The sequence below is a fragment of the Taudactylus pleione genome, unplaced genomic scaffold (assembly GCF_031769625.1).
Source record: "Taudactylus pleione unplaced genomic scaffold, aTauple2 ptg000607l, whole genome shotgun sequence".
NCBI classification, from domain to species: Eukaryota; Metazoa; Chordata; class Amphibia; order Anura; family Myobatrachidae; genus Taudactylus; species Taudactylus pleione.
The window spans coordinates 753700-825788 of NW_028285009.1; the positions used below are offsets into that span (position 1 = coordinate 753700).

At 46.5% G+C, this 72089-nt stretch overlaps 1 protein-coding gene across 2 annotated transcripts; it reads left to right on the plus strand.

Annotated features, from left to right (window-relative positions):
• The first annotated feature begins 46316 nt into the window (after nt 1-46316).
• On the plus strand, nt 46317-56099 carry LOC148480680 (serine/threonine-protein kinase pim-1-like). Of its 2 annotated transcripts, none has more exons than XM_088453981.1 (6): nt 46317-46587; nt 51702-51802; nt 52217-52267; nt 52381-52744; nt 52910-53086; nt 53494-56099. In XM_088453981.1, exons 1-6 carry the CDS (start codon nt 46503-46505, stop codon nt 53670-53672), a joined length of 957 nt encoding a protein of 318 aa, XP_088310107.1. In that variant the 5' UTR covers nt 46317-46502; the 3' UTR covers nt 53673-56099. The 2 variants fall into 2 exon arrangements, with proteins under 2 accessions (XP_088310107.1, XP_088310106.1); XM_088453980.1 differs by lacking the exon at nt 46317-46587 and adding an exon at nt 50297-50588.
• The last annotated feature ends 15990 nt before the right edge of the window (nt 56100-72089 follow it).

The following is a 72089-nucleotide window of genomic DNA, read 5'->3' on the forward strand; positions in this document are numbered from 1 at the left end:
GCATGCCATGACTGGAAAAAGCTCTCTCTAGTGCAGCCAATCTATTTGGTTGGGGAAAAGCTTTTCCTCCCATGCAATAAGACCAAGGGGCCTATTTATCATGAAATATTTGCAGCATATTTCTCGAAAAACTCTCGTTTTCAGAGGATACCAGCTTATATTTAGCATATGCGCCCGCAGGGGGGGGTTTAGTACCCAGAAACCCCCTCTGCCCACCGATCAGTGGCGTAGCGCCATCGGTTTCAGTAAGTGTAGTTCGGTCCGCACTACACAGTCACAAACACACCATCGCCGGGTAGTACACTCGACTACCCGGCGGCGGTGTGTTTATTTTAGCAGCTAATGAGAGTCAGACAGACTATCATTGGCTGCTGCATCCATGGAGGGAACCAGGCTGGAGCTCATTTATGAGCTCCGCATCCGGCTCCCGCAGTGGGTGATGGGAGAGATATCATGACGTCTCTCCCATAGTGCTGAGCGGGAGGACAGAGGAGCGGATGGTGGAGGCGCAGGAGCAGGGATTCAGGTAAGTATATTGTGTGTGTCTTGTGTTATATACTTGTGTTATATATGTAAGGGGCACTGCATAGGGCAGACCACTACTGAGGCCACATTAGAAGGGGCACTACATAGGGGGGGCATTACTGGGGGCACTGCATGGGGGGGCCACTACTGGGAGCACTGTATATGGGGCACTACTGGGGGCACTGCATAGGGCGGACCAGTACTGGGGCCACTGTAGAAGGGGCACTGCATAGGGGGACCACTACTGGGGGCACTACATAGGGGGGCACTACTAGGGGCACTGCATAGGGGGGCCACTACTGGGAGCACTGTATATGGGGCACTACTGGGGGCACTGCATAGGGTGGACCACTACTGGGGGCACTGTATAAGGGGCACTGCATAGGGGGGATCACTACTGGGGGAACTGTATAAGGGGCACTGCATAGGGGGAACCACCACTGGGGGCACTACTGGGGGCACTGCATAGGGGGCCCACTACTGGGGGCACTGCATAGGGGGGGGCACTACTGGGAACACTGTGTAAGGGGCACTACTGGGTGCACTGCATAGGGCGGACCAATACTTGGGGCACTGTATAAGTGGCACTGCACAGGGTGGACCACTACTGGGGCCACTGTAGAAGGGGCACTACTGGGGACATTACATAGGGGGGCACTGCATAGGGAGGGCACTACTGGGAGCACTGTATAAGGGGCACTGCATAGGGTGGACCACTACTGGGGGCACTGTATAAGGGGCACTACTGGGAGCACTGCATAGGGCGGACCACTACTGGGGACACTGTATAAGGGGCACTACTGGGGGGAGAGGGATCTTTAATAAATCATGCTGGCTGTATTTATTTATCTCCGATATCTGCTGCAGTCCCCCCATTTCCAACAGCAGCCGAATCTCCCATAGGTTTCTATGGGAGATCCGATGCTATCAGATTTACCAAGTTCCGGAAGCGAAGCCTTCCGGAGCTTGGCGCCTGCAGTCAACTCCATCTGGAGATGGAGTTGTGCTGCTGTAGCCTATTGGATACACTTCGTAGAATTTACTAGGAGAGGGATCCTCTGGAACCCTCACCGGCAATGGCCGCCGCACATGTGTGGTCTGTAGACAGCGCATGCACACGAGTTAGGCACAGGAGTGAAGAGAAGGTCACTTCACTCCGAGCACATCACAGGGACGACCTCCTTTCGGAGCCCCTGTCCTGCATATGCAATTTGATACATCCCGGTGTTATCGTCGCATCCTGAAATGCAATCACGGGCGCTAATATCGCACTCAGATCGCATTGCAGATGCGGTTATGGATAAACAGGACCCTAAAAGTGAGGAGAGGTATTGGGGAGAAAGGGAAAACTTTTCCATTTAGCACAGGAGAGCCATTTTCTCCATCGGGAAAAAAAAACCTTGAATAGGCCCCCAAATGTTTTTATGTTACATTGGTGCAGCGGAAACGCCACTGACCTTGCAAGTCTATAAATTCTTAGAACAATAATGTTTACTACACAAACTAGAACAAACAGTCTTTGACTCCTTCAAGTTTCACAGGCTTTCCGGGCTACCACTACAAGGACCGCGGGACCGAATGGAGGTTTAACCCTCCAGTATCTCACAGTAAAGGACAGGTACTTCAGAAACAACTTACCCTCATTTTTTTAAACTAGCTGCAAATAAAATTTCCCCTCTCGGTGGAATTGTTTTTACAGCAATTAAGTTCCAAGGGCCCTGCTGGGAAGTCGCCTGAGGAAAGACCAAAATGACGAAACCCTTCACTCTTCGGACAAGGCCACATGAAGTGGATCCTGGTTACATCCATTGAGTATATATGAAAACAATTTATGTTTTGAAAGGACTATTTAGAAGTAATCGCAAATAATCTGTGGCTTTCTGGCTCTTGTGGAACAATAAGGTTCAGCAAAAGGCTCCACAAGCTTTGTAGTGCGACAGCTTTCCTCAGCCTGATGAAAGAAATGAAAGTCACACCGTTATACTACCTATAGCTTTACCGGGTAAATAACAGTATTAAATAAAAACTTGTAACCTCTAATCTAAGTCTTATTCTCTTGCAATAATTTCAGTGGCAATAATTCTGTTCTATGGGTCTGATTTAGAGATATGCGCTGAGGTATTTTGTACGCAGCGGCTGTGCGAAAATCTGCAAATGCTGCAGTTGCCTAAATTTGTATTGAAATGCACACCGGCAAACCCAAACAACTGCGTACAAAGACGCATCATTGGTGACAGATCACGCCCCCCCCCTTTTGGAAGGGGCATCAGTAATAAAACTTGACGCTTGCGCAGTGCGATTCAGATGCATGCGCAGCCACCGATAATCGCCCAACTGCGTAAACATCGGTATTACGTCCATCTCTGAATCAGGCCCTATGTTCTATGGGGTATATTTACTAAAGTGAGAGTTTTTAGAAGTGGAGATGTTGCCCATAACAACCAGATTCTACTGAACATTTAACTAGCTCCTTCTAGGTGCGGGATGCATGACGCCTCGCACTCGCGATGCATTCCGCCAGTCATCGCATGCATACCGGAGTTGGTAACGCCGGTATGCATGACGATCACCGCAAAGGACCGCTCTGTCGGTAAGAGCGGCCCTTTGTGGTGGAGGGACTTCCAGTCCTTTTGCACAGAAGGACGCACGTGCCGAGGGGGTTGCTCCAATTGGATCACTCTGCGGAAAGAAGCCCATAGGCTTCCATGGGTGGCGCCGTCAGAAATCCTGGAGTGCATGCTTAGTGCATATGAGAAATGCAGTAAAACCCGCATTTTCAGGGTTTGACCGCACTTTTCCCATTGAGGCATCTCGCCCTAGAAGATAATAGCTAGAATCTGATGGGTTGCTACGGGCAACATCTCCACTTTTGAAAACTCTCCGTTTAGTAAATATTCCCCATAGTCATGCAAGTGGATTGAGCATATTTATTGAATACACAGGGCCCAGCCAGACAGATCAGACAAAAGCAATAGATGACTTACACCAGTCTAAGCACATATAAACCAGCAGTATTTTCACAAGTCTGATTTAAGGAGCCTGCTTTGAAGAGGCGGCAAATTATTATTTTATATCACTTTGATGAGCATAAGGGATTGCAAACCCCCTGATGTTTTTGTTATATTTAATAATTCTGAACATAATCCCACCCATGGATTCCTGCTGTCAGCGGTCATTTCCCAGACATGGAGGAATTTACACAGATGCTCCCTGTCTCTTTAAAATCCTTTTTACTTGTCTTAACTACTTTGACCTCTTTGAACCAGAATGCTGCTCCCATCCCTCCATCCCGGCCCTTCTAGAGGGGGTTTCGACTGGTGATGACATTAAATTTAGGAAACAATCACTATAGCCCAGGTCAGCGGGTCAAGATCAGAAGGTAGTTCCTGTGGGGAATGCTCTTCAGTGTGGAGAGGACCTGTCAACTCAACTCCAAAATACTAGTGCAATTTCTTTTTGTGAGTCAGTCACCCACATCCCCACATCCCCTGCCCCTTCTGCCCTGTGTATTCGGCCACCTCTCGGACCTCTGCCATTCTAACTATAGTATCCTCAATGCAGACTCAATCCCAATGACAGATCTTCCAGGGTGACCAGAGAGAAAGTTTGGGATTACACTTGAAAGGACCACATTCATTTTCCCCGCAGGGTCCTCATCGTAATTGAACTAAAATGGTTCCAGCAGGTATTGAATCACACTTGGCAATTAAAAAAAAAAAAGATGAAGCAGGGCCAAGATTGCGCAATTGTCAGGGAATCGCGCATACCAATCACTGCCGATTTCACTAGGAGCTGAGCAGGAGGGGGAACTACTCTTTCAAAAGTAAGAAGGACTCCCATAAATTCAGGAGTACCCCAAATGTAGAGTATTATGTATTGATTTAATTTAATTTATGCTTTTAACTTATGCCAGGAATTTGAATATCATCGTACCCCCCTCCCCCAAAATAAATAAAATAATAATAATTGATGGTACTACTAAGTAAATAAATTAGAGATGCGTAGTTCGGTTTTACTCGGATTTACTCGGATATGTTCGGATCTCAAAAACGGCATCAAATTGGCTATCCGGCTGTCATCTGTTTTGGATACCCAATATGAGCAATCCGAACAAATCCGAACAAGTGCAGGAAGGTGTGGTTATGCAAATCAAGGGGAGTGGCCATGATGACATGACTCGCAGTCAATGGCACCATGAAGGCCTCACCCACTTCAGAATAAAATGGAGCGGAATCTAGAAGGGCGACCTACTTTATGGGCCATATTCAATTTGAGGCCATATTCAAATCACCGTTTTTTCTGGGATAAAGTATCGAGCGCGTGCCCGCTTTATCCCAGTATTCAATTAGGATCCGGCGAACGGGACCCGGTGGAAAGGTAAGTATCGAAAAGTCCTGGGGATTTTCGGGAAATCATCCTGCCCCCCCCTAAAGATGGTGTGACATGGGAGATCACTATGGGTACCCCCGATTTGGCCTGCTGAAGGTAGTCAGGGTTTTTAAATAGCCGCGGCAGGTGCATAAATGTGCCTGTGAAGAAGGGGTGAATAATAGCATTTATCTTTTTTGGGGGGGGAAATGACTATGGCCATCAAATTTGGGCTACATGAAAATGGGTGCAGGCATATTTTTAAGTCCCTAAAATGATTTTTAAAAATTCTTCAAAAATGCACCTGTCAATACCTGCCGCATTCTAGAAAACACCTGCCGCATACATGGGGAACACCCTTCAGGATCAATTTTGTTAGTTTCGAAGTTTGTTCCCCAATATTTTTTCCCCCAAAAAAATGAAAGTACCTTTTTTGGGGTGTCCTAAGAATTTTTTTTTTTTTTTTTTGACACAGAATACTTTAAGGGGACATTACAAAGGCTGCAGGCTATTTTTTTTTAAGCGTGCACCCCTAAACCCCATTTCTGCATTTTTTTTCTCCATGTATTACATGGAAAAAAATGTTTTTAATTTTTTAACAAAGACTATTCGCACCTGCGAAAAGTCTTTGAAATTGAATATGGGAATAAGTGAAACAGGTGAAAATGACGTCATTGGCGATAAATTATCGCCAATAACGGCTTTTCGCAGCCTAATTGAATACCCCCCCTAAATGTTTGTGTTGAACATTCAATGGGCGAGATGTACTAAGCCTTGGAGAGAGATAACATGGATGGAGATAAAGAACCAACCAATCAGCTCCTAACTGTAATTTTACAGGCTGTGTTTGAAAAATGACAGGAGCTGATTGGTTGGTAGTTTATCTCTTTCCACTTTATCACTCTCCAAGGCTTAGTGAATCTGCCCCTAGACTGTCTGATCTCTGGGGGAAGTGAAGCTATGTGCCCCTTACAGTCAAAAAGGGTGGCATGAGGTCAACATTCCGTTATCAATGGGACAATTTGTAAAGGGCCGGCCTATGGTCTGCCCCCATCTACCTTCCTTTATTAGGGAATTTGGGCTGTGTAGTGATCCAAATGCTGTACTGAAGGGAGGCAGCAGAACGCAACGGATGTAGAGATCCACAGAGTGGTCAAAAAATTAAAGATGTGCGCTGATCCCCTGTGTTTTTGGTTTTGTATCTAAATTCATCTTCGTGTTTTGGTTTTGGATCTGGGTTTAAAAAAAAAAAAAAAGATAAAAAAGTTTGTAAAAAAAACCAGCTAAAATCATGTCATTTTTGCAATCCAAAAACTGAAATTCGGATTTAAAATTCAAATACTGAACAACTGGAAGATCAGAACGGGACTCGGATGTGCCTGGATCTCCCCAGGGGATCACAACTTGGATCTGTCCAGATTCACAAAATTCTGGTGGATTCGGATTTCTGGAGAACCGAACCGCATAGCTGTGCTAAAAACCTCAGTCAATTTCATTTTTTATCTCTTTATTTATGTTAGAAATGTAGAATTTCCATCCAGCTAGTGCCCATCTAGTAACCATACCCATAGCCCAAGCTGTGCCGATGTATCCACACAGAGTAATAGAGTACAGGCCATTCTGGGTAAGGGCAAAAGATGCTTCTTGCCTTTGTGAAAACACCTAAAAACATACTCGGAATGCTGAAGCAAAGGATATTGCAAGTCACCTAAATGGCCATAACAGCAGCACAGGTCTCTGGATTACACTTGGCAAACACTTATGTGCCACTTGCTCCCATGTTGTAAACCATTTATTTTACGTGCTAGGAATGGCCATCAACCATCGAGGATTCATAATCATTGATGGTTTATGGCCAATGTTGAATGCTTTTGCCATCGATGGGGAAGAACCAGATGGTTTCCCTCCATCGATGTATAAGCATAACTGAATGTTTTTTATTTTATTTATTTTACAAAGCAAAGCCAGAGAGGAGTGGCCTGCACGGATGCTGCACGTGGTCCCTCTCCTCTCTTAAACCGCCCCTGGGGCGTCTATGAGAACTGGTACAAAGGTAAAAAGTGGTCCTACTCATAGTGAATAATCAGATGTCTGCGACGAGCGACACCAACTGTTTCCTTGGCACCACTTTTGTTTTTTATAAAGGCCCCTGAGTATGTCAGCAATAACTGGAGAGATATCACTTCATGCATCGATTACATGTACTATACTATTCCTGCCATCGTTTGCTTTCTAGCATAGAGCCACCACTCAGTCAGCGAACACAGTAACTTAAGAACAGGGCCTTTCATTTAGTTTTCTATTTGACAACACTAAAAGAATTTTACCAGTCAGGTCGATTTCTCAGGCCCTGGAAAATGTGTCACTTTTAATGTTCGGTCAAATTAAGGTTTGGTTTTGTGTGAGTGTGTGTGTTTGTAATTTAGCCCATGGCTACGACCATTAATCACTGCCTTATCCCATCTCCATCCCACAGACCGTTCCCACGGCAACTGTCAACTCGCTGACATCACAGAGAGGGGGGTGACGCAGGCGCTAGCAGATAATACGGTTCTGTGCGGCCGGTGGGGCAAGTAGGAAATGGACGAAGGATCCAAATGACTGCTCCGTCGTCATTCCCTAAGAAAGAGAGAGAGATAGACAAGGGAGGAAAAATACACGGGCTCAGTCTGACTCCACTTGTCAAATTCTTTCCATCATGCAATCAGTCCTACCCGTCTCTCAATACACATTATGCACAGTAACTTTTTGTGATGCCTCGGTGTACTCCTGATGCAGTGAGTCAGAGCTGCAGCCGGCAGTGATTACTTAATGATGGCTAAGAGTCTCTCTGGGGCACTTTCGCTGTGCATCGGGAAACCGTTTTCTAACGCTTTCTTGTTTTTGTTTATTTTATTTTTTTTAAACATATAAAACGTGACGTCTCATTTTCTACTATGCAAAGTGGAGACAGGCGTCTGAGTTTGAAAATTAGGAGTTCAGAAAGGGGGGGCTGTGCTTCCGCCGCACTCAATTCTCGCGGGGGGCAATGCGTGGAATAGTGTCACGAATCTGAGAAGGATGCTAGGACACTTACGCACAGTCCTGTTTAGTGCTAAAAACGCTTTTCTAGTGGTTGTTATGTGCATGTACACTGACAATTACAGCATTGTATAATATAAGATTTGTGTCTTTATTCTATGCCTTGCGCTCAGGGGCGTATCTATAATGGGTGAAGGGTGTGCGGGGAACACGGGCCCCTGGGTCCAGGGGGGCCCCGCACCGCACACCCTGGACCCATAATATTACTTACCTCTCCGGAGTCCCACGTCGGCGCAGGTGTCCGGCGATGTAAAACGACTGGAAAATGGCCACGGTGGACATTTTCCCGTCGTTTGCGCATGTGCAGTACAGGGAAAATGGCCGCCGTGGCCATTTTCCCAGTGACCTGTGCATACACTATAGACTCTGGGCACACTCTAGTGCCCAGAGTCTATAACTCCGGCGCTGGCCGCGCACAGCTCAGTGCGCTGCCGGCCGCCGGGCGGAGAGGAGGGGGCCCGTGTTGGAGACTGCACACGGGCCCCCTCCTCTCTAGAAACGCCCCTGCTTGCGCTGCAATGTTTTTGAGTGTTAGGACAGAAGAAAACTTTAATGTAATTTTGGGCCTGCTTCAGAGGTGGACTGAGGGCCTGATTCAGCAGGGAACGCAGTTGCTTATACGCACGCAATGAGTCGACTGTTGAGTACTGCACAAGTGTATGCATCGCAGTGAGCGTGCGTGATCTAGCCATTGCGAGCGGGACAGCAATCGCAGAGGATAGGCAAACCAATGGCAGAGTTATTGACAGGAGGTGCCGGTAGTTGGTGGTAAGAGGGGGGGGGGAGTCGGAGGAACACAGGTGTGCCAGTGCGTTTCAACGGCGTTGCAGGGGCGTGCATAAATTAGCTACTGCGATACCAGAGGCCGCCTGAGGCAGAAGTAAGCAATTCCTGAGTAAGGTCTGGGCTTCATTAACTGTCCGGTGTTACTCGATGTTGCCGATTGCTTCGCTATATTGGTTAAGTATACGGATGTGAGTAAGGGGAAGTGGGCGTCCTTATCAAAGACATTTAAATAACACCACTGATATTAGCAACTGCACTGCGCGCGTATAAGCAGAATAGCGATCCGCAGTGAATCAGGCCCAGAGTTAAAACATCGGGTGCGGGAGCCTCATGATTTAATTCTGTCCATCTCTGACTTGTTTTTATCATGCAATGACAAAAATACAAACAATAAAACAAAACAGTGACCTGTGAGTACATTTCCTTGGAGATTATATTCATTGATATATGACGTAGGGGCAGCCATTTTGTTGACTGAACCAATATTAATATCCTTTAGGAACCAATTACATCAAAATCAATTCACTCCAAACTCGGCCTAGTATATACCCCCCAACTGTCTTGATTTTGGCAGACAGTCTCGATTCGCTGACATCAAAAAGCGTGGGGTTGACATGATGAATACAACAAGAGAGTTGTTTGCACAAAAGTGGCCATTTCTTTGTATATTGAATGGAGCTAGGCTGTTAGTTATGCGCCATTGTGTGGCTCCTTTTGTCTAAATGTTGGTTGTAAGTTTATAAACTGCATTTAACTCAATTTTGGTTCAGAACACAAATGGCTGCTTCTACTGGGTGTAGATAATAAACAGAGCACATAATGATGTCCACTTTGTTAGCTATGTTTTACCTCACATGGGGCGGGATGTACTAAGGTAAAAAAAATGCAGTAAAAGCCCTGAAAATGCAGCTTTTGGGGGTTTTACTGCATTCCTCACATGTACCAACCTCTGGAATGCGATATATTCCGGAGTTTGGACACAGTGGGTAACGATGGCGTTATCCAATAGAAGGCTATAGCCTTCTTTTCGCGATGTCCCCTGAAAGGGTTCCAATTGGATCCCTCCCAGCTCCCTCTGCGGCGCACGCTTCATCTGGGCATACACAGAATGACTTCTGGTTCATAAACCATAATGTACCTCTGTCGCAAAGGACAGCTCTTACCGGGACAACTGTCCTTTGTGATTTGCTAGGTACATACCAACAATATTATCGCATATATGTACCAGATAATTGGCAATGTATGGATACGATGCTTAGTTCATCCCACCCAGGAAGACCTATTTACCTAGAGGTATAATCTCTCCCTTATATTCTCTCAGGTATCTACACTGACGAATAGCTCAATTCTTTACACTGTATATCAGTATACAATGGGTATATGAACACTGCATGCGGGTAAGTTTCAGGTTACGTAGGTACGTTCTGTAAGGTTAGCAAGCAACTGGGTACAGAAAAGAAAGAATGTGCTGGTTTGTGCAAAGAATGGACCTTTATGTAATTGTTGCAAAAATATTCAGCTCCAAAAAGTTTCCAAAATGTTTTTTTTTCCAGGCCGGTCACAGAGGCGGCATGATGTTGACCAGATTCTTAGCTTGTTGAGTACAAGCCGTAGCATTTACTGAGCTATATGAGGCATTTGGCTCACGAGGAACAGCACTGCACGATTACATGAATCAGGACATGTAGTTCCTTCAATGACTATTTAGTCACCATGTTCTGGGGATACCAGTGTATGGCCTGTGCCAATTAGAGTGCCAAGTACACCCACCCTCCCACCGGGCTTGTGAAAAGTGCCAAGCTTGATACAACAGAAGCAAACAAATTCAGTTATTTGTGTTATCGTGTATATGTATATATATATATATATATATATATATACTATATATATATATATATATATATATATATATATATATATATATATATATATATATATACACAAACACACACACATATATACAGTGCATCCGGAAAGTATTCACAACACTTCACCTTTTCAACATATTGTTATGTTACAGCCTTATTCCAAAATGGAATAAATTAATTTTTGTCCTCAAAATTCTACACACAATACCTCATAGTGACAACGTGTAAAAAGTTTTTTTGAGATTTTTACTAATTTAATAAAAAATTAATAAAAAAAAAAACATCAAGAAATCACATGTATATAAGTATTCATGGCCTTTGCCAAGAAGCTCAAAATTGAGCTCAGGTGCATCCTGTTTTCACTGATCATCCTTGAGATGTTCCTACAGTTTCATTGGAGTCCACCTTTGGTAAATTCAGTTGATTGGACATGATTTTGAGAGGCATACACCTGTCTATATAAAGTCCCACACTTGACAGTGCATGTCAGAGCACAAACCAAGCATGAAGTCCAAGGAATTGTCTGTAGACCTCCGAGACAGGATTGTCTCGAGGCACAAATCTGGGGAAGGGTACAGAAAAATATCTGCTGCTTTACAGGTCCCAATGGGTACAGTGGCCTCCATCATCCATAAATGGAAGAAGTTCGGAACCACCAGGACTCTTCCTAGCGTTGGCCGGCCATCTAAACTGAGGGATCGGGGGAGAAGGGCCCTAGTCGGAATTGGTATGAAATACCGCCAGCCGCATGGCCGGCGGTTCGATTCTCGGCAGCGGCAGCCCCACACTGGAACAGATCCCAGCAGCGGCAGCCCGACAGTGCTGGAAATCCTGATCGTCCCTAGGTAAGTATTAATTAACCTAACCTACCCCCCTAACCCTCCCTTAGGGGTGCCTAAACCTAACCCCCACTTCCCCGCTGCCTAAACTTAAGTCCCCTGGGGGGGTGCCTAACCCTAGCCTCACCCCGGGGATGCCTAACCCTAACCTCCCGGGAGCCCTAAACCTAACCCTCCCCCCCCCCCGCAGCTGTCTGCTCGCGGCGCCCGGCATCCCTACATCTAGACGCCGGGCATTTCACCCTCACCGGGATATGACAGTTGGGAAGCCGGCTGTCGGTATAATGTGAGCCGGCTTCCCGATTGCATCCCCCCTAGTCAGGGAGGTGACCAAGTAGCTCTGTCAGAGCTACAGCATTCCTCTGTGGAGAGAGGAGAACCTTCCAGAAGGACATCCATCTCTACAGCAATCCACCAAACAGGCCTGTACGGTAGAGTGGCCAGACGGAAGCCACTCCTTAGTAAAAAGCACATGGCAGCCTGCTTGGAGTTTGCCAAAATGCACCTGAAGGACTCTCAGAACATGAGGAACAAATTTCTCTGGTCTGATAAGACAAAGATTGAACTCTTTTGCGTGAATGCCAGGTGTTATGTTTGGAGGAAACCAGGCACCTCTCATCACCAGGCCAATACCATCCCTAGAGTGAAGCATGGTGGTGGCAGAATCATGCTGTGAGGATGTTTTTCAGTGGCAGGAACTGGGAGACTAGTCAGGATAGAGGGAAAGATTAATGCAGCAATGTACAGAGACATCCTGGATGAAAACCTGTTCCAGAGCGCTCTTGACCTCAGACTGGGGCAACGGTTCATCTTTCAGCAGGACAACGAACCTAAGCACACAGCCAAGATATCGAAGGAGCGGCTTCAGGACAACTCTGTGAATGTCCTTGAGTGGCCCAGCCAGAGCCCAGACTTGAATCCAATTGAACATCTCTGGAGAGATCTAAAAATGGCTGTGCACCGACGCTTCCCATCCAACTTGATGGAGCTTGAGAGGTGCTGCAAAGAGGAATGGGCGAAACTGCCCAAAGATAGGTGTGCCAAGCTTGTGGCATCATATTCAAAAAGACTTGAGGCTGTAATTGCTGCCAAAGGTGCACCAGCAAAGTATTGAGCAAAGGTTGTGAATACTTATGTACATGTGATTTCTTAGTTTGTTTGGGGGTTTTTTTTATAAAATTTTCAAAAATCGCAAAAAAAAAATGAATTTATTAAACTTTGAAATAAGGCTGCAACATAACAAAATGTGGAAAAAGTGAAGCGCTGTGAATAACCATTCAGTGGTCGGGCCTACTGGATCGATAACCCAGGGCTCCATTAGCGTTGTCGGCCAATGACAACGCTCATCAGCCACAGATATATGTGGTGGGCGGTGGAACACCACAGATGTAGTGATTGGACAATCTGGCTGACGTGATCTCCATGCATATGGCCACTCTTACAACTTGGACTGGAAATTGAAGATTGGGACCTGCCCTTATCTTGTGCTGGCCACTCAAGCTTTAGTATTGTTGTCAGTATAAGTAAACTAATCCAAAATGGCTGCACGTCTGAGGACAGAATGATAGCAGTGTCTAATAATAACCTGATCAAAATCAATTGGATCCTTGTAGGGCGTGCAGTAAATCTGTCCGACAGTGTGCAGTCATCTGACAACAGAACTGACAGCCCCCATGTCATCGGGTCGCTCAGCCTGAATGATGAACGGACTGAACTGTCCTCTGTGGCTATCCACGTACAAAGCCAAATTTGGGTTTGTTTGAGCTACGGGGCAGGTTCTGGTCATATGTGGAAAGTTTAAAGGGACACTAACATAATTGTTTTCCTTTGCATTGTGGGCCTGATTCAGATTTGGATGCAAAGCCGATATTTATGCAGATTGAGCGATTGTTAGCCATTGCGCATATGTGTAAGCTGTACTGCGCACGCACAGCGATTCATGCTTGCAGCAGGAGACATTCGGTATGGGATCCCGGCTGCCGCATGACCGGCAGTTCGTTTCCCGGCTGCAGCAGCCCAACAAAAGAGCAGAGCCCGGCAGCGCTGGAAATCCCAATCGTCCCTAAGGTAAGTATAACTATAAACTAACCTAACCAAGCCCCCTAACCCTAACCCTCCTTAGGGGTGCCTAACCCTAACCTCCCCCTCAAGTGCCTAACCCTAACCCCCCCCTCTAAGTGCCTAACCCTAACCCCCCCTTCCCCGCTGCCTAAACCTAAGTCCCCCGGGGGGGTGCCTAACCCTAAGTACCCCCCGGTGGTGCCTAACCCTCCCGGGGGGGTGCCTAACCCTAATTCCGCCCTGGGTGCCCTAAACCTAACCCTCCCCCCCGCGGCTGTCCGCTCGCTGCGCCCGGCATTCCTTCGATCGGGATGCCGGGCACCTGTCTCCCGGCGTCGGGAAAATGACAGGCGTCTGGGTTTTAGACGCCTGTCATTTAACCCTAGGCGGGATAGAGGATTCGCAATCCCGACCGCCGGCTTCTTAAACGTATCCCAGAAGGAGAGCTCTTAGCTTGTCTGGAGACCCGTTGTGCCTGCGACAGCTTAGGCTTACTCAGAAGGCTGGTGGCCGCCTTTTCTACCTTCGATTTTTCCGGTTTTGTGCATAAGCGGAGGTTTTATCATAGCAACATCACATCCGACATCTGCTCCACTACACCAGTTAACTACTAGGGTGCTGCTCAGATCGTCCTTTCGTACAGAGGGCCTGATTCAGAGCCGCTCGTAAGCGGCCGCTCGTTCGCTCCGAGTGATGTTCGCACATCTGCGCATGCGTATGGGTCGTAATGCGCATGCGCCAACCAGTCAGTGCGGTCGGAAATCGTGTGTTCGCAAAATACTGAGTGCCTGCTAATTTGAGTGACAGAATGAGGCATTTGTGGGTGGTAACAGGGGAAGGTGCTTGAAAACGGGGAGTGGAGATCCGAACGCAGGCGTGCCAAACGGTCAAAACGGGCGTTTTAAGGGTGTGCATAATTAACAAAGCAGCGTCATCGGCCACGTCACTTGGTTGTCTCTTAGCCTGAACTGTTCGCATGATTGCGGTAGGAAAATCCAACCACAAGCACTGCGAGCAGTTCAGACGCCTTTCGATGTACTCGATTAATCTAATAAATAGCGGAGATGACGTATGATGCGAACGGCCAGGGGGCCTCTTTACAAAATAGCGAGCGCATATTTCGTTTGCTCACTCAGACATAGAGGCGTCAACAGACAGCAAAGAGCGAGCGCTCTATTAAAATATCCGGCCCCTTTTTCTGAACGAGCGAGCGCAAATAGCGTCCGGCTCTGAATCAGGCCCAGAGCCCATGACATTTTTTTCTCACACAGTATGGTAGGTGGGAAGATGGAGCAGAGCGGAGGTTGCGGCAGTAGGTGGGTATGGCTGGTGCCGCCCACAGGGCAGCCTGCACTGCCCTCCTTATGCCCACCCACCTCACACACTGGACGCTTTGGGAAGCCACCTGGGGGGCGTGGCCAGCAGCACTAGCACGTGATGACATCAGGTATGTTCCCCAGCTGACAGGAGGTGAGCCTGTGACCTGGGCCTCCACCGGGCCCCTCCAACAAGCCCCAGCCCTGGCAATAAGAACCCGCTCCCCCCCACCTCTCGGCGCCCCTGGATGTGGGACATGTATGTTTAATGATGTGGGCCGTACCGTGTATAGAGGTGTAAAATGATGAGATGTTGTATTGATGGAAAAGAGGTTTCTGAACTTGCAGATGGGAGTTACAAGGTTTTTTTTTTGCAATTTTGTGTTTTACCAACTTGTATACACTATGGGCCTGATTCAGACCCGGACGCTAAGCCGCGATCGCTCGCTATGGGCAGTGCATGTGCGCGAGCCAGTCACTGCGATCGAGAATCGTGCGCTCGTAGCACAAAGACTGAGCGCTACCTTGAGTGACAGATAGCGCCGTTTGTGGGTGGTAACAGGGGAAGGTGCTTGTGAACGGGGGAGTGGTCCTGCGAGCGCAGGCGTGTCTGGGCGTCAAAACTGAGCTTTATGGGTGTGTATAATTAGCATGTCAGCGTCATTGTACACGTCACTTGGTTATATTTCAGCCTGCAGTGATTGCAGTGCTTGCGGTGGGGTAGGGGCTACCTCAAGGGATGCGTGCAGCTCCGATGGCTCTCGATGTTACCGATTAATCACACACTTCCGGGAGATGACGTGTGCTAAGAAAGCAAAGTGGGCGTCTTTATACACCAGCGTACTCACACTACCGTCGCTCTATAAGACATAGAGGGCGTCCTTACGCCCCACATTGCGTTCGCGGAATTTGCATACCCGGCCCATTTTGGCAGCGAGCGATCGCGACTTAGCGTGCGGGTCTGAATCAGGCCCTATATACACACTTAAAACGTCCCACAAAATACTGTAAATACTTTTATTTGCTGAAATACACTTGCTGGCTGTCATTCTTCCATCCTTTATAATAGTTGCAAAGTAACAACTATTTGACAGCATGTAACTGCCTCCTCCACTGTCCTGCTATCTTATTTGGCACTTCCCGGGTGTTTCAGGATGATTTCCCCGCTCCTTCATGTACTTCACACAGGACCTGATTCAGAGACAGTGGCGTCACAAGGGGGGGTGCGGGGGCCCGCGTGACCACACCCCCTGCCCTGATGGTCACGCCCCCTTTGCAGCGGTGCATGGCTACGCTGCGCGCACAGTGTCCCTCCCCGCACTGGGTGACACCTCGGGGAGGGACGCCACTGTTCAGAGATGTACGTTTTTCCGACGATGAACGACGACGATCTCCGATTGTTAGGGGTCTGCGCATGTGCAGAACAGGTCCGGGTGCGGGTCGCTGGCATAACCCCCAGCGTTTATGGGGTGGAGTGGGGGCTCGGGTTTTTCAAGGGAGGAGGGAGCCCGTGTGCAGACTTAAAGCGGGCCCCCTCCTCTCTCCGGAACATTGGCAGTAGATTCTGGCTTAGTGCACATAGCGGTAATGCGCTTGCGCGAGTCTCCGGGAAAATTTTTCCAGTGATTCTTGATGCTCTGCAGCAGCGGCTCAGCGCTGCAGAGCATCGCTACGGACAGGTAAGTATAAGAAACTATGGGTGCAGGGTGTGCGGTGTGGGCCCCTCCGGACCCAGGAACCCATGTGCACTGCACACTCTGGACCCATTATAGATACGCCCCTGAGCGGAGGCATGCCTGGTCACTGTTCCCGTTAACTGGGTGTGTCGTCCCCGTTTTCCGGGAGGGACAAGGCCTGGGTCTGCGTCGAAGGACACAGATACCTGGCCTCTTATACTTGACCAGCACCCGGTCAGGCTGCGGGAGGCTTCGGTGATGATTGCAATGGTGATCCCAGCCTGTGACGTCTGAAATCTCCTTCTGCATTTGCACCGGTGATGGACAGATTTGCACCGCCGCATGTGTGCGTCTCTGCAAATCCGTCCATCACTGCAGAATTAAAGCGTGACACTTGCAACTGCCGTTTCTAACTGAATAGCGTGGGTATCGGGAGCTAATCGAACCTCCCCCTTTGACTGCCGCAGTGAAACGTTGTAAGTCTAAAATGCCGTTTTTTAAAGCAACAAAATATTACTAAACGCATTTGCAAATCATTCTAATATTTTTTGTTAAATCCAATCTCCCAAATAAACCAGAGTTTTTCAAAGGCAAGGCTTTGTCCCGGCCAGGCAGGGGTTCTATTACAAAACATATGTTTCTATGGAGGGGGTTATGCAATTTGCCTGACTGCAAACCTCAAATGAGGTCATTACTATCCAGCAACGTGGATACCTCACACTTTCATAGCGTAGCGATCTCTCTAATGAATACCAGAAGCCTGCAGATAATAACAGAGCAGAAATGCCCTTATGAATGATACAAAGCTAGTTAGGACCTACGTACACAGCGTTTGACGTCTCTAGATGCTCTGTTCTGGTAAAACAATATATTTTCATAGAGTTTATCCTCTGTCTCATCTGTGCTTAGTACTTATGTGCAACTGTTGTTCATAATAAAAAGGGCCCTTTCTTCCTCTAAAGAGGGAGTTACACACCTAGCGCTGGCAGACAGGTATGATTAGCTGCATTCATTTTCTGCAGTGGTGCTCGGCCTGCGTCACGGATTTTCTGAACAGGGGGGCTTACACAGGGAAACGCTTATACAGAGACTAGTGTGTAACACCTCACCGTCACTGCTGTTACCCTTTGTCTAAATAATGATGTCTGTATGAATCACAAGCTCTTAGCAATGAAAGAAACTCTGCACAAGTGCGGCCGCCGCTATTGCCGTGCGGTGAATGGTCGGGGATAAAGGGTGAGAGGGTTCCCGTTAGGAAAGTGCATAACCCCACTGACCAAGCCAGTGTATGAGTAGGAAAATACTGGCTCCACCCAGCAGCCGCTAACAGAATGGTGACGAGCATCACTGACGAGTATTTCCAACTGGCAGCTGAAGCCCACTCCTGCAATGTGTAAAAGCCCCTGGTTCGGGGGGACGAACGCACTACTGCGTATGCCATGCGCGGAGTCCTGACTGCGCATGTGTGAGCGTCCATTGCCGGGGAGGGATCTTACGGTTCCCTTCTCCCAGAATGTTTTGCCAATTTGCTGAGGCCAAGAGGTTGGTAAATTCGGCATTTTAAAGCCCCTGTTCAAAAAAAAAAATAACGGTTTATTACCAGGGGATATCCCGTAAAGATTTTTTTTTATATATATACATTTTTTTTTTCAGAAATATCGGCTGAAAGAATTAAATTAAAACATAGAGTATCATTAACATTTAAAATAATGCACTCCCTATACAGTCAATAATTACGGTGTGAAGGGGCTAATTCCCAAAGCGATGGGGGAGGAGAAGTTCGCATCTACGACACAACATCATCCACAATAAGCTTTAGATTCTAGCTAACTTTATGTATTCCTAAATTTCTTATACAATGTTTGCATTTGGGGCCGTCACAAGAATCTCACCCACATCACAGAGTAGTATATAGTGACAGAGACACTATAGCAGCATAGGGTATCACAGAGCAGTAAATAATGGCATTTAGGGCCTCATTCAGAGGCAGTCGGAGGATGCAAGCGGTCGCTCAGAAACTGGGCGGCCACTTGCATCCTGACCGCCCGCCTCTGTTGCGGTCGTTAGGCTGTGGGTTAACACCCACAGCTCTAACGACCGCTCGGGTGATGGTCGCGATGGTCACATCGGGGCTTACGACGAGACCCTAGGTAGGGTCTCACTTGTCGTAAGCCCCGGAGAGCTTCTGGCTCTGTCAGAGCCGGAAGCTCTCCACTGACATCACTAGTGATGTCAGTGGGGCCTCCCCCAAACGGTAGGCGTTCCCATGGGAACACCTCCATTTGGGCTGCCACCCCCCCGGCCCGCCTTCCAAACGGGGCGAGCTGTCAATCAACATCGACAGCTCGCCCCCTTTGGAAAGAGACCCGCTACGACCACCGCTGCCGGTCATAGCGGGTCTCACGCATGCGCACGAGGGAGCCGGCTCCCTCGTGCGCATGCGCACTGGCAAAACATCGAGGCGGCCGTGCGGTCGTAGACCGTACGGCCGCCTCTGAATAAGGTCCTTAGTGCAATAGAAAATGTCCGCAATGAAGGGGAAAATTTACTAAAGTGAGAGTTTTTAGAAGTGGAGATGTTGCCTATAGCAACCAATCAGATTCTAGCTATTATCTTCTAGAAGGTGCTAGTTAAATGTTAAGTAGAAGCTGATTGGTTGCTATGGGCAACATCTCCACTTCTAAAAACTGTCACCTTAGTAAATATATACCCCCTGGAATCAATTATAGCCCTGGGGTACAGACGTACGTCTGATTGTGCAAGGAGTGAGACCCCCACTTTTAGCGCCATCAGATGCTGAAATACCACTTGGTGCCTCTATTTATACGCAACCATTGGTAGCAACCATGGAAACGTGCACCAGCACCATGCACCATGCGGAATGCCCGTCAGAGTATGGCCTCCAATGTGTATGATTGGCAATCACTATAGCGACATGCCGCGACACTGCCACAACACGCCCATAAGCCGGATCTCCTTGCATCCGCACAGCCACCTCCCTGTCACCGCACAGTGGGCCTGATTCAGACCCGCTCGCGAGCGCTATGCACTTCCAATACATTTCTGAGATTGTGCATCTGAATCGGAACAGCGAACTCTGGACGCATGCGCAGTGTGAATTAGACGCATGTGCAGAGCCGGCTCCATCGTGCGCATGCGCAAGACCCAGATAGCGACAGGCAAACCGTCGCTCCGGGTCTCGTACCAAAGGGGGCGTGCGGTCGATGTTGAGTGACAGCATGCCCCCTTTGGTGGACGGGCCCGGGGAGTGGCTGCCCAAACGGAGGCGTTCCCATGTGAACGCCTCCGTTTGGGGGCGGCCCCACTGACATCACGAGTGATGTCAGTGGGAGAGATTTCGGCTCTGTGAGAGCCGAAATCTCTCTGGGGCTTGCGGCAACGAGACCCTACCACAAGGGTCTCGTCACAAGCACGATGGTCGCGATGGTCTTGACCACTGCGACCATCTTCCTGGCCGCTCGCTATAGCTGTGGGTGGTCACCCACAGCTATGCGAGCGGCCAGGAGGCCGCTCTAAAAAACAAGAAGGCCGGCCCTGATTCAGAGCGAGCACTCTGCCAGAGAGTCCGGCTCTGAATCAGGGCCAGTCATCGCCCAGGAACGGCCAATACACTTCCAATACATTTCTGAGATTGTGCATCTGAATCGGAACAGCGAACTCTGGACGCATGCAAAGTGTGAATTAGACGCATGCGCAGAAGAAAAAAAACGGTCAACTGTGTCTGTCAACGGCAGTGCGTCCGACTCAAAATCAGACCCATAGTTCCTATCTTTGACACTGAGGGGCCTGATTAAGAGTTGTATGTTATTCCGATCTTCATGCAATTGAGGGATTATCGCCACAGCCGAAATGCGCACGTGCGGTGACTGAATTGCAATCATGGTTGCAGCGAGGATGCATTCGCAAGTTATTGACAGGAAGCAGACGTTGTGGGAGGTAATGGGGAGCGACGGCTACGATGGAGGTGTGTTCGAGCTGTTTTCGGGGCGTGTTTCCGGTTGTTTCTGCGACCCAGTACGCAGATAACATGGCTCTGGCGTCTCAGTTGCGGCGCCCATTCTGAGATACCATAGACTCACTCAGGGAGTTGTCGTTTGTGTGATCTGCGTCCGATGATGCGTATGTGTATGAAGTTGCGGACAGCTATGATGGCTCTCGGCGGTTGTTCCATTAGCATATTTTCGCCAATCCGCAGCTGCGAAAATCGAAGGTGCGGCAGCAATGGCGTACAACCCTGAATCACCTCCCCATGCCCATAGAAGAACTAAGAGTTAGATGGGGGGAGTATATTCCACCTTTACAAATATCACAATAATGCACAAGCCTGTTCAGTAGGGAACTGGTTATATATAACACGCGGCTAAAAATAGAAGCGTCTACTGCCTCATTTATTGTATTCCGCAATCAAGAGAAATGTGATTACTAAATGAATAGTTATCACTCTCATCTGGAAGAGCGCAGCAGCTGGCGGACCAGAGAGCCTGTCACACTCACAACACACATACAGCCTGTACAGATATGTAACACAATGGGGCCTATTTATCATTTATTATTTGTGGTGTATTCCCCGGAAACACCTATTATCGGGAGATACACGCAAATATTAAGTATCCCCCAGATGTACTACGGATGGGATCACAGCGGAGAGGTTTCTATGGGGATGCGATGCTGTCCAATTTACCAAGTTCCGGAATGCGAACTTGGGTCCCTGCAGCTTACCCCACCTGAAGATGGCGTAAGCCGCTGCTGTAGCGCCCCATGAAATGGCTCTTTTTGCAATCACTTTAGGTCACCTCCCATTCTCCAACCTGATACGCCCAGGGATCACAAGCCCCTTCTCAAGTGTTAGCGATTGCAAATGGCATAAGGCACGGGTTACAGCGTGCGCAGTAAGGCATTCCTGGACTCTTCACCCATGCACACTAGCAAAACGTCGCCCGACTGAGGGAACATCGGAACAGCGTCCATCCCTTAATCAGGCCCAGATTGGAGCGATCCTTTTGCGGTACTTCCAACCCTGAAGTGTGCGCAAAAAAAAGGGGCGCTTTATGGGCATGTCCGCGAACACGGCTGCGTTCTCAGTCGCAGAGCTGCAGCCGTGGAGGCCATGTCCGTTTTGTAGGCGGGTTGGGGGGTGGCCGGTCAAACTGAGGCATTCCTGAAGGAACGCCTGCCGTTAAGGGGCGGCCCTACTGACATCACACGTGATGTCAGTAGTGAACTTCCTGCTCTATTAGAGCAGGAAGTTCACTGGGGCTTGCGGTGGACGAGACCCTACCACAAGGGTCTCGTCGCAAGCCCGATGGTCGTGATGGACCATCACCTGGCCACCCGCTAAAGCTGTGGGTGGTCATCCACAGCTTAGCGAGCAGCCTGGAGGCCGGCCAAAAAAAACACAAAAAAAACAGGCCACCCTGACTCAGAGCGAGCGCTCGCTATTTGCGAGTGCCACTGAATCAGGCCCTGAAACTTGGCGGCTCAGGGCTTTCACTCTCCGGTGCACGCTAGTACACAAAGGGGAAGGCTTAAACTAGCATTTGCATATTACCGCTGCAGCGACTTCGTAAAAAAGTTGCGGTTGCAATAGCTTCCATCTCTCAATCAGGCCCCTCAGGGACCAAAATCTAGATTGTAAGCTCAGTTGGGCAAAGACCCTGCTCTGTGTACTGAGGACCTGATTCAGAGCCGCACGCTATTTGCGCTCGCTCGGTCAGAAAAAGGGGCCAGCTATTTAAATTGAGCGCTCGCTCTTTGTGGTCTGTTGACGCCTCTATGTCTGAGCGAGCGAACGAAACATGCGCTCACTATTTTGTAAAGACGCCCCCTGGCCGCTCGCATCCTACGTCATCTCCACTATTTATAAGATTAATCGAGTACATCGAAAGGCACCTGAACTGCTCTCAGTGCTTGTGGTTGGTTTATCCTCCCGCAATCATTCGAACAGTTCAGGCTAAGAAACAACCAAGTGACGTGGTCGATGACGCTGCTTTGTTAATTATGCACACCCTTAAAACGCCCGTTTTGACCGTTTGGCACACCTGCGTTCGGATCTCCACTCCCCGTTTTCAAGCACCTTCCCCTGTTACCACCCACAAACGCCTCATTCTGTCACTCAAATTAGCAGGCACTCGCTATTTTGCGAGCGCTCGATTTCCGATCGCACTGACTGGTTGGCGCATGCGCATTACGACCCATACGCATGCGCAGTTGTGCGAACATCACTCGGAGCGAACGAGCGGCCGCTTACGAGCGGCTCTGAATCAGGCCCTGAGTTGCGTTATATTGTACATGATGCCTTGAATACAAAACTATCCGCTATAAATGCTCGTCTTCAGTTGTTATGATGCAACTGTTTAAGTTGACTTTATGACATTTGTCTAGAAAATATATTACTCTCTCTGTAGATTTATCAACCTTTTTTCTTTTCTTTTTGAAAAAGTTCTATTCATTTTGTCCAGGCGTTATCGACCACCCCTTTCAGAGACCTTAAAGATAAGGAGCGGGGAATGTATCAGTCGGAGCGTTTGCAGCAGATGTAATAACATCAAACAAGGAGGGATACTCTCCCCAAAGCCAGACAAAGAAGGAATATAGGTAAAAGGGCAGCTCTCACCCAGACGTGAACCTTCCACTATCCTGCAGACTAAATTATATCACTGGCTGGAGCTCCCTTTTGCCCTACAGAGAATTGCCCTCAATCCGACTGAACTTTTCTCGATTTGTACCACAACTACTGCTCCATTGCAAAACTATACACTAGACACAGCGGCTATAGACGTGACCCATGCCCCCCTAATCCTTTACTGAGCCTCCTCGTATAACAAATTATGGTGTAATGTTGCAAAATGAGATTTTACGTTTTTTTTGTAGACGTCTTCTTAGTAATCTGTGGAAGTGATGATGTCTAAGTATTATGCGTCATCTGAGATTGACCAGCGATCCTTGGATAAAGTACAGAACACATTTTTCCCTGGTGATCTTCTCAATGCGGACGAAATGCTTTTAGAGTTCCTTAAAAGCCCAACAAAATGACACAGCCACGATGCATCGGGATCCAACCGGCAACAATGGTTCCATTATTGGGCATGTTGGTAAATGCAGCTGGAAGATAGCAGATGATCAGCGCTTTGTGGTCATCTACAGGCGGCATTATCAGAAAAGTTAGAAGTAAGGTGTCTACTCATCCTAACTACCTGATCACTGCATTACCACCAAAGTAGGAGGTGCAGGCCTCAGGCAAGGGAGCCTGGCAATGCTGGTTCACTCACTCAGCTGTTAAACTGAGCCAAGCTTCAAACAGCAGTGCACCAGACCTGTGATCCTCACAACAGCTGATGGAGGCATTGGAAGAAAGGACTGGGATAGTTGGTCCCCACGCATAGGTTTGCTAGGGGGAGGCGACAATGCCGTATTCAGCCCCTGCATAATATAATTATAAAGGTTGCCCTGACACAGACAAGGGGGAATATTCACTAAAGTGAGAGTTTTTAGAAGTAAAGATGTAGCCCATAGCAACCAATCTGAGTCTAGCTATTATCTTCTACAAGGTGCTAGTTATATGTTAAGTAGAACCTGATTGGTTGCTATGGGCAACATCTCCACTTCTAAAAACTCTCACTTTTTTTAATATACCCCCAGGTCTGGATTATAAGCGCTGTGATACATCCTTGGCATGATCACTTGGAGACATATGACCTCATTCAGAGGCGCTCGCAAAAAGCGAGCACTCGCACTGAATGAGGGCGCCTTTTTTTTAAAAACCGGCCTCCTGGCCGCTCGCTAAGCTGCGAGTGACCACCTACAGCTTTTGCGAGCGGCCAGGTGATGGTCGCGATCATCGCGACCATCGGGCTTGCGACGAGACCCTTGTGGTAGGGTCTCGTCTGCCGCAAGCCCCAGTAGCTTCCTGCTCAAATAGAGCAGGAAGTCCACTACTGACATCACGAACGCCTCCGTTTGTCCAGCCACCCCCCCTCCCTGCCTACAAAATGGGGTGAGCTGACGATCAACATTGACAGCCGCCCCATTTGTAGCGAGCCCCAGAGCGAGTGAATTTCTCACTCGATACGGGGCTTGCGCGGCACGCTCGGTGACAGCAACATTGACAGCCGCCCCATTTGTAGCGAGCCCCAGAGCGAGTGAATTTCTCACTCGATACGGGGCTTGCGCGGCACGCTCGGTGCGTGCGCAGTACCCCACCATCAACCCTGTATGCCAGTGATGGGCAAGACATTGTGCGGCCCCGGTACTGGGGCTGCGTGGCCACTGGAGGGGGCATATTCTTATGGTGTACGTTACTGTGGTGCGCACAATTGCGAAGCAATGGGGGGGGGAGCTGGTCGTGGAATTGTGGAGCATGGCTACGCCTCCCCTGCACTCCTGGGCCAGTACCAAGCCTCTAGCCCTAGTACTTTGTACCCGCTCCCACCTCTCTCCCTCTGATCGCCCTGCAGTGCCCTGAAATCAGGACTGTCCCACCTAAGGGCCTGATTCAGAGCCGGACGCAATTAGCGCTCGCTCGTCCAGAAAATAGGGTTGGCTATTCAAATGAACCGTTCGCTCTTTGCGTTCTGTTCACGCCTCTAGGTCTGAACGAGCGAACAAAACTTGCGGTCGTTTTTTGGGAAACTACGCCCCCTGGCCGCTCGCATCCTACGTCATGTCCGCTATTTATTAGATTAATCGAGGACATCGACCAGGGTATGAACTGCTCGCTATTCTTGTGGTTGGTTTTTGCTACCACAATTTTGCGAGCAGTTCTGGCTATTAAATAACCCAGTGACGTGGTCAATGACGCTGCTGTATTAATTATGTACACCCTTAAAACGCCCGTTTTGACCTTTAAGCACGCCTGCGTTCGGATCTCCACTCCCCGTTTTCAAGCACCTTCCCCTGTTACCACCCATATACGCCTCATTCTGTCACTCAAATTATCAGGCATTCGCTATTTTGCGAGCACATGAATTTCGGCCGCACTGACTGGTTTACGCATGCGTATAACGATCCATACGCATGCGCAGTTGGGCAAACATCGCTCGGAGCGAACGAGAGGCCGCTTACGAGCGGCTCTGAATCAGTGGGGACATTTGGGAGGTATGGGTAATGGGCCTGAATCAGAGATGTACGCTAATTCCATGGTGACGGCGACATATTACACAGCTGTAAAATTATGCAAACATGGCAGCCACCGGGAGACGTACTGAGACGCCCACCTGCCGTTTTGCAAATCTAAGCATCGGCAAAAAATGTCGCAGCATCGGTCCCAGATCAGTCGATCATCGGCCTTCTGAGTAAGCCTATGGTCCCGCAGAATGGATGCCAGCACTAGTGAAACTGCGTACAAAGACAAAGTAGCTGGATCCGATGCGCTGTAATAAAAACAATGGCCAAATGCGTAAATATTGGCATAGCGCGCAGCTCTGAATCAGGCCCAAGGTACATCCATTTGAAGCTGCCCTACACCTTGGTGCCTGGAGAATTTAATTAGAACACATGTCCCCCCCTAATACGTACACTGCGGGTACCATAGTCTGCAAGATCCAGAATGGATGAGAGCCTTCCGCCATGGGAGTATGGAGTTTTATAGGGTCCTATTTATCATTAAAATATTTGCAGCTTATTCCCCGAAAGCACCAATTTTGTTGGGATACCCACAAATAATAAGTATCCCCCAGATGTACTATAGAGGGATCGCAGCAGGTAACTATGATATCTGCTGTGTTCCCTCCATTTCTGACAGCAGACGAAACCCCCACAGGTTTCTATGGGAGATGCAATGCTGTCAGATTTACCAAGCCCCCCCACAGCTTATGCCATCTGAAGATGGCGTTGTTCTGCTGTAGCCTATGGGCTACACATCATAAAAATTACCGGAAGAGGAACCCTCCCCAGCAATGGCCGCCGTAGATGTGTGATCTATATCAAGGTCGGACTGGCCTACAAGTGTACAGGGGAAACCCCCAGTGGGCCCCACCCCCTCCTCTAGGGTACAGTAACTTGGTGGAGCAGGATCAGGGATGCACCTGGGTGCCTGCTTCGTTTCTATGGAAACTACGCCAAGCTTAACCCACCTGCCAGTCAAAATGGGTGGTACTGACACGCCCGTCACCTTTATAAAGGAGCCCTGTTCTTTACATGTCCTTTCTAATGGTTGGCCGTCCCTCTGCGGTGGCTGGCCACACCCCTTATATTGGGCTCCTACCACTGTATTTCCTGTGGGCCCTTCATTCCCCACTCCGACACTGTAGACTGTGCATGTGTTGGAGTCCTGAGAGAGGAGGGAGGAAGCCGCTGATACGGTCACTTTACACCGAGCACACTCGCAGGGAATGGGCACCTTTCTGAGCCCCTGTCCTTGCTGGTGCTATTTAATACATCCCGGCGCTATGTTGGCATACTGCAATGCGATCATTGGGCGCTAATATCGCACCCAGATCACATTGAGGATGCGATTATTGATAAACAGACCCCCACAGGGTAAAATGGCAGCAATTAATCAGTGTCCCTGCAAAATAAATAAATAAACACAGGAATTGAAATCAACCCAGTTCTCCCCTGCACGCACCAGTTCCCATGACATCCATCCATGCACCTTTCCCGAGGCCCATGTGATGTAGCAGATGCGTCAGCCATTCTCAGATACTAATTTACTTTATCCTTTTTTCGGTCCTTAGATTGATGAGAGAGATTATCTCTCAGTCACTTGTGTGAAAAAAAATAAAGGTTACAACAACACAATGACACACTGTAGCCTCTCCACCACGCTGTGAATTTGTCTGACGTTTGCAAAACAACTGCAAAGCGTACCAGACTATTGTCAGTGGTTTCTAACTGGGCACAGAATGAGGTCAGGAGCTCAGAAAACAGATACCTTCCATTTGTTTTGCATTACTGAGTTTTTTCCAAAGCCTGATTGCAAAAGATATTTTTCTCTCTCTACGCTGCTTATTTTTCTTTTACTGATTCCAAGGCACGGAAAACAAAACACGGGGACAAGCTGTAAGGTTTATCGTCTGCTTGGGTACAGATGAATCATCGGAAGAACTGACAGATAACAAAAAAAAAAACTTGTTTGTGGGGAACTGCTACAATTCACCAGTGCGGGGATTCGGATTAACGTTCCCAACATTTCTCTTTAATTACCACCTCTATTCTATTAATAACAAAGGCACTTGTGTACTAACACCAGAGGGAAGATGAAAGCCAATAAATGAATCAGGAAGAGAAAATCCTGTCTCTCAGTCAGCTGGATTCCTAACACCAAGCCGCATCATTGCTGGCATTGCTCATTTTGGTCCAGTAGACCTGATATTAAAAAAGGAACTCAACATATTTTTAATGCTTACAGACAATTGGTAATAAAAGTTTGCGAATTATTATAATTGAACTTCCTGAGGAAGAAAAAGGGCACAGTATTATCTGTGTGGAGTGTGTCGGCATGATTCAGAGGTGGATGCAGACGGGCCTTCCCGACTGTATCCCGGCGAGGGTGAAATGACCGGCGTCTAGATGTAGACAGGCGCCCGGCATCCCGATCGAAGTGATGCCGGGCACAGCTGCGGACAGCCGCGCGGGGGGGGAGGGTTAGGTTTAGGGCTCCCGGGGGGGACTTAGGGTTAGGCACCCCCCCGGTAGTTTAGGGTTAGGCTAGGGGGAGGGAGGGTTAGGCACCCCCGGGGGGGATTTAGGGTTAGGCACCCCCCCGGGGGACTTTGGTTTAGGTAGCGAGGAAGGGGGGGTTAGGTTTAGGCACTTAGAGGGGGGATTAGGATTAAGTTTAGGCACTGGGGGGGAAGGTTAGGGTTAGGCACCTTAAAGGAGGGTTAGGGGGTTAGAATTAGGTTAGTGTATACTTACCTTAGACGATCGGGATTTCCTGCCCTGCCAGCCTCCTGGTGTCGGTATTCCAAACACCGGCCAGGGGACCGCCAGTAATTCATACCGATTCCTCTGAGAGGGGGGGAGTGGGTACTAATTACTTGGGCCCGGATCTGCTGCCTACCCCGGTCCCTCCCTTACCTGTCAGTAAGCCTGTGGGGTCTATATACTAAGCCCTGGTTGGAGATAAGGTGAACAGAGATAAAGTACCAGCCAATCAGCACCTAACTGCCATGTCACAGGCTGTGTTTGAAAAATGACAGGAGCTGGATGGCTGGTAATTTATCTCCGTTCACTTTATCTCCAGCCAAGGCTTAGTAAATAGACCCCTGTGGTCAAGGGAGGACCTGCTAGTTTTTTTTTATTTTATGTGTGAGGGGGCGTGGTCACATATTCTTACATTAGGTCACGACCCCAAAAGTATCAAGGCCCCGCACAGCTCTCTACATCCATGGATGCAGACGCGGCAGTGGCTGAGTCTTTTGCCACGGTCATGTCTGCCCCTTTATGCTAATGCCGCATACGATTCTCAAACAACTGAGACGTCCACTTGAAGCCTTTCCATCACTGTGCGTCTTTAGATGCATCATCGGTGCACCATCAAAACTTGCACCATCCCTACGGCATCACCATCCCTTTCTTCATCTAAATACGGCCTCCTGTGTGAGCGGCTGTGTGTCTGTGTACGCAGCCACAACATGCCCGCGTAGACTTCGCCATCCCCCAGTAAAAGTCTCAACGCATGAGTCCGATTCTGCGTATGTGCTGATCAGTTCTCTCGAAAAACTAACACACCCGAACCGGGGTTCCGCTTCCAAACGAGTCCCAGCTCTAGGGGCCTATTCATTAAACGGAAAAATTCAATGGAGATAATTAGCTTTAGAACTCTCATGGAGTTCTAGCTAATTATAGGTGGAATTCATCATTCCACCTCTCCATAAGTATTTTTTCTGAAAAGCTGTCATTTTTGCGATGACAGCTTTTCGGGAAATAGATACTTTTCCCTGCCTACACTACCTTATCGCATCTGGAAACAGTGCTGCGCATGCGCTGTTACATCTGTAAAACCAGCGCATGCGCAGCACTGCCTACAGATGCGGTAAGTTTCGTACCCCCCCCCCCGACTTACCTGTCCGCGCAGCAGCCTCCGGCTCCGTCCTGCTGGTCTGTCATGTGGTTTCCCAGCAGACCACATGACAGATTGGAAAAAATATATATATATATTTTTCTTTTTCTAAACTTTCTTGTGCTCTGCTGGGGAGCACACATGACAGACCAGCCTCCGGAGCCTGAGGAGGGAGCAGAGCGCCGGAGGGACTCGCCGGGGGACCTGCACACGCTGATACAGGTAAGTGGATTCTGCTATTCGCCACCTCACAGTGGCGAATAGTAACTGCATCAAGTTCCGAAAATTGATAATTTTCGGAATTTGATGAATACCATAATTTCCACATCCCCATACTAATGTATGGGGAGTGTGGAAATTAACGCAGGGGGACTTAGCAAGGAGATATCTGTGATATCTCCTGTGTTAAGTCTGTTCATGAATACCAAAATAACGTTATTTAAGGAAAATGTCCTTAAAAACGTTATTTTAGTGTTGATGAATAGGCCCCTCTGCTGTACACTCAGATTTAAAAAATGAATCTTGGGTTTTGGATCACATGTATAATGGTCCAAATTACATGATTTTAGTTGTTTTTATCCATTTTAATAAATCCAAAACCAAAACACTTGAGAGTGGATTTGCCAAACCCTTAACCATTACATTAGAGGGTAGGCTTGCTAAATCCAAACGCAAAACACAGGCATCCTACAAAATACATTGCTATTTGCAAACTCGTTAGGGCACTGGCTTTCTAATTTAGTGTGTCTCCAATACTCCTAATAAGCTTAATAATCATTTTTGGCCACAAGACACCTTACTAGATGCATCAGGAAATCCATATGGCATACGCCGCGGTTTCCTATCACATGAAATCCCACTTTGGCAGTTGGCTATCCCTGGGAAGAGCACCATCGGAGACATCAGGTTCATACATCCGTGCAGAATGAGATATACTGCACGCCTCTCTCTATTACTGTACTACAAAGGAAGAGTTACATATACTCATTTTCTGCTTGGCTGTCCAGAAAACTGACATATCAATGTCTTCGAAGTTCCTGGCAGATTTCACGTCCACGTTTGCATATGCCCTCGTAAGAAGATCCCAGCTATTTCCCCCCCTGGAGTTTTTCGGTACCTTGCACAGATATTCTAAGGTACAGATCTGTATAGTAAATGCATATCCCATGGGATTCCTGAGATTTATACCCTGGCAAGTGCACAAAAGCTTTAATGGTTAGGACATAAAAGGAACCTGCTGGCATTTTATGAGCTGAACCAAGAGAATAGAGCCGGTCTTTGCAAATGGTCACCCAAGTCATCCCACTGGTCTGGGTTTGGCTACAGCCATAGGCTGTGTGAGTTCATACTTGGTTACTCTCTGGGGAGGGGGTGAGACTAGGCTACCCTACTGGATCCTGTCCCTTTTTTCCTAGTGATGTGGGCAGGGCAATGATAACACTATTGGCTGCCAATTGAGCCAGCATGGTCCCGATTCTGCTGCGCAATGACGCAAATCACAGCATTGCACATCAGGGGGTGGCCCCATCATCATGCAAAATGCGTCATCACTCCCACTGCAAAGTCAGGGGCGTATCTATAATGGGTACAGGGTGTGCGGGGAACACGGGTCCCGCACACCCTGCACCCATAATATTACTTACCTCTCTGAAGTCCCACGTCGCCGTTGGGGTCCAGCGCTGTAAAACGACTGGAAAATGGCTTGCGGAGGCCATTTTCCCATCGTTTGCGCATGCGCAGTACAGGGAAAATGGCCGCCGCGGCCATTTTCCCGGTGACCTGTGCATACATTATAGACTCTGGGCACACTCTACTGCCCAGAGTCTATAACTCCGGCGCTGGCCGCGCACAGCTCAGTGCGCTGCCGGCCGCCAGGCGGAGAGGAGGGGGCCCGCGTCGGAGACTGCACACGGGCCCCCTCCTCTCTAGAAACGCAACTGTGCCCATTGGACCTTTCCTAGAATTACGTGTTTAATTCCCAACATGCTCCGGCGGCCCAATTTACCCCTCGTTCATTCCACTTCTCTGACTAGTGCAAGCAGCCTGTAGGGGAAGTGTGGAGGAGAAGACACCCTGTAACTGTTTCTGCGAAGCCGGGTGGGTGGTCTTGTGGATCCCAAAACTGAACCTGTGCTCTCAGTGCTGCTCATACTGAGATAGTTTGGGAAGAAGGCCCATGGGCGTAACTACCATAGGTGCAAAGGGGGCAGCTACTATGGGGCCCAGAGCTGATGGGGGCCGATCTTCCTTCTCAAAATTACATGTGTTATACATTTTTTTTTTAACATGGGTGGTACATAGAGGGAATTGGTATGAAATACCGCCGGCCGCATGGTTCGATTCCCGGCAGCGGCAGCCCGACATCAGCAGAGATCCAGGCAGCGGAAGCCCGACAGCGCTGGAAATCCCGATCGTGGATAGGTAAGTATTGTCTAACCTAACCCCCCTAACCCTAACCCTCCTTAGGGGTGCCTAACCCTAACCTCCCCCCCAAGTGCCTAACCCTAATCCCCCCTCTAAGTGCCTAACCCTAACCACCCCCATCCCCGCTGCCTAAACCTAAGTCCCCCGGGGGGGTGCCTAACCCTAAGTCCCCCCCCCGGGGTGCCTAAACCTAACCCTCCCCCCCGCGGCTGTCCGCTCGCAGCGCCCGGCATCACTACGATTGGGATGCCAGACGCCCGGCATTTCACTCTTGCCGGGATATGACAGTCGGGAAGCCGGCTGCCGGTATTTAGGCAGTGGGCTTCCCGATTGCATACCTACATAGAGACCCTTACAAACATTTGCTATGGGGCCTTCAAATACATAGTTACGCTTCTTTCAATGAATCCAGATTATAAGCACTCGCAGGCAGGGCCTTCCTATGTGGGATGCTACTTCATTACAAATTGACCTTTACCTTGAGGTGTGACAATTCTCTACCACTTTCTACCTGGGCAAATGCTTTACAATTTAGCAGCCAGCCTAAACATTCAGGAGCCAGTAGAGTTTGAAAAAACAATTTTTCTGTCATTAGCTAATAAATTGAAGACTATGGAGCTCATTCAGAGCCGCTCGCAAGCATTCGCTGGGTCCGGTGTGCACGAACCCCGCTGTGCAACTGAAGTTCAGTCGCTACAGGGTTCGCAAGAAGACGGGGCGGCTGACGATGTTGATAGACAGCTCGCCCCGTTTTGTGGGCGGGTAGGGGGTACCCTTAGGAACGCCTGGCGTTTGTTGAGCGGTCCAACTGACATCTCTATTGATGTCGGTAGAGCAGGAAGTCCACTCGGCCGTGCAGCAGCCTAGACCCTACCACAGGGTCTCCGCGCAAGGCCGATGGTCGCGATGATCACCCACCCACAGCTTTGCGAGCGGTCGGAGACCAAAAAAAAAACACACACCCACATTCAGAGCGAGCGGCTCAGAATGAGCACCTATGTACACAGCCCCCTCTCCCTTTACCCCCAGCTCACCCCTCTTACCTACATTAAATCCACTGCGGTGTCAAAGTCTTTACTATCATACTGGCTCCATCGTACCAAATATATCACACAAAAGATGTGACCGATGGGAAAAAGAGGCAGGGGGGTGGGCTGCCGCAGAAATACCAATGTGGGTGCAAGGTGTGCAATGCGGGGTCCCCCTTAACCCATGTGCACCGCACATCCTGCACCCATTATACATGTGGCAGAGCCTCCAACCTCTTCTCGATCTCACTCACCAACTCCATTAATCAGAAACCCATTCTCTAGTCCCCTTCCTCCGTATCATCAGTGTCCACTAAATGACTTTCTCCATCCCATTATCACCCTCACCACCCCACACTATAAACCTACCCCCTCCCCAGTTATCTCCACCAGTTTTAGGGAATAGTGGCAAATTCATCGTTCTGCTGCATGGACTTTCATTGGTTTCTGCTTTTCAGGTGTCTGCGGTAGGTGGGTCTCGTCCGTGGTAGGTGAGTGTCTGTGGCAGGTGTGTGTTGTGTTTTGTGTGTATTAAGTGCCAGTAACTTTAATTAGAAGGCAAACAGCAATCCCATTATCGTTTTGACCAATTAGAGATGGCATTAGCATCAAGAGGGGTCCTGACAGTGGTTAGGAGGACATGCGATGTGGTCATTGCTCAGGAAAGTTTCTCCTGACATGTTAATCTCTTACTTGCATTTCAAGAGTCACATGTGACAATGTGGACACTTAACGCACGGGGTACAGGAGGACACGGTTCATGTTACGGAAGAAGATCCTAAGCTGCCTGCGATTGGGGCTACCAGCCGTCTGGAATATGGAAATGGCCTTCGCATGGTTCACCTGAGTAGAGCTTCTCTACATCCTACTTGTCAGAACATGTTCCTGGCATGAGGTGGTCTTCACTGACGGTTACATATCGAATCATAGAACATTTTCCAAAGGAGTTGTGTCAGAAATGAGTGATGCTTCGTAAATAGGCGTGCCAAAACTATATAATTATTAAGCAGTCATTCTAAACCTGTGACATCCTACCACTCTGTCATGTGCCATTGAATTAGAAATGCTGTAGTGTAGGCACAGCTAATTCACTCTTACTTAATAGGGAACAGGGAAACAGTCTTCTCCATTGAGTGGTACGAATCAGAACACGAGCATCTGACAGGTTCCGAGAGCTCATTTTTATCTGTCACAGCCCTGGCCATGGAGACACACCACACCTCAGGACCGAGATGCCGTTCAGGGACTCGACAATGGTTTGTTATAAAAATAAAAGACATCACGCGGCAGTGTGGTAGCGGGTGTGCCGCCACAACATCTCAAAGCTTTGAAAATGCAGCTTGTGAAAGAGGACAGAACTACATTGTTCTCATTGAGACCATCAAATATGTATTAGCTTACCCCTAAAGGTGCCCACACACATAACGATCAGCACACGATCCCACGATGTGTACGATTTCCCCTGAACTCTCCCCCGGCAGCTCCCCGGCAATCCTACTCATGATTTGGAGTAAAAAGTGTCCAATCTGACTTCAGATCTATCGTACATCCAGGGCATTGTGTCCCAGATTGGCAAATCTGCCCTACAGCACGGCAGATCTGAAGATGCGGTGTACAACGAGCGGGGACATGCATTGGCATCATGATCGTGAGTGGACGCTCATGATTTGGCCATATTTTACACGATTTGCTGTCATGATTCGTCAAAATCGGCCAAATCGGGTTAAATATCGCTATGTGTGTGGGCAGCTTTAAAAATAGATGACCATTTTTTGTGCAATTACCCTGTGACTCATCTATCTCACGGCGCATCACACGGGTGACGTTGCTGTGCCCAATGGTAGTTGGGTTCCATACAAAAGGTTGACAATTAAAAGGTCGACGATGATTTGGTTGACACCAGAAGGTCGACATGACAAAATGACAGTACAGACGGTAACATTTTTAGGGTTAGGCTTAAGGCATGGTTGCTGACTTTTAGCTCCCTCCTTCTGGGAGGGTGCTGTCGGGCGTCCTCAGCGAGGGGGTGGGGGGGCGTGTCGCGGCAACAGGGGGTGTGACCCGGCAAATGATGGCCCGGCCCCCTCTTCACAATGCCGATATTATTGGCATTTTCGGGAGGCTCTCGGCCGAATCGGGAGGGTAGGCAAGTATGGTTTAAGGTTATGGTAAATCACTTACCAGAGGGTTAGGGTTAGGCACTAGGAGGGATGGTTAGGGCTAGGCACTTACCCGGACGGTTAGAGTTAGGCTTTAGGAGGAACAGTTAGGGTTAGGCACCAAGGGGAGGGTTAGCGTGAAGATTAGGGTTAGAAAAAAAAAAGTGTAAACAATTTATACGTCGACCATTTGCATATCGACATTTTGAACCTGACGACTTTTTATACCTGTCGACCTTCTGTACCATCTAAGTTGTGTCATTTTGACCATTTTCCATGCAGACCTTTTGCTGTCGACCTTTTGTACCAAACCATGGCAATTTGTGAGGCACAGAGTGCATCCGGGAGGTTAGCCTACCTTCCCATGAGTTCAGGAGATCTCCCAGTATTCCGGGAGACTCCCAGGCATTCCAGGAGAATTGGCAAGCATGGCTTTAGCTAGAAGCAAATTTTTATATGATCATTAGCAATGAAAGCTTCACTTTTCAATGGAACACAAAAAACAACAACAAAATAATAATAATAATAATGATAATAAAAAGGAAATGAGTTAAACTGAAGTGTGAATGTATATAAAGATTAAAAAGATACTACATCCTTTTGTTTTTTACTCAACAGTGTAAACTGATAAAGGATACAATAGATAGTATACTCCCCCCTAACTTCCTCTCCGACCACTCGCCTCTGCAGAAACACAAGGCCTGTGTTATGATAAGAGCAAGTAAAGAAATGACTATTATTCATGAACAAACACTGAGACATCAGTTCTGAGGAAGTCTCCCTGCTGTAATAACACAAGTTCTGTTTTGTTTCGCAGGATTGGTATATGAAGCCGCCTCATCACTAATCGTTGCTGATTGTCTCCCAACTGGAAAAAAATATATATATCAGTAAATGGGGGAAATGTTTGACCACGGAAAACAGACACATGGGGGAAACTTTTGCACCCCCGCCTCCCCCCTCCCTTTAAATTTGTGAGATTTGGAAGAACTGTTAACTAACCTAAGGATCAGATTCAGCAGGGGACTTAGGGTTAGGCACCCCTCCGTGAGGTTAGGGTTAGGCTAGTCGGAGGGAGGGTGAAAGGTAGGCACTCCCCCGGGGGACTTAGGTTTAGGCAGCGGGGAAGGGGGGGTTAGGTTTAGGCACTTAGAGGGGGATTAGGGTTAGGCACTGGGGGGAAGGTTAGGGTTAGGCACCCCTAAGGAGGCTTAAGGTTAGGGGGGGGAGGTTAGGTTAGTAAATACCTACCTGGAGACGATCGGGATTTTCACCCATGTCGGGCAGCCGCTGTCGGGATTTGAACCAGCGGTAATTCATACCGATTCCATCTGGCTGATCTGCTATGCAGAGCAATGGTGACAGAGTGTCCCCCACCCCCCGTAGGACACTGCCCGGGATGGTTGGGGGGGAGGGATAGAAACCAATAACACTACATAGGAAATGATTACTTCCCCTTCATTTACCAGCAAGGAAACTGTAAAACCATTTGACCGGTAATAACATTGTTTTATTATAACTGTTCTGTGAAGATTCTGAAATAGCAAGGTAGTTGCAGTAAATGCCAGCACAGTTCCCTAATAGGACTGCATCTAAATCTATAACATCCTCTTTCTGTTTTGCACAGAAAAGCGTTTATGGCAGGAGTTTTGGGAGAGATCTGCTTGCCGCTACCAGGTAGAATGTGGCTGGGGGCACAAGAGCCCCCTCGGGTGTTAATAATACTTGCCTACCCTCCGGAGCCTCCCGAAAATCGGGTGCCACTCCCGGCCCCCTGGAAAGGCAAGCAACCTCCCGGCCCTAGCAAGCCGGCTGTATAAACCCCATCAGCGAGGGGGGTGGCGGTGACACGATTCGCGCTGAATCGCGTCATTGTAGCCCTGCTCCATCTCACAATGAAATTAATCTCGGCATTGTGAAGAGGGGGCGGGGCCATGATGATGTTGTCACGCCCTATGCCCTCCCCCAATGATGCGTTATGCTCCAGACCACGCTCCCTTTTGTCGCGGCACGTCCTCCGTGTGGTTGCTCGACAGCTCCCTGGAAGGAGGGAGCCAAATGTCGGCAACCCTGGTGTTAATACCTCCCTGATGATGATATCATTACTCTCTGTCAACCATGGAAGAAACACTGGGGAGAAGAATAGGGAGGATTATGTGCTACAAGAAAATGGCCGCTGCTCTCCAGCACACAGAGGCCAGCATGAGTGGCTGTTGTGCCCTAGCATGTGGGATGTTTTATGAAGGGGGTCAGATATGCCGAATTATGTAACTGTTTTGGGGGTTGGGGCTCATATACAGTTGGTCATGTCTCTCAGAAGAGCAGTATACTGCGCCCTCTTCAGCGCCACGCACATAGATGTTGCTTTCACAATCTCACAATGTTTTTTCAAAAAGTAGGCAAGTGTGGGTTAAAGCATACTTACATACCTTTTTTTATCTCCTCTCCGGGAAAAGCCTGGAGAGGAGATGCAGCTGGCTACTTTGGTGGGCTGGGCCTTTATGTCACTAGGCCCCGCCCCTGCCGTAGCAAAATGCTGCAATTCGCAGGCAAGAGGGAGCAAGGCTAAAATTACGCAATCGCATCATTTCAGTCCTGCCCCCTCCCTACGGACTGCGATTCCCGGTGGTATTATCTTCCCATCCTGCCCACTTCATTAGAATGCAGGAGATCCGGCCACTCTTCCGGGGTGCGGAGGACTGCTCGAAATATCAGGAGCCTCCCGCACCCTCCGGGAGAGTAGGCACGTATATAGGTTAAAGTGAAGTTTTGAGGGCAATGCGGCTCTTTTGTATGTCAGTTTAGAGCACACTGAGAAACCAGGAAACTGACATTTACTGGCTGCAGACTGTGTGAAAGTTCAGCATTAAGTGGGGCCGGAAAAGTGGTGTCTTACAAGGGTCTGGAGATAAGTGATTCAATATATTTTGGCAACGGGCACACTGTCTTTTCTCAAAAGCACCATTAGCACTTGGGCCTAATAAGCAATGCTTGGAATGTGACAATTAGGCTTCACAGAATTGTCACTGAGAATTCTTTCCGACACAGAGCTGAATGGAACAACTTTCCTCTGCTGCCTCAGAATGACGTCACATGTAAACAATCCAAGGTCATCTTTCCATGCCATGTTTGCTGTGCTCTTCCTTAAATAATACAACCATGCCATTTATAGGATTTTAGCTATTCGATGTTATGCCTTCGGAGCAATTGCAGGGTGGGTTTTGTACGAGTAGGCTGTGTGAGTTACAGGGTTGCAGGGGGATGATCCGTATTCTGCAGCCCGACCCATGATGAATAACTGCAGCAATGTCATATCTAAGGGGTCTATTTACTAAGCTGTTAGGAGATAAAGTAAAAAGTAATAAGGTACCAGCCAATCCGCTCCTAACTGCCATTTTTCAAACACAGCCTGTGACATGGCAGTTAGGAGCTGATTGGCTGGCACCTGATCACTGTTTTCTTTATCTCCTAACACAGCTTAGTAAATAGACCCCTAAATCCTTTATGAAACAGAGGAATCAGTGACGTATCTATAATGGTTGCAGGGCATTCGGTGCACATGGGTCTCTGAATTAAAGGGGGGGGGGCGCTCCCTGCACCCACTTCTAATAAAGTAAAAAAAAAAGAGAGCAAAACTTCTTACAAAATCAAATATTTGCTCTTATTATCTACCCAGCACTAGAACATACCTGACTATCCTCCCAATTCCTCCTCAAAATCGGTTGCCACTCCCGGCCCTCCATACCCGGCGGCGGCTGCCGAGCCCTCCGCCCCCCCGCCCCCCCGTGCGCGGTTATAAGAGAATCCCCGCAGCTGGGGGGGGGCTGAATCGTGTAATTTTGGCCCCGCCCCCTGATTCACAATGCCGGTAATCTTAGCATTGTGTAGCGGGAGCAGGGACAAAATTAAGCATTCGCGTGGCCGCGCCCCAGCTCCACCCACAAATGCCACTTGCTTTGCCGATTTGGCTGCCCCCCTCCCAGCCAGAATATCGGCAACCCTGCACAAGAATGATCAAAGCTTATGTCTAATGGGTTCATATGCAGCAGTTACAGCAGTCGATGTCCCTTTAAAGTGAAAGCCGCCATTTTGCGGGCTGAAACGATGTGCAAAAAATTGCAGCCTATCAAAACAATAGAAACTAGTGACATCGCTGAGGTATGAGGCACTTTGTCTGATCTGCATGCCTCAGTCAGATTAGTCCTCTACAACTTTCTCAGTTCGAGGCACCCTTAGGGTCTCCATCATTTTTTCAAGGCACCCCAAAGCCAAAATAATTAAAGAGCAGTCCCGTATTTTGAGTAGTTGGGTCAAAATAATGTAATAAGTATTTAAAAATACTTTGCCCCCTCCATGATCTATATTTACTAAAGTGCGGGTTTTTAGAAGTGATTCTAGTTATTATTTATCTAGCACATTGTAGAAGATAATAGCCAGAAATTGATTGGTTGCTATGGGCAACACCTCCACTTTTAAAATCCCGAACTTAAGTAAATATCCCCCCATGTCTCTCCCTTTGCCACTTCCATGTCCCCCCCCCTCCTTACTTAAGCCAGGTACACCATATGCGTTTCATTGAATGATCTACCGTTCCAACGTGTATCAGAGAGAAAGATCGTGTGGATCGCACAGGGTGTATGGACTATGTGCGCGCTCCCGCGGTCGCCTGTGATTCGTCCGGTCGGCCGTGCTGCACGTGTGTACCCAGCATTACCTTTAGTTGTGATCGTCAGGACAGCACCGCTCTGTAGCATCGCTCCTCAGATCAGATCGGATACATCCTGTCTGATCTCCCACAGTGCACTGCGTTGTAGGACCCCAATCAGCCGCAGGATTCACTGCCTGTTGCTTTACAGTGACAGCTCTCCTCCCGCTTATCGCAACCCCCCCCACCCACCTCCGCTCCGCACCGCCAACCGCTCTCCCACCCATCCAAAAAAAAAATATATATATATATAACAAACAAAAAAAACACTGGACGGCAGCTTTAGGCCACCAGTCGCCCCTGCACCCTGGTGACCCCAGGGAGCCACTGCTCTACAATATAAGTATACTGAACCTGGAGTGCTGAGTCACTTAGAAAGTAGGGTATTGTTTTGAAACAGTACAAACTCTCTGGACGAAGAATTACAAAAATGAGGAGTGATACATTCTAGGTGACTCTGACGGCACATTGTATACTTCTGCCTATATAAGTACCAGGGGCATGGGTGTGAGGAAAGGTTACTGGAGTTCTAACTATTTACCTGGCAGGAGGGGAGGTTTATTCAGCACATCGCCTGTGTTGTACTCTTGTGTGTTTTATAGCAACCAAAGAAAACATCTTAAAAGTAATTTAAAAAATCAGCTTAAGACGTTTTCAAAAACTGCATACACTATTCTATGGGCCCCCTCCTTTGCATGCTGACCAGCAATTAGACGCTACAGTAGATATTTTGCGGAATTGTGATCTATAGATGGAGATTTACTATTTGTGGACATAAATTCAAGGGGTTGTCCACTTAATACATCAAATGATATTGCTTCCCGCAGATCCCCGCAACCCCCGTTATTAACGGGTCACAGTTGCCAGGACCAGGAAACGGTGCCGGGAATCATTGTTGCGGCAGCCAAAAATGAATAATTGAGGCTGGCCCAGTGTGGGGTTTTGCTACAAATAAAGCAATTGATTGGACAAGGCCAATCTTAGAACACGAGCCAATCGGGCGCAGTCACCTCCTACCTCCCACTCTAGCTGACTCAAGAACTAATGGAGCGTACACACTAGACGACATGCTCCCTGAGCGATATCGTCTAGTGTGTCCCCGGCAGGCTGTGCTCAATGTCGTTCATGACATTGAGCACACCCGCTGAACGATATCATTAACGATATCGTTCAGCGCTGGGCTCTCTTCCCCATTCCATAACATGCAGCAACCTGACGACATCGTCAGGTTGGCCTGCATGTTAACCCGATGAACGATGATAACGAACGACCCGCGGGAACGCGCGTCGTCGTTATCGTTCATCGTTTTTGTGTTAAAAATGGACGATAAACTGGACGACTGAAAGATAACGATATCGTTATCGTTCAGTCGTCCACTTTAATCGCCCAGTGTGTACACACCATTAGACTGGATTGAATGAATACTCCATAATCACAGATCCCTGCTCCCCTCCCCGTGTCTGGCAACTGTGTTAGGTAACAGTACAGGTGCCCCCCGCCGGATCATTACCTATGGTGGGGGTAGTGCACGAGGGATCAGTAGAGAAAAAGAGGGGGAGATAACTAAAACTAGAATTTCTGGCATATCCAAAATACTTGGCTATCATGGTTCACTATTATATTATGAATTTATGACAAATCACTGAAAGTGACCGTATTGTACTATAGAGTTACTAAACTTGATAACACAGTTCTGTGAAGGGTCTATGGCAGAAAAGGCGCTAACTTGTATACACAGCTTTATAACATTGTGCTTGTTCTCCGCCTCGCCAAGCTGTGCTGCTCCTTATTACCATAATCACACATTGCCGGCCCACCGTACTAAGTTTGGGAAGATGATACTTTTCCAAGCAGCATGCTGACGTCTGAGGACTACAGGCTCCCCCCCTCCCTGTGCTCTGGTTATGGCTCCAAGCAATAAAGTAACTTCAAGTAAATGTAATGCCAAGATATTAAAGGAGGACCGCAACTTGGAACACTTTCCAAATAAACGCCTCCCACCAGTTGTAGAACCGCGGGGTTTCCATGCCGTCACCGGCATCCAATAAGCTCCATCTTCATGTAAACATTTCCTAAGGTAAATTAACCATTAACAGAGCCTGATTAAGACCAGGGGGGCCCAAGGTAATGTACTAGTGTGGGCAACCTCCACCCTCTCTTTAAAAAAAAATTAAAATGAAGCACATATAACCAGATAGGAGCATTCCGCCAGCCCCCCCCCTCCCAACACACACACCCTTAAAACCCACTGGGCCGTAGGCAGAAAAGCATTTCAGGGAAATTGTGAAAGTACCACCTATGAGCGCTGCTGTAAAGTGGGCGTGTCCTGCTACATCTGAGAGGCGTGTCATAAACCTGACTTACATCCAAATGTAAATGATCCCCAAAGCAGTTAGTAAGATCTACTTGTTGATGAAAACACACTGATACTTTTTAGAAAATACATGTCTCCATAGGGATCATTGTGCCTTATAACCAATGCAGGGAAATTATACTAATGATCCAGTTTGAACGTATACAGTATATCTCTGTTTTTATTTACATATTACAGCTTCATGATTGGAGTAAGGTGCAACCAGGGAGACTGCTGGACTCTTCAGGGAGATTGCTACTATTTCAGGGAGTCTCCCTGACAATCAGGGAGAGTTGGCAAGCATGGCCTAGGTTGCCTAGTGGATTATACAGCTCTGCTGTTACCAGGGTTAGGGGTAAATTTACTAAAGTGAGAGTTTTTAGAAGTGAGTTTTAAAAGTGATGTTGCTTATAGCAACCAGTTAGATTCTAGCTATTATCTTCTAGAAGGTGCTAGTTAAATGTTAAGTAGAATATGATTGGTTGCTATGGGCAACATCACTTTTAAAACCTCTCACTTTAGTAAATGTACCCCTTAGTGTTTGTTTATATTATTGAACAGCACATGCCTCGGTCATAAATTAAATACATATTGTGTATTCAGCATAAATTACATGAAAGGACGGAGGATATGTGGCTGCAGACTGCGCTGATCTCTAATTTCCCTTCTATTGTAACCCTATATAATTCTAAGACAATACACATTACTATGTAATAATGCTGTGGGATGCTGTGTTTCCCTGTGTTCACCAAGATAAATGCAGAAACGTGTTCGGTACAGTATGGACTTAATTGCAACACGATGGGGTATATTTACTAAAGTGAGAGTTTTTAGAAGTGGAGATGCTGCCCATAGCAACCAATCAAATTCTACTTAACATTGAACTAGCACCTTCTAGAAGATAATAGCAAGAATCTGATTGGTTGCTATGGGCAACATCTCCACTTCTAAAAACTCTCACTCAAATAATATACCCGTCTGTCACAATCTGGTGTTGGTTAAAAATTGCCATGAAAATTGTAATTGCATTTAAATAGGGATCAGCCGACAACTACTTAACCAAGCTCCCAAGTTGCGTCCACCTTCATAACCCTGGTTAGATCATGTTCTCCTCTGTACACAGACCATGTCCAATTTTGATCTGTTTTCTTCCATCGCATGGGTGTAACTACCATAGGCACAAGGGGTTCAGCTGCTATAGTGCTCAGAACTGAGGGGGGACCCATCCTCCTTGTCAAAGTTACATGTGTTATATACATGTTTTCACCATTAGGTGGTACATAGGGGCCCTTACAAACTGTTGCTATGGGACCTTCAAATACCTAGTTACGCCCCTGTTCCACCGTATGTCCGTAGAGACTGCCAGCTTTATAACAGGGTGTCCCAATAATTATCTTGCTGCCTAACAGCACAGAGGTCCTGGGTTCTAGTCCCACCAAGGCCCCATCTGTGTGGAGTTTGTATGTTCAACCTGAGTCTACAGAGCATGAGCAAATCTCCTTAAACCTAATCCAGGTGACTTCTGCAGTGCCAACGCGGGACTGTGGTGAGGGTATTGTAATATATGGGGGCAGGGTATGCATTGTGGGCACCGCACACCCTTCACCCATTAAAGATATACCACTACCGTGTGTGTGCGTATGTGTATATGTGGTTGAAAAATAATAGATTGTAAGCTCTACTGGGGCAGAACTGAACACTCTTTGTAAAGTGCTGCGGAATACGTGTGCTATAGAATTAACTGTTAATACATAATGATCCCTACGTTTAGCTTAACTGACATGTGTGAATGCAGGCAATAGCCCCTGCCTGTCACAGTCTAAAATCACACATGTACTCAAGTGTACAGAAAAAGAGAACTTGCTCCATCGTGAATAAATAAAAATCTTGAGCCGGTTTACGGATGCCGCAATGGATCTTTCTGACATGTGCAAATAGTTTTAGTCTACGTGGGAAGACAGGAAGCATATTTCTATATACATAATAGACCTTACAATTAGTATGCTACATGGCTAACGTTGCACTCAGTGAGCTTGTTACCCACTTTAATAAATGTTAGCAGCCTGGGGACTTGTGAGTTCACATCCCCTGCAAGAACCGAGAGCAGAGAACAGATAGCGCAATTGTTAGTAGAGGAAGGAGCCTGAACTGGTCTGTCCTCATTGTCCCCACTGACCTCTTGCGGTCGTAGCGCTCATGTAGTGAGGTCAGTGTGGTCACAAGAATAAACTGTTTACACAGTGGCTGCAAGTAGTAGATCTAATGCTGTCCTTATAAATGGAAGACGTTACAAGAAACGTCTTACAGGGAAAATACCCTTCATATAAATAATCTAACCCCTTAAAGTGATTGGAAATAGGATGGGGGTTTTTATTTAACCCTTACACCTCTTACGGAGATTTAACTTCCTTCCCAGTAAAGGGGGGGGTGACAGGATTTATCTGCTTGTGTTCCATGACAAACGACATACAGCGATGATTTATCATTGGGCCTGATTCATGGATGTACGCAAATGCCACTGCAGCTGCGAATAAATAGTCACTGTGGGCGACATCGGTAACATATCATTAGGCGCGTGCGCAGTTTACAGATAGTCGCTCAGTGCCGTAAATATCAGCGCCCATTAGCCATTATCAGCACAGGCCGCAGTAAGCCAGTTTTCAATGCATTATGACACCCATATTTATACAAGAGGATATAGTACGATCTGGTGCCGCTGCGGGAACTGCTGCGACTTTTCCCGGATTTTTAAAGCGGCAATCCTTTTAAAAGCAAAACCAGCTTGGCTTACAGCAATTCTACTTTGGCTTTGGATGGGAAAGTCAAAATGTCTATTTTATAGACTGGTGCATGAATTGACATACCCAGCGTGAGGCGTGCACTCATTTACGCCCATGCAGATTTGCGTGACTCAGCCACGCATATGCCTACCTGGGCCGAACGGATCTGGATAGGGGCGTCCAAATATATGCCAAGTATAGTAAGGGCAGACCAGGAGAGAGGCGCGTAAAGCCGTACTTTTTGCAGGTGATAAAGGGCAGGTGCAAAAAGTTTATTATGATGATGACGGCAATAGCAAACCTCTTGCGATTGGCTGTTTTCCAACGCTCCGCTGGTGATTGCTGTAAAGCTTTTTTTTTTGCTCTATTAGAGAGGATTTTGTAGATTAAGTAATGGCAAATACCGAAAGCGTTTCTCTCACATGAAATAAATGGCTCAGGAACATGGACGCAAGTGGCATGGACGCAAGTGGCCCTGTGCCACCTGCCTGGCACAGGGCCGCCGCAAGGCTATAAGCCGCCCAGTGCCAGCCCCATACCATGTAACATCATTATGTCACATCGAAGGGGTGAGGCCCCTGGGAACAGGAAGAAGAGGAGTACCTGGAAAATCCGGAGAACTCTGCTGGGCGGCTCTACAGGCTGCAGGGCGCGTTCCCATTGCAGCTCTGCAGCCGGTTCCTAGGCTACAGCCCGCATTTCCAGGCACCCTGTAAGCCAAACGCAAGTGTCATGGGCAAGCTACGGTGCTGCTGTCCCCTAGGCATTGATTTCTGTGCGGTGGCACCGCCCGCACCCCTAGTTACGGCCCTGGCCTGGCGTAAACAAGATGCTAATGTCGCCAAGCGGAACGGATCTCAAGTGCTGCATATAGGCCAGAAATCCACTGTTTTTACATGGGATTTTCCTTTTAGAATAATGTACACCCATTATACATCCAATTAAGCGTCAGCCCCTATACCACCAAGCAATGATTATATTTTCGTATACGCATGTGCCACAATAAAAAAAAAAAAAATTAATATATGCAAAAAAAAAAAAACAGAAAGAGGAATCCCCTTTGCTGCTGGAGCTCATACTCTGTAATACTCCCATGCAAAAAGAAAAAGGATTGCCATAGATGTAAGCGCCCAAGATCCCCACCAGCTGGAACAATCAGAGCTTTGCAATAAAACAGAATGCTGCAGTTATATCATTGAAAGCGTGCAATTCCATACTTAGTCACTGATGGGTGGGTGGGCGTGGAACCTCCTCCTCCTCCTCCCCTGGAACCTCCCTCACCCTCACCCCCCTCCCAGCCTCTGTCAGCAGTGTCATGTTGCAGAGTCCTTGAGCTTCAGTCAATGTGAACGCTGCTACCTCTGAGGACTGATCACTGCTTGGACTATACCAGAGCCCAGGACTCCTAAGCTGTCACTTGGGGGGGAGGATTTGTAAGAAAGACTGGCAACAACATTGCAACCAAACAATTACACTGTAGCCACAGCTCTCCCTGCTGATCCCGGCACCATGTCCACGGTACAAGTCATCTATCATCAGAAGATCCACAATTACCTCCTAAATACTGTGTTCCCCAAAGATGAGCTTCCAGCTGGTGAGTAACACTGTGACAGCCCTTAAAAGCATTGCTCTATTTGTATACTTAACTCTGTGATGGTGACTGGCATAGATTTAGCAATTATATAAAGTATGAATGGACAAATATTCTCTGTAAAGCGCTGCAGAATATGTGTACACTATATAAGTAACTGATAATATATATATTATCTATGTGATAAGAGCAGCTGAGTTGTGGGAACACATGACCTATGCATGATATACATAATGATGCATTAGATTGTGACCCATAAGACGCATGGGTAATTGTGGGGGGACAGCTCATGACAGCCCCAATACTAGGGTAGCATGTGATGATACGCCACCATTAGCATCTATGAGATGTGTACAGAGAGAGCTGTGATGGGGGGATGGTTAGGTAACCACTGGGAAAGCCTATCTCTGCAAAAGGGAAACACGCCATCTGTGTGCTATGATATTATAGCACAGGGTACTGACATCCCCCCCTCTAATGCCTGCAGCGCCCACCCTGGCTGTGGCACAGTACAGAGAGAGGGCACAGAGCCACCCAGATGGCACGGGCTAGGGGGGGTTCCCTGGTCTGACGGTAACATTGAATCGCCCAGATCCCAATTGTAAAGTGTAACGGAATATTCTGGCGCTATATGAATAATTGTTAATAAATAAGGATAAGATGGGTGACGTGTCTTGTCGGTGGCTGATGTTATACCCACACTGCTCCTGTGCCTAGGCTGGGATTCTGGACGCAGGAGCTTGCAGTCCAAGCCAAAATGATGACATTTCTGTGTACACTGTTGACAGACACGTTTAAATAAAACTGTACAGCATAGATAGATAACTGGACTGCAGGACACTGACCCCTGCCTTATAAATAACATGGGGGCAGACCTGTGAGAAAAAAATAAAACTATTTTTAGCATTTTGCGGTGCCTTGCAATCATATATTAACCCCTTGGTATGCTTAGCCTTACCAATGTGATATTATTATTATTATTATTATTATTATTATTATTATTATTATTGCATTTTAAAATTGACATTTTTCTATTTGCAAACCAAACCAACCCTTTCCTTTGCTGTGTTCGTTGACATTAAACATATCCATACTTAAATAAATATGGCAGGTGATCAGAGCGAGCTGCTATACCAGGTCCTTTTTAAGATGCAATATTACATAACATGAGGGGCTAACTGATCATTTTAATCTTTATAAACAAACCTTCAGCTTCAAAGGATAAGCATTCACGTATGGGCTATCTGTTGTGTTTATAGGCTCCCTCTGTTGTGCTTTCTGGGTTGTTTGCAATATTCTTTGAAGGCTGATGAGACTGTGGCTTTTAACTGCGTTTATTAAAAAAAAATGAATATATTGCTAGATTGGCTTCTAGGGTGTATGGTGAAGATAGATTAGCAGCAGCAGATTGTGCAGCTTGCTGGTTTGAACATGGCATAAGCAAAATTAGGTGGTTGACTGAATCAGTATTATAACTGCGTAGAAGCTTTGCTGGTATTACAGGGCACTCTGTATAGTGAGTCAATAATGAGCGTCATAAGAGGTTAATAGAATTTCTATGAGAGCTGGCAAAAAAAATGTCAACATTGGCCTCAGGGACGCCCCCTGGTGGCTGCTGCTCACATTGCACTTATACAAGCTATTGGTCATGGACAGTTCATAAACATTACACACAGTCACTTCTATACACTGTGGCTGTGTGATTTACAAATTGGTTCCTTTTTTTTTTTTTTTTTTTTTTATTGGTGTAGGTGTGATCACCAAGTTGGCTACCATAATTGTAGTAATTAATTATTTCTAAAATTAGATACACAATGGAATGCTGACTTCTTAGGGGAAATACTCCATTGACCTAAATAAGGAAGTAGACTATGCACGCACACCTGACCGAAAACAATGAGCAGCGCTTCACTAATGCAAGAATACAACCGTTGCCTTTTTAAATGGTCTAGAACAATTTTATGGTGTATGTGGGCGTAGGACCTCACTGTCATCAGTACGAAATAGGCCTCCGGTCTCATAACTACATCCCATCAGTACTGCTTTTGACCATGTGTACGTATGGCAATTATCGGTCATATGGAGGGGGGGCGATAAAAAAAAAAAGTTGGCTCCAGACATATGTTCTCAAGGTGCATACACACACACAACGATGTTAGTAACCAACGATTTTAGTGAACGATTTTCGTTCAGATTTTCCCTTGAAAAAGTGAACGAAAATCGTTCACTAAAAATCGTTGGTTACTAAAATAATGAACGATGTTCAAAAACGATGAACGATTTTTTAATCATGCATACAGTGAATGGAAATCGTTCATCGTTTATCGTTCATTCTGCACAACATGAACGAATATCGTTTGTTGGGACAGTCAGAATGGACGATGAACTACAAACATGAACGCGCATAAACGATTATCGTTCATCGTAAAAAGATGAACGATTTTACAAACGATTTATCGATGTCGTTACAGTTAAATCGTTCAAAAAATCGTTCTGTGTGTACGCACCTTTAAACTAGCTCTGTACTCTATAGACAGAACATGGTTAAAGTTTGGGAGCCAGGGAGAGTTACTATTTACATTATTGCTAACTTTTATACAGCACTATAATATTTTGCTCCGCTTTACAATAGTTAAGACGGGGTGGGGTGGTCTGAAATTAAAAGTACAGTCGCAGTGTCTCTATAGAATACCTGATCCCTATTTTTAACTAGGTTACATAGCTGGGATAATAGCAGCAACCAGTGAGGTGGGCACCTCAGTCAGCACATTTGCAATAAGAAATTGCTATTTACAGATGCAAGCGTCATTGGAAACCAGTCACCAATAGGACCAGTCATTGCTGTTATTCATCTTTTATCAGGGATGTTTCATTCATTGCTTATATGATTTTTATTCATAACTGCAAAAAAAAATAATATATATATATATATATATATATATATCTCTCCTACACACAAGGCATTTTGCATGCAGCAGTTACTGTGCAGAGACCACCCAGCCCTTGTAAGACCAGTCCCCCTGCTGCTGCTGGTCCTGTGTGGGGTGATTCACCTCATGTGATCCCACATTTGGCGCCATAAACCAAAAAAAAACCCTCACTCCCACCCTGCAGGAATGTGCAGGAGGGGGAGCACATTAACCCCCTCTATTCATGCAGCTCTGCCTCAGCCATTGTTGCCCCTACAGCTACATCAGGGTCAATTGTTTTATTTTCAAATGTGTGTGTGTGAGCAGCCCCCTCCCCGCATTGTTGCACCACAGCAATCTGCCCTTCATATGGTAATTGTGTCTTAATTGAATGCACTGGAAATTTCCAACTCCCCACACGTGGTGCAATAATAATAACAATAATAATAAAAAAATCTACTTTATACATTGTGTAAGAACCTGCTGCTAGGGTGTGTGTGTGGGGGGGGTCATTTATTTATTTCGGGGGGGTGGACAGTAAAAAAAAAACTAAAAGGCGGGACCAGCTGAGGTGAGAGGACAATGGCGGTGGCTGAGCAGCGGCAGCAGCACTGTAGTAGTTACACACTCATAGGAGGAGCACGCCCCCTTTGTTTAGTATTCAAATACATTGTCCCCACTCGGCACGCTGATTGGCTCCCTGGGGGCAGCCCGCCCCCTTAGGCGCGGGAACGGGTCTCCCGGGAAGCGCTCGCATTGGCCAGTGCTGCACCTTCCCGGGATGCTGGCTGCACGCTGATTGGCCGGCGGTTGTGCCTGGGGAGTGGTGGGGGGGGAGCAGTGTACAGTTTCCAAACGCTCAGCAGCAGCCACACGTGGAGCAGTAGTAGCTCGTTGTTCTGTAACCGGCTGCCGGCTGCTGTACACGCGTGACGCGGGCATCCCTCACCATGCTGCTGGCTGCGCAGGGGCACTTTGTGGAGCACCATATGGCTCTGACACGTTATTACCGGGACTCTGATCCTCCCAGCCCTGCTACCTCTCCATCACCCACCTCCTTCCCTATGGCTGATGGGCAGGGGGACCTTACCCAAGGTAAATCAATGGGGGCGCACTCCAGTGATCACCTTGCAGCATATGTGCCCACTGGAATAGTGCATGTGAGATATGATGTGTGTATATATATATATATATATATATATATATATATATATATATATATATATATAATGTGTGTGTGTGTGTATTGTATTATTTAGGTAGTGTAACCTGTCTGTACATAATCTACTATTGGTGTTATTGAATAGATTGTTGTGCATACTTGGCTTTGCATACGTGCACAGTGTGCTAGTTAGATGCTTCTCCAGCATGTCTGTATAGCAGATTAGTTTATAGAAGACTCCTGGTTATACATTGCTCTTCTTGTCTCCCATGTGATCTAGCAGCAATAGTCTGCTGTGACCTTGATCTGAGGCTATGCATTGCACTGGGCATTGCTCTGGTGCTTTATTGCCTCTGGGTTGTGTTGTAATGGGATTAGGTCTGTGTGGTTGCAGGTATCCACCTCTCCCTCTGCATTGGCTCTGGCTGCAGTATAGGATTAGGCGAAGGTTTTGTATGCCCATGTATAAGAGCATCGCTGAATGTGGCTGGGACAGACCTGATCCCTCTGGATGCGCGGTACCTGCAGCGAGAGGCTGCAGCCATTGATCAGCTCAGGGTGGGGGCGCTTTGCAGATGAGCTGTGCAGCACGGAGTGTGGGTGTGGGGTGGTCTTCTGAGGGAGGAGGGGTTTCCTTGGGATACCCGCAGAGCCCTGTGCTTGGGAAGGGGGGTTGCCTTATCTGCAGGGAGTCTCCCAGATCCTGGAGATGGTGCTGGGAGTGAGCGGTACACCGCATCATCTGCATCCAGTGTATAATGCACACATCACAACAGATTTCTGCATTGTGACTCATACTGCACAGGTTTCTCACATGCCTGGTGATGAGTAAGTTTTCTGCACTAGCATCATCCCTTAACATGAGCGGATAAAACATGATATTGAGGGAGGGGGGCTGCTTTCACCTTGCTCTTCCGGATGAGCAATTATAGAGAGATGGATGTTATTACTGTACCATTTATGACTAATTGCAGGCATTGTTTGCTTTAAACCTATACATTAAAAATGTGTCTAACTTTCCCTAAACATGTCTTCTCTCCCTGCAGTCAAAGAACCATTTGAAAACTGCTACCAAGTGGGGCCTGTGATCGGTACTGGCGGTTTTGGCACAGTCTACTCTGGCGTGAGACTTTCAGACAAGTTACCTGTAAGTTTTGGTATTTTGTTATTTTATATACATATATTTTTATTCCCAATTTTTATATTCTCTACTGGTATCCTCTCTTCACAACCAAGAGAGATAATTGTCAAGTTTTTATTTATTATTATTATTATTTTTTTAATGCATTAAGGTCTGACCTGTTGTGAGTTTAATGCTGATATTTCCATTTCATTAATTAATAATTCAAAATGACTATAGTCTGTCCGGAAGCCCCTCATAGCAGCTGGCAAATAAGCATGTAGCTTCTTTTGCCCACAAATTTTGATATTTCCTTTTTTTTTTTTACAAATAGATGGCTCTTCAGATTTTTTTTTTTTTTTTATTTTGTTACTAAGCAAAATATTGTTTATTATATAATATTCATGGCTTTATGTTTAAATGTGATATTCTTCATTACAGGTTGCAATCAAGCATGTATCAAGGGACCGCATCGGAGAGATGAAGCACATGGTAAGTATTCTTTCTGTAAAGCTTACAATGCCACCGTCTAGGTTGGTGATATACTGGTAGTCATTAGCATTAGACCGTTCTGACCATTCTGTTTTTGTTTCCTTTTATTACAGAATGGGACTCTGGTCCCCTTGGAAATCTATCTTCTGAAGAAAGTATCCACAGGCTGCCGCGGGGTGATCCGGCTCTTGGACTGGTACGAGCGGCCCGATGGCTTTATAATTATCATGGAGCGGCCGGAGCCTGTGCAAGATCTGTTTGACTTCATCACAGAGCGGGGAGCCCTGAGTGAAGACCTAGCTGCCAATTTCTTCCGGCAAGTTGTGGAAGCTGTACGGCACTGCCACGCATGTGATGTCGTTCACCGAGATATCAAAGACGAGAACATTCTTGTGGATCTGAGGACGGCCGAGCTCAAGCTGATAGATTTTGGCTCCGGTGCCTTACTACGGGATGCTGTTTACACAGACTTCGATGGTTAGTTTTAGATTACATACTGCTTTCTTTATAATATAGCTGCCTTGATTTCTATGTAGACTTCCTTGTCCAAATCTATTTTGCCTATCTATGAATTGTATTGCATAAATGTCTTCCCCCTTCTTTTTGTGTAGCTTACATTTTCTCAATGTATTCCCTATGCAGGTACACGTGTGTATAGCCCCCCAGAGTGGGTCAGGTTCCACAAGTACCATGGGCGTTCTGCCACAGTCTGGTCCCTTGGCATCTTGCTGTATGATATGGTTTGCGGAGATATCCCCTTTGAACATGATGATGAAATTCTGAAGGGCAAGATCCAGTACCGCTGCAGAGTGTCTAGAGGTAAGATGGTCCTAAACGCCTTCTATCTGTAGCTTTCCAAGCTCCTGTAGGCGAGAGAGACATTTCCCACGCGTTTCGCACACTTAGAAATGGGTGGGAGCATTCTTCTGCAGTGACTTTTTGATATTAACCTGGTCGTTCAGAAACAGTTAATAGCAAACTTTGAGTCGAGGGGTGGGAGATGGACCGTGCAATCTATGTACCTGAATGAGCCATTTGACATCGTAGGTCTGGTTTAATTTTAAGTACTTTTGCAGCACATCTTACAGATGGATGTTTTTGAATTCTTTAGTTATTTTTATAAAGGAAAACTTGAAGCAGATTTATTACTTTTAGAATCTATGTTGTGAAAAATGTCTTCTGCATACAGTATCCTAACTTTTTTTTTTTTTTTTTTTTCTCTCTAGAATGTCAGCATTTGATCGAGTGGTGTTTGTCTAAGAGATCCTCAGACAGGCCAACCTTAGAACAGATTCTGTCTCACCCCTGGATGTCCCAGGAGAATCTTCTAGACCAAAAGGACAATAACAAAGTATCAAGGAAGGTGGACCAAGAATCAACCAGCACAAGCCAGGAGACCCTCTAATCCCAAAAGAGACGCTCGAAGAGCGAGATGGGAAGTATCTGACACAGTCCCGGGGTGGATGTTCTGGCATGGGCCTTGTGCGTCCAGTTTGCAAAACTTGGATTCCCAGTGAGACAGAAGGAGCTGTCCCAACAGAGCGACATACCTCGAGGGGGTCTTAAGAATGGTCTTCTTTGCATACAAATGTGTGGTGACCTCAGACTGTGCGTTCTTTTTCTGGAGGCCCCTCGCTTTCCCGAGAGACTTGATGGGGAAGATGGGAGCAAATGAGAAGGGCGGGTAGCCCAAATGCCATGCAGGATTTCACTAGCAAGCATATACCACAGTGTGCTTAAGTAGTCATCCTCTGTATTCCGATTCTTAGCTGCAGTTCACAGTATTTTATGTTGTAACATCTGTAAAAGTGCTAATTTTGAGTGTGCATCCACTTAGAACCTTCATAATGGACGCTATTATTCTGTATCCAACACTAATATAGTATGAAGAACTTATCCCATAACTAAGAAAAGCATTTGCTGGGATCATAGTACATTTGTGAACAATTGTTCTTGGTCCTTTTGGCTATAATAGCAGGTCAGCCTAGTGGTAGCTGCCATCTTCCCTCGCAAAGTTGAATTGATTAGAGGTTGCCGTGTTAAGTGGATGCTCATCAAAATTACGCCAGCTCTCTTATTCGGCTGCAGAATGTAGTGTTAACATAAGTACTACTGGGGGTGAATGCTGCTTTGGCTCTATGCAGGACAAAGACCCTGCAAATATATATATTTTTTTCTTAATAATTATTCCCTCCCAAATGCATCACATTGGCACAATTAGGGGCTGCTCCTATTGCAGTCGGCCAAAAAAACGGTCTTAAAAAGTTATCCGCAAGATCAGACTGAATATTGTGTCCCATAAATTAACAGTCGGTCAGTTTAAGTTTTTTTTTTTATATGGATTTTATTCATCAATTTTTTTGTTTTGTTCTGCAATGAACCCTCCTTGCTGCTAATAGGGGACCGTGCACCATGACACAGTAGTGAAGGGGTTAAATGTTTCCTCAGGGAGACTGCTGTGATACTGGTATTACTGGCTGAACCTGCATTACCTAGGAGCGCTCGCTGAACATGTATTCCACAGGAATGCATTTCCAAATGGGACACTTTCGGTCATTCTCATATCAATGACTGCTTAGCTGGTTTACAATGTAAAATATTATTGTAATCTTATTTAAAAAATAATAATTTTATTTAATACCTTTTTTTTTTTTTTTTACCCAACAGTTCCAAACTTGTGTAAAATTGTCTTCACAGCCTTAAACGTTCAAACACATCCGTGTCAATGGACATTTTTACACATTTGTGTGGTTTTTGTTTTTTTCCTGTTTCACTCATGCATAATTTTTTTTATTTTTAAGATTTTCTCAATCCTCATTTTGACAGTGCTGGGTTTAATGACCTGCATCTTATTACAGTTAAACTATAGTTGTTGCTGCTTTGTAAAGCAAATCAGAATTTACAGACATTGCTTGGATACATCCGCCTTCATAGAGACAATGTTTCCCAAGAATGTTGGGATTATTCAATAATTTATTTTTTTTTTAGATGTGGACAATGCATCTTCTGCATTGAGGCAGTCACACCCAACTCTCCTGATATGGGGAATGTAGTGCATACAATGGTCCATCTTTACATCCCCTGATAAAAACCACAGGCCCATTGTAAAGAGGGTAGTATCAAATGGGATAAATTCTAATGCACTTTTGTGCAAAGAAACCTGTGTGCTAGTATAGAGTGATTTAACAGCATTTGTTTTCTAATCTAAACTTCTATTTGGTTTCGGGGAGGGGGGGATAAACTGTTTACAATTAACGGTCAGACCTCCAAATACAAAGTCATGATTTTCTCTGTAAAAGGCTGCATTTTTTTGTTTGTTTTTTTTAGATCCCTATATCGTTCTAGCACAGTTCTGGATACATGGAGGGTGTGGGAGATTGTTTTATGTAGTTGTTGTGGTTTCGCTTTTATTCTAGTTGATTTGACCCATGGTTGAAGGTCTTGCATCCTTACACCAAGCCCAGTAACTTACTAATCATTCCCACACTGAACAAAACTAAATTAACTAGTCTTTATGGCACCAGTTGAGTTGAGAGGATTTTTGGTACATACCGTACCTCAGTGTTCACTGGTTATGTCCTAATTTATTTAATTTAATCTATGTATCTCATGCCTCATTGTGTCTTTCTCTTGTGAGGCTGATTTATTTATAAAGATACTTTTTTTTGTTTTTGAATATGAACTGTATTTATAAAAAAAATCTTTGTTACAACCTGGACACCAGATTTTTATTTTTATTATTTTCCTTTTTTTTTTTTTTTTTTTTTTCTGGTCAGTTTTATTTAAGTGTTTATTGTATCTATTTCTTTTTAATAAAAAATTTTTACGTGAACTTTTGTCTGTTTACATCCGTGTTTTGTCAGTTATTAACTATACACTCTGAACATTTGACTGCAAAGCTGAACTTAAAGTCTACGCAACATTGAATTACTGAATTGTTCAAGATCAACTTTCCGAGGATTGATGGACACGAGAAAAAGTGGACACGACCAATGGCTGTGCTAGTGTTGACCAAACTGTCAAGAGCTACATATAAAATATAGGAACGAAAGAGTAGATTCATTTCCATTACATCTTTTTATGTGCACAACCTTAGGAGCCAGAATACTGATCTAGGAATTGCATGAGATCCAATATAGGCACTTCTAGTATTTAGTACAAAAACATCAATACAGCTGAAATGAGGACTGTGCCTACTGTTTTGTTGTGTTATAGATTCTGCCCATAGCAAGATGTAATTTGCCATCTTACCTATTTTTGTGCCCTGTTTCAATTGTCAGCAGTTCCCAGTCTTGTATGTAATCATTAGAGTAGTTTACAAGTGAAGTTATTTTGCGGGGGTCTCATATTTGTACCTGGGTTTATACCACAGATGGGATAAATTAAATGCAAAAGGGCTATACAGAATTTTATTCATGACCTAAAATGGTGTCACCTAAAGAGCAGAATACAGAATGATAATGTCAGCGACAGGAAGAGGAACTTTAAGATTTGTTTCTTATGATCTGAAAGGCAAAAGCAGTGGGGTTAGAGGTTATTAATATCCGAAATATGGCCTCACCACCTGCTTATGCTGGGCATACGCTATACAATTATCTGTCCAATCTGGAAGGTTGGAATGAAAACCTAATGTATGGGAGCAAAGGACAGTCGATCATATGGTCTTAAACACTGAAAAAATTATTCATTTAAAATTAAAAATTCTAACCTAAAAACAACCAAAACGAAGGACCTGCAAGTCACATTCTGATTACCGTGTTGGCTGGACAATGCTTCAGCCCATAAAATGCGCAAGCAACTAGATCACTCGAGCATTTATATTACATTTGGGGCTATATTTACTAAAATGGCAGCTTTTCAAAGTTGGCGGTTTTGCCCGCAGAATTGAAAACTGCAATAACATTAAATGCGACTCACCCCTGCTCTTGTATTTAATGTAATTGTCAGCAGTTTTGCTCACAGCTGCTGTTTAGTAAATATACCCCTTGCGGTCTATTGTGATAATTGATGTACACAGCATGTGTGTGGAATATACTGTACTACATTGTGATTCAAATGAAACCTGCAGGAAGCCATTTGCTATCGGTCACCTCACTGTCAACCCATATTCCTCCAGCAGCTAAAGAACTACAAGTCCCATCGTACCCTGTGGCTTTGAGGATCACATCAGCCGGAGGTTCACAAATAGCCCACGCGTGATATACGTTGTGGCCACATTAATAAGATTAGCCATAAAAGGTGGCGCATTTGTTGATGTCTTTCTAGCGTTCTAGAACGCACTCATTATGTAAAAGAATCCTAAAATATTTTTTATTAATTTTATTTATTTTTTTAAATCAAATTAATTTTAGTTTTATGCGCATTATTTAGCTGAATATTAAATTAATCTATGAGAAGAACCAGCTTTTTTGTTGGTGCGCGACTATGCCGCGAGCACGGCATGCTTCCCCAAACCAGGTGGCACAGCGGGGAGGGATGCCACTGTATACACTGAATATGGCTACTGATTGGAGCTGAGGAGAATGCAGGTGCTGTGCTTACTACGTCACTTCCCATCTTGTCTTCTTCAACAGCCCCAATTCTCTTATTACCTCGCTATGAGCATACATACCAGTAATCGCGGAACCTTCGAAAACTGTATGGGGGGGTTGTTCTAAGGTCGGCAACTTCTTTGACCTTAAGAACGAAGGACCAATCGCAGGACGCTCTCTCTGTTTTGGTCATCTCACTCACACACACATACACGCCCACTTCGCTGCCATTCGAAGTAGCAAATAGCAGTAATTTACCAGTTCCTTATTACAGAACTGGCAGAGCTCCAGATTTTGGTGCGTAGTCTACTGTCTTGGTAGTCCAGGAGAGCTCCGCTTCCCGACATACTGGAAGAGTACGCAACTGTGTTGTGGGGTTGAGTACGGGATGTCGTCGGTCAGAATCCTGACGCCTACAGGGTTAGGATACCGACACCTGTAGGTAGGTATCCTAACCTTCCCGCCCTCTCCGCACCCTAAATCTAACCAATTCGTCCCAGAGGTTTTCAGTGGTGTTCAAATCTGGAGTGGGCTAGCCAGTCCATCAAGCTTACCGAATTTTCTGTATACCAGTCCAGCATCGCCCTGGAAACATGACAGGTGGCATTGTCGTCCTGATAGATAGAACTGCAAGTGCGTGGGCCTCCCTACGAAGTGTTCTTGTCAACAGCGCCACAGTAGTGGCCATTTGGAACTCGTGTGCAATGGCATGCATGAGACCATTTCGTTTGTGCGGGGGTGTCCAATCACTTTTGTCTACATAGCCATTGACAGGTGACCCACCCATTGACAGGTGCCATTGTGAAATCCCGACATGGGACTAATGATAGGCGTCTAATTATCGATGCCTATCATTAGCCCCACGCCTAAATCCAGACGCCCAGCATACTGAACGTGGGTAAGCCGGGCGTGGGGAGGTGATAGCCGCGGGGGGGGGGACAGCTTGACAGCTTGATTCTGACAGAGCACAGCACGTTTTGGGAGGTGTATCTAGCAAATAGTTGTCCATAGTGACCCCAATTTGCCAAAGTTTTATTGATCTACATACACCAATTTACCAGGTCTCTCTTTTTGAATCTTTTCTTCAAAATTGTATAACCCTGATGAAGTCCTGACGGACGAAACGCGTTGGGTTGTGGAGTGAATCCATCAAACAGAGAGGAATTATCTGTACAATGGATTCTAATCAGGATTACGCATGTCAAAAATTGATTATGTAAGCATTTTTGTGTATACATTTTATATGTCAGATTGAAAGAGAAATTTTATAATAATAAAAATATTTTATTGTTCAAACGATTCTAATGGTTGGCCTTTGTGCTATGTTTTTGGGTGTTCTCTGGTGAGCGGGTCTTTTTTAGACAAATTGTTTCAGAACATATGGAATCTACCATCAACAATATTGGATTCAAAACAGATGAATAGACTGTGAATTGGATTATCTGTTAAAAGAACCTCCACTTTGGTGACAATTTGAATTGACTTTTAATTCTTAACATCAAAAAGAACTTTTGTTCAGTATTTTAATTGATGTAACGAAAGACATTGGGCCTGATTCGCAGCCACTCGTTCGCTCCGAGCGATGTTTGCCCAACTGCGCATGCGTACGGATCGTTATACGCAAGCGCAAACCAGTCAGTGCGGTCGAAATTCATGTGCTCGCAAAATAGCGAATGCCTGATAATTTGAGTGACAGAAAGAGGCGTATGTGGGTGGTAACAGGGGAAGAGTGGAGATCCGAACGCAGGCGCGCTTAAAGGTCAAAACGGGCGTTTTATGGGTGTGCATAATTAAAACAGCAGCGTCATTGACCACGTCACTGGGTTATTTTATAGCCAGAACTGCTCGCAAAATTGTGGTAGCAAAAACCAACCCCAAGAATAGCGAGCAGCTCATACCCTGGTCGATGTACTCGATTAATCTAATAAATAGCGGATATGACGTAGGATGCGAGCGGCCAGGGGGCGTAGTTTCCCTAAAAATGACCGCAAGTTTTGTACGCTCGTTCAGACCTAGAGGCGTGAACAGACCGCAAAGAGCGAACGGTTCATTTGAATAGCCACCCCTATTTTCTGGACGAGCGAGCGCTAATTGCGTCCGGCTCTGAATCAGGCCCATTGGATACATTTGCGCCCTCTTAGTTTTTGTTTTGTATGTCTTGATCGTAGTGTTCCCACTAACAGGGGTTCAACTTGAGGTGCAGCAATTTATTCTACCGCATAATAAGGACATTTTTTTTTTCTTTGTATAAATATATATGTATATATTAGGGGTGTGCACCGGCCACTTTTCGTGTTTTGTGTTTTGGTTTTGGATCTGGATCTTTCTTCGTGTTTTGGATCTGGATTGGTTTTGCCAAAACCACCCTTCCGTGTTTTGGGTTCTGGGTTTTGTGTTTTGGATCTCTATTTTTTAGAAAAAAAGCATAAAAACAGCTAAAATCACAGAATTTGTAGGTTTTTCTGCTCCTATGCTATTATTAACCTCAATAACCTTAATTTCCACTCATTTCCAGTCTATTCTGAATACCTCACACCTCACAATAGTGTTTTTATGTCCAAAAGGTTGCACCGAGGTAGCTGGATGACTATGCTAAGCGACACGAGTGGGCGGCACAAACACGTGACCCATCTAGGCGTGAAACTGCAGTGGCAGACAGGATGGCATTGAAAAACTAGGCCCCAAACTGTACATAATGCAAAGAAAAAAAAGAGGTGCAAGATGGAATTGTCCTTGGGCCCTCCCACCCACCCTTATGTTGTATAAACAGGACATGCACACAATTTAACAAACCAATCATTTCAGCGCCAGGGTCTGCCACACAACTGTGGCTGAAATGATTGGTTCGTTTGGGCCCCCACAAAACAAGCTGGCAATTAATGTGTCCCTGCACAAACTGGCTCTACGGAGGCAAGAAGTCGTCCTCATCCTCCTCATCCACAGATTCCTCACCCTCTTCAGTGTTATGTACATCCTCATCCTCACAGAGTATTAATTCGTCCCTGCTGGAACCACAGGTCCCTCTGTACGTTCTGGAGGCTGGTCTCCCTGGAAGAGTTGATCATTCATTTTATGAACATCATCTTCTCCACATTTTGTGGAAGCAACCTCCTACGCCTTTCGCTAACAAGGTTCCCGGCTGCACTAAACACTCTTTCGGAGTACACACTGGAGGGGGGGCAACTCAGGTAAAATAGAGCCAGTTTGTACAGGGACCTCCAAATTGCTTCTTTTTCCTGCCAGTACAGGTACGGACTGTCTGACATGCCTACTTGGATGCTGTCACCGATGTAATCCTTTAACAGACAGACGCACGCTTGTCGCTGCTGCTTTGAGGATTCAAGTGCGGCTACAGCCCACACAATTCACAAAGACAGAAAAAAAAAAAGGAATATTTTTATTGTTTGTGGAGCACACTTTGAGGGTTACACCACCCTCTAACAGACAGATGCACGCTTGTCGCTGCTGCTTTGAGGATGCAAGTGCGGCTACAGCCCACACAATTCACAAAGACCGAAAAAAAAAGAACAATATTTTAATTGTTTGTGTAGCACACTTTGAGGGTGTCACCACCCTTTAACAGACAGACGCACGCTTGTCGCAGCTGCTTTAAGGATGCAGGTGCGGCTACAGCCCACACAATTCACAAAGACAGAAAAAAGAACAATATTTTAATTGTTTGTGTAGCACACTTTGAGGGTGTCACCACCCTTTAACAGACAGACGCACGCTTGTCGCTGCTGCTTTAAGGATGCAGGTGCGGCTACAGCCCACACAATTCACAAAGACAGAAAAAAGAAGAATATTTTTATTGTTTGTGTAGCACACTTTGAGGGTGTCACCACCCTTTAACAGACAGACGCACGCTTGTCGCTGCTGCTTTGAGGATGCAAGTGCGGCTACATCGCACACAAGTCACAAACACATTAAAAAAATAGTTTTTTATTTTTTGGAGCACTTCGTGAGTTACACCACCCTTTAACAGACAGACGCACGCTTGTCGCTGCTGCTTTAAGGATGCAGGTGCGGCTACAGCCCACACAATTCACAAAGACAGAAAAAAGAAGAAGAATATTTTTATTGTTTGTGTAGCACACTTTGAGGGTGTCACCACCCTTTAACAGACAGACGCACGCTTGTCGCTGCTGCTTTGAGGATGCAAGTGTGGCTACATCGCACACAAGTCACAAACACATTAAAAAAAAATTTTTGATTTTTTTGGAGCACTTTGAGAGTTACAACACCCTTTAACAGACAGACGCACGCTTGTCGCTGCTGCTTTGAGGATGCAAGTGCGGCTACAGCCCACACAATTCACAAAGACAGAAAAAAAAAGAACAATATTTTAATTGTTTGTGTAGCACACTTTGAGGGTGTCACCACCCTTTAACAGACAGACGCACGCTTGTCGCTGCTGCTTTAAGGATGCAGGTGCGGCTACAGCCCACACATTTCACAAAGACAGAAAAAAAAAGAACAATATTTTAATTGTTTGTGTAGCACACTTTGAGGGTGTCACCACCCTTTAACAGACAGACGCACGCTTGTCGCTGCTGCTTTGAGGATGCAGGTGGAATCTAGACGGGATTTGGAACCGAGGACACACTACCTCCATCAATTGTCTAAATCCCACTGCACTAATGGCGGATACCGGACGCACGTCTAACACCAACATAGCAGTCAAGGCCTCAGTTATACGTTTTGCTTCAGGATGACTGCTGTCGTACTTCATCCTCATCGCTAGGGACTGTTGGAGGGTCAATTGTTTAGTAAAAGTAGTGATGTTCCTACTTCCTCTCTGGGATGATGAACAACTCCCAGCAGCAGCAACAGCACTAGTAGGAAGTGGTTCTTGATCTTTCCCTATTTTATTTTTATCAGAGAAAGTTTGGTCCTCCATTTATGTTATATTGATATATATACGTGCGGCTAAAGCGCACACAAACACAGAAAATATTTTTTTATTTTTGCTGGAGAGTAGTGCACTTTGTGGGTTACACCACCCTTTAAGAAATGAGCCAGCCGGCTCTTTACTTATGGGACACAGGCGCACGCTTGGCGCTGCTCCTTTGTTGATGCACGTGCAGCCACAGTGCACACAAGTCACAAACACAGAAAATATATATTTTTTTGGTTTGGAGTGTACTTTGGGGGTTACAGAACCCTTTAATGGTCAAGCCAGCCGGCCCTTTACTTATGACACAGGCGCACGCTTGGCACTACTTTGTTGATGCACGTGCGGCTACTGCGCACACAATTCACAAACACAGAAAATAATTTTTTTTTTGGTTTGGACTGGAGTGTACTTTGGGGGTTACAGCACCCTTTAACGGTCAAGCCAGCCGGCCCTTTACTTATGACACAGGCGCACGCTTGGCACTACTTTGTTGATGCACGTGCGGCTACTGCGCACACAATTCACAAACACAGAAAATAATTTTTTTTTTGGTTTGGACTGGAGTGTACTTTCGGGGGTTACAGCACCCTTTAACGGTCAAGCCAGCCGGCCCTTTACTTATGACACAGGCGCACGCTTGGCACTACTTTGTTGATGCACGTGCGGCTACTGCGCACACAATTCACAAACACAGAAAATAAATTTTTTTTTGGTTTGGACTGGAGTGTACTTTGGGGGTTACAGCACCCTTTAACGGTCAAGCCAGCTGGCCCTTTACTTATGACACAGGCGCACGCTTGGCACTACTTTGTTGATGCACATGCGGCTACTGCGCACACAATTCACAAACACAGAAAATAATTTTTTTTTTGGTTTGGACTGGAGTGTACTTTGGGGGTTACAGCACCCTTTAACGGTCAAGCCAGCCGGCCCTTTACTTATGACACAGGCGCACGCTTGGCACTACTTTGTTGATGCACGTGCGGCTACTGCGCACACAATTCACAAACACAGAAAATATTTTTTTTTTTGGTTTGGACTGGAGTGTACTTTCGGGGGTTACAGCACCCTTAACGGTCAAGCCAGCCGGCCCTTTACTTATGACACAGGCGCACGCTTGGCACTACTTTGTTGATGCACGTGCGGCTACTGCGCACACAATTCACAAACACAGAAAATATATTATTTTTTTAGCACTTGGGGGGAGCACCCCTGATGGACAGAGCACCCCCTGGACAACACTACAGCACCTCTTTAGGACTGGGACACTGCACAGGACTTTGGAGTGGACACAGCCCCTATGGAGAACTGACTGCACAACACAGTCCAGCCAGCCCCTATGGACTTTGAAGTAGTGGACACAGCCCCTATTAACAACAGCAGCACAGCACAACACAGCCAGCCCCTATGGACTTTGAAGTAGTGGACAACAGCAGCACTACACTACACTACACTACACAGCCCTAACTCCCACCCTCCCTCTTCACTGTCCACAGCCGAGTGAGAAAATGGCGCCGACGTGGGTACCTTATATAGGATCCAAAACCCGCGAGACTCGGAAGGCGGGATGATGACGTTTTGCCTCGATTTCAGATCCGAGTCAGGCGGGAAAAGTCGAGCCTGACTCGGATCGGACTCGGATCGGGGGGGCTCGGGGGGGTTCGGATTTCAGAAATCCGAACCCGCTCGGATCGGACTCGGATCGGGGGGGCTCGGGGGGGTTCGGATTTCAGAAATCCGAACCCGCTCACCCCTAGTATATATACACACACATACACATATATCTGAGTGGTGCATATATTTTTATTATTCCTGCAATGAAAGCTGACACATCCTGCAACCTTTTGAGAGAGAACAGCCTGTGCTAAGTGGTCGAAGTGGGAGGTAGATCAATAATTCAGATAAAATTAGTCAACACTTCCTGAGCAGGCAAAATGAAGAACAGCAAATTGCTTGAGGAGGGGGGCGACTGGGGCGGTGAATCGTGTACTGTGATGTTACGGCGAATGCTCCTCACCGTCAGCCATCACGCTGTCTATCACACCATGCAGACAAATATCGTGGCTGCTTCATTTACCCCAGTGTTCGCAGTTTCTTTTTTTTTTTTTGTAACAAAAAATAGAAATAGTAACAGTATGTGTAGGTAGCAGGAGCCCAGCTATGATTTATTACGCTATTTTATTCATAATTAGGGTCATAATTTAAAAAAAAAAATAGTTTCCCATCAATAATAAAATGCAGTAAATGTAAGTATTTCTAGGAATTCTCCAATCATGTGTTTCCACTTTTTTTTGTTTCTCTTGAAGCCTCTTGGAACTAGTGTCAGACACACTGTAGTACCCTGGAGCTGCTGGTGTGCCAGATGCTGTCACTGTGAAGGGGAAATGCAAATTCCCCTGTTGCGCTGTGACTTGAGGATACTTCAGCTGCTAAAATAATGTACCCTGTGACCTGGCCACTGAAATGCTGTCTGCATGCATACCTCCCAACCGTCCTGATTTCAGTGGGACAGTCCCACTTTTTAGGCACTGTCCCGCTGACCCAGAGCCATAGCTAGACATTCTGGTGCCCTGTGCAAGAAAGCACTTTGGTCCCGCGAGTGGTTGTTGGGGGCACTGTCACAATACGCAACGTCCATCTACTGCCTGCAGAGGGGCTGGGAGCTCGGCTCACCCCCAGCGTGGCAAACAGAAGGGGCGTCCCTAAAATATATCACAACCAAGGGTGTGGCCTAGCTTGCATGATGCCACACCCTGCAGCCAGTAGCGCTGCTCGGAGCATCCAAAAGAGGCCCCGGGTAGCGGACCCTTCAGTGTGTAGAGCCGACTGGAGCGACTGGGCAGCTCTACACTTTGTCCTGCTGGCTGCCCCGCCACCTCAGCACATGACATTAGGGTTCAAGGGTAGAGCGGGCACAGGGCCTCGGCGAATACCTTATGAGCTGAGGGCCTCCTATATCAAGGAGTGATAATCCTGTTATCACTCGTTACTAATCTTAAATGGTGAATTCAACCAATCAGCTCTTCCTAACTGTCATGTGTTTGAAAAATGACAGTTAAGCTGGGTACACACTGACAGATATATTGGGTGTTTAATTGATCGGTCAATATATCTGGTGCCCGTCGGTCAGTGTCTACCAGCGATATGCCTTGCCCCATCCCCATGGTTGAAGGAGTAACATTACTCCTATATTCGTATGATAATAATACGTGATAGGCACTTATGGGTAGGTAAGAGAGCTCCTTTAGGGTGCCTCTTTCCGTAGGACACCAGTTGGTGTCTACGTATCCCTATAGCCAAACTGAATAATATCCCTATAATGTAGGGAATGTCTCTGAGTACTGATATATACTCCTACACCTTATATGTGGGTTGCAGGTTACATGAGGTGACATGCGCAGTGGGGGACCATCGACCCACTTGTGAACGCTGTGCGCTCGTGAGCGGGTCTGAATCGGGCCCTATGTCTCCTTATTATCACCAATGTGACAACCCATATGGCTGTGATGGTAGATTGTACCTCACTCAATGTAGAGTATGGACCTCATTCAGAGTCGGTCGTAAGCGGCCGCTCGGTCGTCCGCATCTGATGTTTCCAAACCACGCATGCGTACGGTTAGTTGTGCGCATGTGCGTACGAGACCTTGCGATCGAAAATGCTGTCGATCGTACGGCTTACAAGCAGGAAGTGGCTTCCGGGAGTTGACTTGACATGAAAGGCCGTTTGTGGGTGTTGACGGGGGTGGTGGTCTAAAAATGCAGGCGTTCCTCTCCGTTTTCAGGGCGTTTTAGGGGCGTACATAAATTTCCTGCTACGACCGACATAGAAGGCCGGAAGTAGTAAAACGTCACTCTGCGAGCAGGTTAGAGGCCTGGCTGATCGTACAGCTTAAGGTTGGGTATGTGCTCTCTCAAGCCCCAGAGTACAATCGATACTATCGAATGTGACTGATGTTATGTTTGATGTTTCTATTTTGTGCCACACAATGCAAGCAGCTAATAATCGTTTGTTGTGGCTAATAACACTGCTAATTGGCTTGTAATTGATTCAGTTGCGTTTGCATTAGAGAATAATAAGAATAAATATATTTCATGGGGATTGCTTATTCTATGCGTCTTTTTGTTAATTTTTGGTGTAATTTGCACACAACACAAGCGGCCGCAACCATCAGAAGAAAATTAACATACAGCGACTGACAACGACTGACAACGATTGACTCGATCGCTAGCTGCTATCACTCGCTAGCTAGAGGAGGTGCATTGTTCACGTATGGGCGTCACTTTGGTCGCAACCGACCGGCCGTGCGATTGCTTCCTTTTTCAGTTTTGCAGTCGTTAGGCGTACGACCGAGCGGCCGCTTACGACCGACTCTGAATGAGGTCCTATGTCCTATGCAGGATAGTGTAGGGTGTGGGTATACCCTCAATGAGGGCTGACCTGCCGTATGAGAGTATCATACGTTCCCTCACTAAAAGATGGTGACACTGCAAGCTGGTGTAGCATGAGACAGGAGCGGCGTCCCGCACTCCTGTCCTTACCATGGCATTATGCTCCACATCCCGCCCGTTTCACTAGTGAGTGGGTGGGATGTGGGAGGACCACCTACACTTCTGAAATTCTGGGACATTTTGGGAGAGTAGCTCAGTAAGCTCTACATACAGATATTAGGAGCAGAATGCAGAGCAGTACTGTGTCACATCTCAGCCAAATATAAACAACGCTGATGAAATAACCACATGTCTGAAGAACACAGAAAAAAAACTGGAGGGTTAATATAAGTTAGCAGAACATGCTGTATGTTTTGTGTGTTCCATTCTGAAACCTACCAGATAAACATCTTGAATCTGTGGTAAACTGGGATTTTCTTTGTGTTAAAGTAAACAGAGAGACTGTGAGTCACCAAGGTCTACTCCAGCCTTAAGATTCCACGAGATGCTTCATGAGTGGAGTCATTATTTAACCCATTGGTTTCCAGGGGTATGCCGTGCTGCTGCGTGTGGTGCGGTTGGGAGGATGCGCATGTTGCCTATATTCAATTCAATATGGTCCTCAACATAAAAATTATTACTGTGCTGCCATCTTGAATTTTTTCACAGTGTGATTGGTCGTTCAAAGTTAGCATGTGCGAAGAAGCAAAATAAGGCTAACATAGGGGTTTATTTATTACCATGTAATGCTAAAGGTGCATACACACACAGCGATTTAGTAAATTAACGATTTTAGTAAACGATTTTCGTTCATTTTTTCAAGGGAAAAATGAACGAAAATCGTTTACTAAAATCGTTCATTTACTTAATGTAATGAAGGATTTTTTTTGAACTACAAACGAGTTTTGCATATTCCCTTACTGAAAATCGTTGAGTTGGTCAGTCTGACTGAACTATAAACTACAAACGTGAACGCGCATGAACGATAACTGTTCATCGTTTTAACTCAGAAAGTGAACGTTTTTTTCAACGATTGAATGGTAAACGATATCGTCATCGATAATCGTTCAAAAAATCGTTGTGTGTGTATGCACCTTAAGGCTGAATTTATGTCAAACTTATCGCCGAGAAAGCCAAAATCACCTATCACCACAATTAACAATTAATAGAACGATTTGCCGATTCAACCCCAGATCTGAGTATTAAGCTCCACTTAGAGAATAAAATGTTTTTTTGGTGGTTTTTCTTTTAAAATAAATATATAATTATCTAATAAAAAAAAATTGACCATTGGTAAAGAATTATTGGTATCAGCCACAATCCTAAAGTGCATATCCACTACACGAGAGTGGAATGATTGTACGATTACTACATCGTAATCGTGCAATCGTTCATCATACTGTGCAGTGGATAATGTGCCCACACTGAACGATATATTGTTCAGTGCAGGCACCCTCACTCATCCTCGAACAGGCACAACCTGACCATCTCATCAGGTTGGCCTGCATGTTCAGGCGATGACAAATGCCGGGAACGTGCATCGCTGGACGTTGCCGACATAATTACTGCACAATTAATGAACAATAACGATGCCATAATCGTTCAATCGCTCCTTTTTCTCGTGTAGTGTATACGCGCCTTTAGTTAAATAGCCTACTGCATCCTTTAGATCAGGGGTCTTCAAACTTGGCCCTCCAGATGCTGTGGAACTACACATCCCAGCATGCACTGCACATAGTTTTAGCATGCTGTTATATCAAAAAGGTGGCAGTGCATGCTGGGATGTGTAGTTCCACAGCAGCTGGAGGGCCAAGTTTGAAGACCCCTGCTTTAGATGATGAAGCTATCACCAGCAAGACCCAGTAAATCTTAACCACTAGTGGGGAACAGTATTAAAACTGAACAACATAGAAAAAGTATGTAAAAAACTAAACTGCTGTCGACAGCACGTTCTAATAATAAATGTAACGTTCACTGAAATGTTTTAGCGTAGAATTAAGGCGCTGCTTCATCTTTTTTTTAACTGGGGTCTGTTAGTGCGGCCTGTGGTATTGCAGTGCGTGTGACCTGCATAATGGAACAGCTCATTACGGTATCTCTCGCTTCATTCACTCAAGCAAACTAGCTCAGGCTACTTGGGTTTTAGGCAAATCTATGAATTATTATCATTCCACCCAATATGGTCAGTCAGCAATTTGGTTGGGACTGAGTCGGGGTTCGGGAAGTTATTTCCCAAAATGTCTGCACCAACCCTGCAATATGCTTATTGTGCTATCTAGGTTTCGGTTGATTTTAATTATCATTCTCTGTGTGGTTTTCTATTTTTTTTGCAATACCAAATCCTTGTACAATGGCCCTGATTCAGAGCCGCTCGCAAAAAGCAAGCGCTCGCTCTGAATCAGGGCGGTCGCTTTTTTTAAAAAAACGGCCTCCTGGCCTCTCGCTAAGCTGTGGGTGACCACCCACAGCTTTTGCGAGCGGCCAGGTGATGGTCGCGACCATCGCGACCATTGGGCTTGCGACGAGTCCCTTGTGGTAGGGTCTCGTCTTCCGCAAACCCCAGTGAGCTTCCGGCTCTAACAGAGCCGGAATCTCACTACTGACATCACTCGTGATGTCAGTAGGGCCGCCCTCAAATGGCAGGCATTCCTTCAGGAACGCCTCCATTTGACAGCCACCCCCCCCTCCCCGCCTACAAAACGGGTGAGCTGTCGATCAACATCCACAGCCGCCCCATTTGTAGCGAGTCCTGGAGCGAGTGAATTTCTCACTCGCTCCGGGGCTCGCGTGTGCGCACTGCCCGGCCATCGACCCGCTTGCGAGCGGGTCTGAATCAGGCCCAATGTACCATATTTTCTGATGTCTTTAAAGCAACCTTGAGTCCTAAGGGAGAAAAGCACTATATAAATAAAATTATTATTATATGCGCCTTCCCCCTATCTACCCTATCTGTGTCTCACCTGTATGTCTGCCCCTCCCCTATAGAATGTAAGCTCTTATGAGCAGGGCCCTCTACCCTCTTGTGCTTCTCCTTACTTTACTTTCATCTATTTCTTAAGCTGCATACACACACAACGATTTAGTAAATGAACGATTTTAATAAACAATTTTCGTTCACGCCATCCCTAATTGGGACGGCGTGACCGGGCCCTGAAATTGGGACTGTCACGTTTAAATCGGGGCAGTTGGGAGGTATTTATCACGCTGATTAAAGGGGTGTGGCCTCGGTGCACTGTTAGCATGCAATTTCCCATTGGGACACGAATAGTAAATAACTTCTGTTTTCAGGCTTTTTAGACTGACGGAGAGAATCAACTTTAAGAAAAAGCTGCGGTTCCACCAATAAAATAAGATTCTGACTTTTTGGGGTCTTTTTTCTGCGAGCAGCCATTAATTATACACTTCTAGAAGTTACCTGTAAATGTGAATTTAAATGATCCAACTTTGATGAGAGTTTCCCTTTAAGGTCTATGAGGCGTAAAGAGATTTGTGGAGATGATATGTCAGGATTCCAGACAGCGAGCAGCAGCGGGTTACTCACTGCTTATGGGAAATATGTGTCACCCAGAGAACATAGTGAAATATTTTAATGCAGCAAAGATGAGCACATGATGAGACAGATCTGCACTGTCATCACCATCTGTATTGTGATTGTTTACAGCGACCGCAGCAGCAAAGGTCAGCACAAGGGTAAACACCGTCTTATATAGAATTTTGGAACAGACGTAGACTATTATTCCCTTTCCAGACGCATGTGAAGCAAGTATTTGGGGGACGTCATGTCTGCAAAGCACGCTTTTACTGAAAATAAGCCAACAAGCTAAATAAATATGGTTATTTTTAAAGAACAAAAAAGGACAACAAAAGATAGAGAATCATTGTTTGATTTTTAAACTACAAGAAAGCAAATGAAAGCTACCAGGCGTAACAAAGGGCTTTTCAATGACACAACTTAGGCTATCACATGACAAACAAGAGAAATGACACAGCCCCATGTGACAACAATATTTACACCAGTGATCTCGGTGATTAGGACATTAATTAGGATAGTGTGTGATTAAACACAAACAAACTGATCTTAAATCACAATGGAAAAATGTTTGCAACAGTGTTTGTGTAGCACCGTCTAACGTCACTGATGTCATTGAAGAGGGGTTACGTTTTGGACATAAGCATATAAGCCATTGTCCATTAATGGGGATGAAGGGGTTGAGAGTTGGGGGGTGGATTCACAATGGCAGTAAGTGATCGTAAATACAGATATATCCATACATGCCTACTTTCCCGATTTGGTCGGGAGCCTCCCGAAAATCGGTTACTGCTCTCGGCCCCCCGGAAAAGTAGGCATGCTTCCTGGCCCCTCCAGTCCCCCCTGCAATACCTACCCAGAAACCCACAGCAGGGGGGCTGATGACGCGATTCTCGCTGAATCGCGTCATTGTGACCCCGCCCCCTGCTACACAATGCCGTAAATCTCGGCATTGTGTAGCGGGGATAGGGTCAAAATACCGTGAGTATGTGGCTCCGCCCCTAGCCCCGCCCTAAACAGCACATCATTTCCTGACCACGCCCCCCTTTGCCCCCCTTCCCCTGCTAAGCTGACCTGGTTGCTTCCTCCCGGAAGGGGCAGCCAGGACATCGGCAAGTATGGATATATCCCAACTCCTGCTAGGACCATTGCCGAGGCTGTAGAGCAGGGCCGGAACTAGGGGTGTGCGGCTACACAGCGCAGGGCTCTGTGGACGGCACTGTCGCAGTGCCACGCCCCTTGCTTCTGGCTAGCAGGGTGCCTGTAAAGGCACTCTGCAGCCAGTATCGCTGCAGCAGTGCCGCCTGTAGCGCTACAGACAGGCACCCTGCCGTAATTACAGCTGCTTGGAGCAGGAGGCCCCGCACTCCTACGCGCTACGTAATGATCTCATGAGCAAAGGGGGCGGGGCCGGCACAAGGCATTGAGAGCCCTTTG

What these genes read in the sequence shown, in the direction of transcription:
- LOC148480680 (XM_088453980.1), top strand. Translation starts at nt 50,444, where the DNA reads ATGCTGCTGGCTGCGCAGGGGCACTTTGTGGAGCACCATATGGCTCTG. An exon ending in TCGGAGAGATGAAGCACATG is followed by an intron (nt 52,268 to 52,380) that starts GTAAGTATTCTT and finishes CTTTTATTACAG; the next exon opens with AATGGGACTCTGGTCCCCTT. An exon ending in CCGCTGCAGAGTGTCTAGAG is followed by an intron (nt 53,087 to 53,493) that starts GTAAGATGGTCC and finishes TTTTCTCTCTAG; the next exon opens with AATGTCAGCATTTGATCGAG.